The sequence below is a fragment of the Myodes glareolus genome, chromosome 27, assembly GCF_982192425.1.
Source record: "Myodes glareolus chromosome 27, mMyoGla1.1, whole genome shotgun sequence".
Classification (NCBI taxonomy): Eukaryota; Metazoa; Chordata; class Mammalia; order Rodentia; family Cricetidae; genus Myodes; species Myodes glareolus.
The window spans coordinates 10,937,350-10,994,142 of record NC_142052.1 but is presented as its reverse complement, the minus strand read 5'-3'; the positions used below and the strand labels follow the sequence as shown (position 1 = coordinate 10,994,142).

Genomic DNA, 56,793 nt, shown 5'->3' with positions numbered 1-56,793 from the left:
GATACAGCAAAACCATTTTTGGGTATATATCCAAAACATGCTCAACTTTGCCACAAGGAAATGTGCTCAACTATGTTCATAACAGCATTGTTTGTCATAGACAGAACCTGGAAACACCTAAATGCCCCTCAACCAAAGAATAGATGAGGAAAATGTGATACATTTATACAACGGAGTACTACTCAGCAGGAAAAAATAATGACACCTTGAAATTTGCAGGCAAATGGATGGAGCTAGAAAATATCATTTTGAGTGAGGTGACCTAGATCCAGAAAGACAATTATCACATGTACTCACTCGTAAGTGGCTTTTAAACATAAAGCAAAGAAAACCAGCCTACAAATCACAATCCCAGAGAACCTAGACAATAATGAGGACTCTAAGAGAGACATACATGGATCTAATCTACATGGGAAGTAGAAAAAAACAAGATCTCCTGAGTAAATTGGGAGCATGGGGACCTTGGGAGATGGTTGAAGGGGAGGGGAGAGGCAGGGAGGAGAACAGAGAAAATTGTAGAGCTTAATGAAAATTTTTAAAAAGCATTCTTCTATTGAGGAGCATCTAGGTTGTTTCCAGGTTCTGGCTATTACAAATAGTGCTGCTATGAACATAGTTGAACAAATGCTTTTGTGGTATGATAGGTCATCTCTTGGGTATATTCCCAAGAGTGGAATTGCTGGGTCTTGAGGAAGGTTGACTCCCAGTTTCCTGAGAAACCGCCACACTGATTTCCACAGTGGCTGCACAAGTTTGCATTCCCACCAACAATGGATGGGAGTTCCCCTCTCTCCACATCCTCTCCAGCATAGGCTGTCATTGGTGTTTTTGACTTTAGCTAATCTGACCAGTGTAAGATGGTATCTCAAAGTTGTTTTGATTTGCATTTCCCTGATCGCTAAGGAGGTTGAGCATGACCTTAAGTGTCTTTTGGCCATTCGAAGTTCTTCTGTTGAGAATTCTCTGTTCAGATCAGCACCCCATTTTTTAATTGGGTTAATTAGAGTTTTAGTGTCTAGTTTCTTGAGTTCTTTGTATATTTTGGAGATCAGGCCTTTATCTGATGAGGGGTTGGTGAAGATCTTCTCCCAGTCAGAAGGTAGCCTTTTTGTCTTACTGACGGTGTCCTTTGCTTTACAGAAGCTTCTCAGTTTCAGGAGGTCCCATTTATTCATTTCTCTTATTGTCTGTACTACTGGGGTTCTACCTAGGAAGTGGTCTCCTGTGCCTATGTCTTGTAGACTACTTCCCACTTTCTCTTCTAGGTGCCCCTCAATAGAAAAATGGTTAAAGAAGGTGTGGAACATATATACATTAGAGTTTTACTCAGCGGTAAAAAACAATGACATCTTGAATTTTGCATGCAAATGGATGGACATAGAAAACGCTTTACTGAGTAAGGTAAGCCAGACCCAAAAAGAGGAATATGGTATGTATTCACTCATAAGTGGATTCTAACCATAATTAAAGGTCTTTGAGCCTATTATTCGTGATCCTAGAGAAGCTAAATAAGAAGGTGAACCTGAAGAAAATCATGTAGTTATTCTCCTGGAGATTGGAAATAGACAAGAGTCCCAGAACCTTCATCTGGCGATGGATGGAGATAGAGACAGAGATCCACATTGGAACAATGGACTTAACTCCCTAGGTCCAAACGAGAAGCAGAAGGAAAGAGAACGTGAGCAAAGAAGGCAAGACCAGAGGGAACCTTCATCCCACTATGGATGGCGATACAGACGGAGACCCACATTGGAGCACCGGACTGAGCCCCCCAAGGTCCAAATGAGGAGCAGAAGGAGGAAGAACATGAAAAAGGAAATCAGGACCGCGAGGGGTGCGATCACCCACTGATACAAGGGGTCTGATCTAATGAGAGTTCACCAAGGCCAGTTGGACTGGGACTGAACGAGCACGTGATCCAACCAGATTCTCTGTGGCGGGATTCTCTGAATGTGGCTGGCCCGGAGTCTTTCTGAAAAGCCATTGACAATGACACTGGGACTTGTTTCCTCTGCATATACTGGATTTTTTGGGATCCAGTCTGTTTGGTGCTCACCTTCCTGGACTTGGAGGGAGGGGGGAGGAACTTGAACTTCCCACAGGGCAGGAAACCCTGACTGCTCTTAGGGATGGAGAGGGAGTGGGGGGAGTGAGAGGGTGTTGGGAGGGGGGCGGAAATGGAAACTTTTATAATTTAATAAACTTTGAAAAAAAAATTTTTAAAAGAAGATCCTCTGAAAGAACATGTAAAACATGAATAAATGGAGGCAGACTTACAGTGAAAATCAGGACTGGGGCCCCTTGTTACATGCAGTACTGGCCTCAGCAGCGCCTACTCTACTACACTTCGTGTCAAGTATTTATTTACATTCCTGGATAGGGGTCTTTTCCATGGTGTTTATATTATTTAATAACAAAGAGAAGGTGAGAATTCAAATCATATTGCATATTATAATGGGAACTATTCATAAATATTAGTATCTTGAGCACAGAAAAAAAAGAGAAGAAAAACAAGAATAGTGACAGCATCTCAGTCATGGGGATGGTAGCATTCTTTCTTTCCATTCTTTCCTTGGTATTTCCGGCATTCTCAAGCCTTCTATAGTGCCTTTCGTACAGCTTTATCCATTTTATAACAGAAAAGATGAACCACTACAGACATGGCAAAGGGGGGAATACTGGTTAAACGCAGCAGCAACGTTTCCACCCTTCTCCATGGCGATCTTATTCAGAACAACTGAAAAACTGTAAAAGGTCTTCTGTCCCCTTCAGTGAGGGGAGAGCTGCACAAGGTGTGAACTCTAATGGCAAGAAGATGCTTGCAACTAAAAACAGACGATCAGGCAGGAGTGCAGCTCGCTGGGAAAGGGCTTCCATAGTGTGCTGGAGACCTAGATTGGGCTTTGATCCCAATACTTGCTATAAATAAATAAATGATTACTAATGGTATAATAGGATTATTCCATTTCTATAACCAACACCAGAAAAGAATTCTCGGGATGGAGAGCATACACAGTGGTCTGTGGCTGGGATGGGCCTCTTGAGTGTGATAATGGGTTACATACAATATGAGGGGACACTGTCAGGGTGCTCTGCGGTGGTGGCATGGCTCTGCATCTTGGCCATGGTGATACTTACACAATTTCACACTTGGCATATGACTTAGACCTATGTACACACATTGCACCATTGCTAATTCTTGAGCTTATTTGTAGTGCTATGATTATAAAAAATTCAAACACTGGAGAAAATTGGATAAAGGGCACAAGAGATCCCTATGCTCTATTGTTGCGATATGTTGTGTTTCTAATCAATGGCCGGGAGGGAGGGAGAGTCAGTTCTTAGGAGTGTGGTTATTATGTGCTTCCCCAAACACAAGTGGATGAAACCATGCCCATATGAATATGGCTGCATTAATTAAATTCAATGGGCTAAAAAAATAAAAATTATAAAAGGGGGATTAAAATTGGGAAGAAAAGGTTGTTGGGGTGGAGTTGAAAGGTAATATGATCAGAATACATTAGATAGATAGGTAGTTAGGTAGATAGATAGATAGATAGATAGATAGATAGATAGATAGATATAATTTTCAAGTACATGTCTGAAAAAGGGAGAAATTGCACAAATATTTAATAATTTCCATCTTTTCTTTCTTCTCTAGGTGTTATTCAATGCAAGTGAAACTGGGAAATAATTTTAAATTTTTATAATGGGCCACCATGCTTTCAGTTTCAGCACTTGAGATACAGAGGCATACAGATATTGCAGTTCCTGGCAAGAATATAGATCTACATCATGAAACCAGGCAATGGTGATGCACGCCTTTAACCCCAGCATTTAGGAGGCAGAGACAGGAGAATCTCTGAGTTCAAGGCCTGCCAGGTCTAAAAGAGCTAGTTCCAGGACATGCTCAAAAAGAGAGAGAGAGAGAGAGAGACAGAGAGAGAGAGAGAGAGAGAGAGAGAGAGGAGAGAAAGAGAGAATTATATCATGAGAGCCTGTCCAAAAATGAAAATAAAAAAATAAAAGATTAAAAAATGCATCTTGTTTCTTTTTGCAGTGGACAGAGGTTAACACAAACATTCGCCACCGGTCAAAGTGCAGAAGATAAATATCTGTGGTGTGCTCAGTGCTCAGCCGTAAACAAGACATCTGTGCCATTGCAATGCTCCCTCTCAGGTTCAGAGACATCACTGAAGGGGAGGCAGGAGACAGTAAGAGACAGAGACCATGAGGTCAAGTGAAGTAGTATCTTCTGGACATATCGAGACCCTGCACTTAGGAACTCACAACAGCTGTGATTGGCCACATGAGGCTTAATTAGTCAGCATCCAGTACCCAGGGGAGGGGGCTCCCGAGCCCCCATCCCTACTGAAGATCTGTTCACAGTTAATGGCTGCTGGGGAATGGAGAGTCAGCTTTCTTTAAGGGTGTGTCCTCTTAGAGATCAACAATACTACAGGGGATGGTATCATATTCTGGAATGTATATGAGCAGCACAAATTAGATTTGGTGGGTTATTGAACCAAAAAGAGGGAGAAGTGGGGTAGGGGGTAGATCTGGGAGGAGCCGGGGGAGTCAAAATATTTATTTTCAATTTTATTATTATTCACCCACAAAATCCTACTACTTTACTTTTGGTTTTGTGCTTTAAATAGTTCCCATAAAGAAAGAAAAATAAATGCTAGCCATAAGGTGGTATTTGCCTGGATTTCAGTGACATTATCTAAAACCTAAAATAGCCATCAATAACATGAGTAAGTTGAGCTCTCTACTGTGTGTGCTGAGAAAAAAGTTAGACACTACATCTGTCCATTCCTGCTTGCGCCCCCAGCCTTTACCTGCGGCCACTCAGAGTCATTCCTCCGTGGAACTGGACCCTAGTCTTACAAGACATCACTAGGCTCAAAGTCACCAGTTACTCAACTTCTGACTTAGAGTGATAACTCTTTCAGGTTCAGCTTGAACAGCAACGCATAAAAGAAATGGACCAGTGTTCTTCCTCCTGCTAATACGCATTGTTCTCACAGAAAAACATGGGCCTATTGCTCAACTCTCTTCAACAGGTGGAAGAACAGAAGCAGTTCAGAATCAGGACTCCTGAAGCAATCCATGAGTCTAGCATGGCCGCCTGACCAAGATTCAGTACAGAATTATAAGGCTCGCAGCTTCTGAGCGTATGCCTAATGGCAGAATCCCGTATTTTAGAGACTCTGTTTGCAGTGTGCTGTAGCTTTCAGAGAGAAACCACCTCTATTCCTCATCGAATCCAAGATAAACCATACCAAGAAGATAAAATGCAGAAGAGGACAGTGAGCTGTGGGAGTCAGTAGGCGGAGGTGGATCTGCGGAAAGTGAAGGGGGAAATTGAGGGGGGTGTGATCAAAATGTATGAAATTATCAAAGAACTAATAAAACGTTTGTTTAAAATGTTAGCATGGTACAACATAGTGCCCAAAATGTGAGACAGAGGTATTTATCTCCATTTTGATTTTTTTTTTAAATATTAAGGTCAAACTACTTTTTACTTTTGAGATGTTTATAGACAAATACTGTCTTGTTATACAAAAAAAGATGCTAGAGGGGCAATTTCATACATTGCTCTAAAGCACTTTGAGAACATTGCTAATGAAACACAAAGCACCTATGAGGGTAGATGTTCCCGCTGGTGCAATAGTGGTGCAACTGTTAAGGGTAACTAACCACTTTCAGATTGAATCTGAGGTTTTCTACTTAGAGGGAATTCATGCCTGGCACTGTAATATCACAATGCAAACATACATTCAGTTCCACTTCAAAAGTCCCCATAGATTTTCATAGTTTCAAGACTGTTTAATGTCCAGTGTCCAGAGTTCTTTCTGGGAACAATAATCTCTTAACTTTAACCTGCTGTTGTAGAAGGAGCGATGGGCTGCTTCCTGCCACCCACCTCCCAGCTAGCTTTACCCCTGAAATAATTACATGGAAACTGTATTCTTTTAAACATTGCTTGGCCCATTATCTGTAGCCTCTTATTAGCTAACTCTTACATATTGATCTAACCCATTTCTAATAATCTGTGTAGCACCACGAGATGGTGGCTTACCAGGAGGATTCTAACCTGCAACTGTCTCAGAGAGGAGAGTCATGGCGACTGCTTCGTTGCCTTCTTCCTCCCAGCATTCTGTTCTGTCTACTCCACCTATCTAAGCTGCTGTCCTATCAAAAGCCAAGGCAGTTTTTTTATTAATCAATGAAAGTAACACATAGACAGTTAACCCTCCTCCATCATGCTGTAAAATCAAAATCAAATACTAAATTATATACTTCTAACATATAATGGCATGGACTATACATTACTCTCTCAAAAGGGAGGAAAGGGGCCATTGTGAGGTAATATTGGGCCAAAGCAAGACTGAAACCTAACAAGGCAAACTCAGCTCTACAGCCACATGTCTAATATCCAAAAGTTTAGATGAGTCTTCAGATTCTCCACTCCTCCCAGCTTTGCTGGATGTAACACTTTTCTTTCTTGGGTTTCATATTCTGTCTGCAGCTCTCCTTGGCAGAAATCTCACAGCTCTGGTGTCTCCGACATGTTGGCATTTCCAAAGCAATCCAAGCTTCATGCAATGATTACTCCAAGCCTTCATGTAGAGAGTCCCCTGCCACACATCTCAATACTTTTCTTAACCACATGGAAAGATTCAACAACCAGTTTAATCCTGTGTCTCTCTTGACAAAGCCAGAACCAGCTGCTGAGTTTTCCTACCTACTGGGGCTGGAAACTGGGCCCATCCTTGAATTACATTTGCCTAAGTTTTCATTTGTTGATGCTTTTTAGGTGGAAGAAATTCCTCTCTGGGGTGTTTTCTTTTTATGTGTTACAGATTAAATGAGTGTGCTGTTCTGAGGGCATCACCCAATTTATTTCATTTAGCAACAGATCTTGCTTTAATCTTCTCATCCCTTAGAGCAAAAGTTGTGGCTCTAAACTTGCATTCCCTGGAAATCCTTTTTCTCTCCTTAAACTGTACATTTTGTATTTATTTTTTACCACCCATGTTCTCTTTTATTGTAAATCTATATATGAGTGATCACTAACAAGCACATGACAGTCAATATAGGCTGTCTTGAAAACTCCTCGGCTAATGACACTAGTCAAAAAAAAATTCAGTTTAATCTCCAACCTAAAAGTCTTTGAAACAAGACCAGAAAGCAATCACATTCTTTGCCGAAACATCACAGGGATGGTCTCCAGATAAGTTGCTCATTTTGTTAACCCCTAAAACCTCTTGACTGAGCTTTCATAGTCCATATTGCTATCAGTACTACCGTCTTCCAAGCTCCTTTTAGGATGCCCATTAATCCCTGCTGGCAGAATCTTAACTAGTTTTCTACTCCAAAATCCAATAAAGCAGCATGGTCAAGCCTGTCATCCACTCCTGGTACCAACTCCTGTCTTAGCTACCTATCTTCTGCTGTGAGGAGACACAATGACCAAGGCAATGTATAGGAAACCATTTCATTGGGAGCTGGCTTACAGTTTCAGATGGTGACTCAAAGGTCATTGCAGCCATTAAAGCAGCAGACAGGCAGGCTTGGCAGTAGAGCACAACCTGATATCTTACATCCTGATCTGCAGGCAGGAAGGAGAAGGAGAGGGGGGTCCTGGAGTGTGCTTTTGACACCTCAAAGCCCAACCCCCGTGACACACCTCCTCCAGGAAGGTCACACCTCCCAATTCTTCCCAAACAGTCCATGAAATAGGAACCAATCATTCAAACATATGAACTTAAGAGGGCCATTCTCATTCAAGCCATCACATACATATAATTGATGAAGAATAAAACAATTGAAAATCAATGCTAAGATCTAAAGAATGGGGAAGAGTAAGTGACGTGAAGCAGTGTCTTCTGGACGTAACATTGCGATTTCACTCATGAGCTCACTGTAGATATGGCTACCTGTCAAACACCAAGCCAGTCAAATCACCAGTAGAGAGTGGGGAGATGCTCTCCAGGTCCCATTTCTTACTAAGAAGCAATTGGCTCTTGGTAGCTGCTGGGAGAAGGACCATTATTCTTCTTGAGGGTGTGATCCTAGAAGGTTTCTCACGCTCCAGTGGGTGTCTCCACTAAAATCCAAACGAAGACAGGAAATTAGGAAGGGGTGCGTTGGGGGACTAGCAGGAGAATTTAGGGGCATATTTGATTGGATCTCATCATGTGCATGTATGAAATTCTCAAAAGACAAAAATTACAATTAAATAAATAAAATATGTGAACAAAAGCAAACTAGGAACACGAAGCTGAAAGCAGAGGTTCCCCTCACAGCTACCCTGACTCTGTCCTATGAACCCTGCAGCCATTTTTATCCTTCTTTAATGCGCAGTTTCCCTTGCCTGTAATGCATTGCTGCTGGGATATTGGCAGCGTCCTCCCTAAGGGGTAGACTATGCTTTCTAAAATTAGCCACCTTCATAAAATATGTATCTATACACTCCAAAATAACATTATGCCCTTCTATAGTCTGCTTGAAGATAATGGGGTATGAAACAATTTTACAACATCAGCATTTTTACGTGGATTATTACTATTTTAGCAGTGATTTTGAATCTAAATCCAGGAAACAATTTTTATTTCCTCAGTCTCATAGATGATCATGAGACTGTTGGACAGAGCAATTCAAGTGAAATATTAATCTATATAACTAAGGCATTTAACACGAGTACTTCTAAGGACAAACCGCCAGTCTGTGAAACTCACATTAGCCTTGATTTGAAACGCTGTCTCTCCTGACTCCCCTGCTATGCAGCTACTCAATGAGCAGTTACAGTCAATTTCCAGACTACAGTCTAGCTGTTCAGAGAAGACATAGAGAGCTCTGTTCTATACGCTTTTAAATGTTACGTTTCAAGTAAGGACAATTTAAAGTCCAGTGAATACAGATCAAAAATAGCCAACCCATAAAAAGATGTATTGACTCACTGCAGCACGAGGCAACAGCAATGGAAAATAGGTCTTGGAGAGCTGGCGTGCCTTTTGGGGGTCAGACCGAAGAAGGATAAAGAAAAAGTGTACACGTTATGGGTTGGAGTCTGCCAAAAAACTAGAACAATTTGTGTGTATGGGATGGACGAGGAAGAGCAAGCATTCAGAAGCAAGCATCTTTTATTTTGTGTTTGGGATGTGGCCTGCTCTCTTGCCCTGAGCTTTGTACTTCTGGATCCCCTGTTGGTAAACTCTTAAGAATATTGTAACCTCCCCAATCACCATGTTGCTAAGCAAGCCGTTTTTATCAAAGCTCTCCCTCACCATCCTTCATGAGTCACAGAGTTATAGCAGGAGAAACACTGGCAATTACAGGTTACGTAAATGGCTTTTTGGAAATCAGTAAATAAAATGTTCCTTAATAAGAAAGTCAACCCTGCCAGTTCTTCGTTTGCACGAAAGTATTTGAAAAAGATTTTTCTAACAGCACTGGCCTGATCAGAAAAAAAAATTTATTTCTTTTCCATTTTATAAGCCCGTCGACTTTAGTCATACTTCTAAGGGAAAAAAAAAAATCGGCGTCACAGAAGAGTGAATACCTGAGGAATAGACTGTTTCTTTAAATATATTTAGTAGTGATGAGTGTTCGTACACAGTTCTGAAAACTTCGGGGGATATTAGTTCATCCAATTGTTACTGTTGTTTCACGAAAGGCCAACTAACTTGCAAAGCCACAGGCTGATGTGGTGTATAGACCTGCGATGCCTGTGTCCCAAGTCCCCATTTGTGGAAGGAAGCTTTTGCTATTTGTTGGAGACCTATACTTCAGACACATAGAAGTTATAAACTAATGAATTGTACAATAACTTATTATTATATATCCATAAAATATTCCTCCCTATTTTTTTTTAAAATGTTCAACTGAAAGTCATAAAAATATCAAAAATTATTAAAGTACTTTTATACAAGACTATGTGTTCTTTTTAAGGTCCAGATGTAATGCTTTGATAAGTAATTATTGTAGGAGAAGGCCACTTGTTGGTTCCTGACCGCTTAGCCCCAAAATAACCACACAGATATTTTATTAATTAAATCAATGCTCCTTCATTCTGAAGGGTTAAATATCATATGCTAGTACTATCATGAAATTATTTTGAAATACAATAATGTTTATAGGAATTAATGTATACTAAGGCATCTGATAAAGTAAGGGAAGTTTAATTCATATTTCTAGAAGCCAAGAATTATAACAATTATTCTGAACTTGCTGAGAAAACGATTATACGTTGATTTATTAGTGACTATCAGATTGAAATAAATGAGAGACTGAAGGTACATCAGTGTTTTATAGAAAGTTTCAGATGGCACGCATTTCGTGAAAATTGTCTAGTCAAAGGGCCCCATAAGAATCAGGTATTCCAAAAGCAAGCTTCCAAAGACCCCAAGATGCTCATACTTTCCCATGACTAAGTTATGTACACTGTATAGACATACCTGGATGGAGAGTGTTCCTTAAACGTCAACGTGTTTCTTGCCTGGGTACCAGAGTCCAGCCTCCTGTCTATACCCGCATTTACTCGACATGTTCACACCCATCACCCATGCTCTGAGCACAGAGACCATCATGAGAAGGTCTCAAATAACTGAATGTCGGGAGAGCCTCACTCCTGGCACCCAGTGAAGTCACTCTGAGTTTGAAGTCAAACTTCTAGTTTACCTCAGGATAGGAAATGCTTCACAGATATGCAGGCAAGCCAACTTTTCCTTAATTCATATCTCCTTAAAATAAAGAATGGACTTCTTCCTCTAGTGTAAAATACCCTTCCATAAATATTCAGGTTTTGTCTACCCACGAGTGCTATTTTCTGAATCAGTCTTACTCTATTTTCCCTCCTCCATCGATGAATGTTAAAAGAGCCCAATTTTCTGCTCTAAAACTATCTATTTCCCCTTTTGTTCTATCTTCTTGGGCTATTCGTCTAGTCCTACGACCTTAAATGGAAGCAGATAAATTCTAACTGAATCTGACCAAGAAAAAAATAATAATCTAAGTTTTAAAACTAATTAAAATTAGTTTATATTGAGATAAATTAAAATTTTAAATTGAAATAGAAAAATACTTAAATATGGAATATAAATTTGATTTTAAAATGTGCCAGTCTTATTTGAAGTGAAATTAAAATTCAGAAGCATGTTAAATGAGTCAGATATAGGACAAACATTTATTTTATATATAAAATTCCAAAAGCTTAACTTCTAACAAGTTGCAATCTTGCTCTCTGAATTTAGCATCAATCTGTAAAGCAATTTTACCCAAAGATTAAAGCAGAAAACATGATAAAAGTGAGAGGGCCTGCAGGAATTATTCAGCAGAACATAGGATTGACACATTGAGTCAGATTTACATTACTTTCAAACGTGAAATTGTGTCTATGAAAAGGAGTCACACTGCAAGATTACGCTAGAGAAATGGCACCAGTTCAGCTAGTCAAGGGAGTATCTCTTCTGGATATGTTTCCATTAGTCTAACTGCTCTTTGACAAGCTAAACGCCTTCTTTCACTACTGTGGGCTGATGACTGGTAAATGAAGCAAGTGTGTCTCCCTTGGGCCCTCCACCTTCCTACTGCTAGGCACTTCTCAGGAAGAGTGTGCTTGGACGTTCCTGTTAGAACCCTTTGTTTTCCCCCTTTTTGTGATACCAGAAAGTTCTACCAAGTTTCACATTTTTATTACGTCAGTCACTTTCAGTTTCTCACCCCAACTTTCATTCCTATATTGCTATAATGTTTCTATTGAAGTCCCAGTGTGTCAACCTCTCACTTTGCTAGTCCTAAAGTTTGTCCCAAACAAAATACCAAACGATCAAACCTTCATTTGATGCAGAATTCTTATTGCTTTAAGAGAGTCCTGGTTCAAAGAGCTAGAATTAGTAAGAGAACTACCAGCCATGGTGACTAATTGCTATCATAACCTCTAATGGACAGGGAACTGGGATATTAATGTCCTTGATGCTTAATTATTCCATCCTGCCTAAGACACTGAAGGTTTTTATTAAGCAGTGGTGTGATGAGGGAGAATTGTCTGTATTCTGTCAAATTGTCTGTATTCTGTCAATCATATTTTAATAAAACGCTGATTGGCCAGGCAGGCAGTATAGGCGGGAAAATCAGACAGGAAGTAGAGGTGATGCAATGAGAACAGGAGAATTCTGGGAAGCAGGGAGGTTCCTCTGCCATTCCTGCGCAGACCACTGAAGAGGCAACATGTAAGCTGACAGCTGAAAAAGGTACCAAGCCATGTGGCTAACATAGATCAGAATAATGGGTTAAGATAAGTCATAAGAACAAATAAGTAGCCTGACCTAATGGGCCAATCAGTTTATAATCTTATGGAGTCCCATCTGTGATTTTCTTTGGGGTTTGCTGGTTGTGGAGTACCGGGTGGGATGGAAACCCCAACAAGCCGACCCTCGTACTACAGTGGTGTGAAACTTTATAGTGAGTAAAGACCTGCCTTCCTGACATCTTTTTATACACTGTTTGATGATTATGGCGCTGGTAGTAGCTGTTGTGGTGCTGATGAAGATGAAAACAGTGATTGTGATGATGATGGTGATGCTTTTGTCATTTCCAGTGCCGTTTGGTATAGCAGACAATTTTTCATTTGTGTGCTACTATGATTTGTACGTTTATACCTAGTATCACAATGGTTCATGTACGGTGTGCTTTATCTTCAATACAAAAGTGTAGAGGTGGTGGAACTTTTCAGAGTTTTTGGATAGATGGGTGGTATTACTGATCATGCCTTCATAAAGGATCAATGTAGCTAAGAGGGGACCATGGTCAATTTCTACAAGAATTGGATGTGATACAAGCAAGCCTGGTCATTGATTCTCTCTCTGCGTTCCCGCTACACCATAGAACTTCTTCCTTATGAACACAGTTCCAAAAGGTAATGTCCAGCATGTCTGGTGTAGACAGAGTCTCTTTCCAGAAGCAACCATGTTACAGTGTTATCCTTTGAAGTCTCAGAAGTATGAGTTAAATACATAAGCTTCTCTTCTGCCCCGAGTACCCAGGATTCTTCCTAGTGTAATTTTTTTTAACTTTTTATCTTTTTATTGATTTTTATTGAGCTCTACATATTTCTCTGCTTCTCTCCCTGTTTCTCCCCTCTCCTTCAACCCTCTCCCTAGGTCCCCATGCTCCCAATTTACTCACCCTGGTGTAATTTTAGTACTGAAAGAAAATGGACTGAGACACTTTCTCTACAGGAATTATTTCTCAGTCTCATTTTTTTTCAAAGTTTATTAAATTATAAAAGTTTCCATTTCCGCCCCTCCTCCCAACACCCTCCCACTTCCACTTCCCCCACTCCCTCTCCTCCTCCCTCTCCATCCCTAAGAGTAGTCAGGATTTCCTGCCCTGTGGGAAGTTCAAGTTCCTCCCCCCTCCCTCCAGGTCCAGGAAGGTGAGCATCCAAACAGACTGGATCCCAAAAATCCAGTATATGCAGAGGAAACAAGTCCCAGTGACCTTGTCAATGGCTTTTCAGAAAGACTCCGGGCCAGCCACATCCAGAGAATCCGGCCACATTCAGAGAATCTGGTTAGATCACGTGCTCGTTCAGTTCCAGTCCAGCTGGCCTTGGTGAACTCTCATTAGATCAGTCCCCTTGTATCAGTGGGTGATGGCACCCATCGCAGTCCTGATTTCTTTTTTCATTTTCTTCATCCTTCTGCTCCTCATTTGGACTGTGGAGGGCTCAGTCCAGTGCTCCAATATGGGTCTCCGTCTGTATCGCCATCCAACGTCGGATGAAGGTTTCCTCTGCTCTTGCCTTCTTTGTTCACGTTCTCCTTCCTTCTGCCTCTCGTTTGGACCTAGGGAGCTAGGTCCAGTATTCCGACCTGGGTCTCCGCCTCCATCTCCCTCCATCGCCAGATGAGGGTTCTATGGTGATATGCAAAATATTCATCAGTATGGTTGTGGGCCAAGGCCGGTTCAGGCACCCTCTCCTCTGTCCAGAGAACAATCTGGGGATCTCTCCTTGGACCTGGGATCCCCTTTATACTCAAGTCTCTTGTAAACCCTAAAATGACTCCCTTAGTTGAGGTATATTCTTCCCTGATCCCATATCCATCCTTCCTCCCTCCCCCATCCCAGTCACCCGATCTTTCCCCATTCCTCCAATACTCCCTTCTCTCTAACCCTCTCCCCTTCCAACAGCCCTCCCCACCCCCCCCCATGCACCCGAGGTTACCTGGGACTCTTGTCTATTTCCAATCTCCAGGAGGATAGCTACATGATTTTCATCAGGTTCTCCTTCTTATTTAGCTTCTCTAGGATCACGAATAATAGGCTCAAAGACCTTTAATTATGGTTAGAATCCACTTATGAGTGAATACATACCATATTCCTCTTTTTGTGTCTGGCTTACCTCACTCAGTAAAGCGTTTTCTATGTCCATCCATTTGCATGCAAAATTCAAGATGTCATTGTTTTTTATCGTTGAGTAAAACTCTAATGCATATATGTTCCACACCTTTTTTAACCATTCTTCTATTGAGGGGCACCTAGGTTGTTTCCAGGTTCTGGCTATTACAAATAGTGCTGCTATGAACATAGTTGAACAAATGCTTTTGTAGTATGTTAGGGCATCTCTTGGGTATATTCCCAAGAGTGGAATTGCTGGGTCCTGAGGGAGGTTGACTCCCAGTTTCCTGAGAAACCGCCACACTGAATTCCACAGTGGCTGTACAAGTTTGCATTCCCACCAACAATGGATGAGTGTTCCCCTCATTCCACATCCTCTCCAGCATAGGCTATCATTGGTGTTTTTGAGTTTGGCTATTCTGACAGGTGTAAGATTATACCTCAAAGTTGTTTTGATTTGCATTTCCCTGATCGCTAAGGAGGTTGAGCATGACCTTAAGTGCTTTTTAGCCATTCGAAGTTCATCTGTTGTGAATTCTCTGTTCAGTTCAGTACCCCATTTTTTAATTGGGTTAATTAGAGTTTTAGTGTCTAGTTTCTTGAGTTGTTTGTATATTTTGGAGATCAGACTTTTGTCTGTTGAGGGGTTTGTGAAGATCTTCTCCCAGTCAGAAGGTAGCCTTTTTGTCTTACTGACAGTGTCCTTTGCTTTACAGAAGCTTCTCAGTTTCAGTAGGTCCCATTTATTTATTGTTTCTCTTATTGTCTGCACTCCTGGGGTTCTGCTTATGAAGTGGTCTCCTGTGCCTATGTCTTGTAGATTACTTCCTACTTTCTCTTCTATCAGGTTCAAAGTGGTCGGATTAATGTTGATGTCTTTAATCCATTTGGACCTGAGTTTTGTGCATGGTGATAGATATGGATCTATTTTCATTCTTCTACAGGTTGACATCCAGTTATGCCAGCACCATTTGTTAAAGATGCTATCCTTCTTCCGTTGTATAGCTTTAGCTCCCTTGACAAAAATCAGGTGTTCATACGTTTGTGGGTTAATACCCGGGTCTTCTATTCGATTCCATAGGTTGAATTCTCTGTTGTTATGCCAATACCAAGCTGTTTTCAATACTGTTGCTCTGTAATAGAGTTTGAAGTCAGGGATGGTAATGCCTCCAGAAGTTCCTTTATTGTATAAGATTGTTTTGGCTATCCTGGGTTTTTTGTTTTGCCATATAAACTTGATTATTGTTCTCTCCAGGTCTGTGAAGAAGTTTGATGGGATTTTGATGGGAATTGCATTGAATCTATAGATTGCTTTTGGTAGAACTGCCATTTTTACTATGTTGATTCTCCCAATCCAAGAGCAGGGGAGGTCTTTCCATTTTCTGGTATCCTCCTCAATTTCTTTCTTCAAGGACTTATAGTTCTTATCAAATAGGTCTTTCACTTCCTTGGTTAGAGTTACCCCAAGATACTTTATGCTATTTGTGGCTATCATGAAAGGTGATGTTTCTCTGATTTCCCTCTCTGCTTCTTTATCCTTTGTGTATAGGAGGGCTACCGATTTTTTGGAGTTGATCTTGTATCCTGCCACATTACTAAAGGTGTTTATCAGCTGTAGGAGTTCTTTGATAGAGTTTTTGGGGTCACTTATGTACACTATCATATCGTCTGCAAATAACGAAAGTTTAACTTCATCCTTTCCAATTCGTATCCCCTTGATCCCCTTATGTTGTCTATTGCTATTGCTAGAACTTCAAGCACTATATTGAAGAGGTATGGTGAGAGTGGACAGCCTTGTTGTGTTCCTGATTTTAGTGGAAAGGCTTTGAGTTTCTCTCCATTCAATTTGATGTTAGCTGTCGGCTTGCTGTATATTGCTTTTATTATATTTAGGTATGATCCTTGTATCCCCAGTCTCTCCAACACCTTTATCATAAATGGGTGTTGAATTTTGTCAAATGCTTTTTCAGCATCCAATGAAATGATCATATGGTTTTTTTCTTTCAGTTTATTTATTTGACCTATGAATCTATTTCCTCTATAGAATCTTCAACACTTGAGGTTTTTCTCCTTCATCTCTTGTATTCTGTTGGTCACGCTTGCATCTGTAAGTCCTGTTCATTTACCCAGATTTTCCATTTCCAGAATTCCCTCAGTTTGTGTTTTCTTTATTGCCTCTATTTCAATTTTCAAGTCTTGAACTGTTTGTTTCACCCGTTTGGTTTTTGTTGTTGTTGTTTTTGTTTGTTTGTTTTCTTGGGTTTCTTTAAGAGCTTTATTGATTTCTTCCGATTTTTTTGTCTATCTTTTCCTCCATTTCTTTAAGTAAATTTTTCATTTCCTCTTTAAGAGTCTCTATCATCCTCATAAAGTTATATATAAAACCATTTTCTTCTGTTTCTTCTGGGTTAGGATGATCAAGTCTTCCTGCCATGTGACTACTGGTTTCTGATGTTATCATATTGCTTTCTAGGTTGTTGAATGCACTGGCACTGACCCATCTCTTCATCCAGTTGGTACCAGCAGTGTCTTTACCTCTTGGTTCAATCTTTGCCGCTGCTGTCTGTATCTTTGGAAGCTGTTCTTGGTCTGCTCTGTACTGTCGCTGTCTGTGTCTCAGGGAGTCACTGAGGTCTCTCTTGGCCTGGTCTCTTGGTCCCCTCTGTGCAGCCACAGCCTGTGCTTCAGAGGGGAATGTGTGGGTTTGGGGCTGGAGTGGGACTTACAGTTTACAGGGTTTGATCGATGATTGAGCAGCCTACCTGCAGGAAGCTCGCCTGCTGGCTGACTGAAGAATCTGAGGCAGGTGAGGGAGGGGCCTAGGATTTTGGCCTGGTACCAAAGGCCCCAAGAGTGGGATGCCCAACTGGGTGGGTGATCACTCACCTCTTGGTACAGTTGCAGTCTGTGCCTCAGAGTTCCTCTGAGGTCACAGCAGATAGGTGGGTTTGGGGGCAGAGAGGGACTTGTAGCTTACAGGCTATGATCAATGTAGTGGGGGTATTGGAACAGCCTACCCGCAGGAAGCTTGCTGCTGGCTGGCTGGCTCATGAAGCTGAGGCAGGTGGGGGAGGCTGGATTTTTCAGATCCATTTCTACTTACCATTTGTATTGTCACATCTGGACATGGTCATTTCAGTTCCCCAGAGCCCAGTAACTACTCACAGTTTCAATCTCAAGCATCATGTGCCCTTACCACTGAATCCTGTCCTACTAGGTCCATTGCACTCATCCCTTCTTCAAGTCTGACTCTTCAAACTGCCCGTGAAAATAAGATCTTCTTTGGAAGTTCCAATTTCCTATATGCTCCTCCATACTTGCTCTTATGAGAGAACAACATGCTGGTGTACATCCAATTAAAGAATATCTTACCTTTTGCCTACCTTACTGTTGGCCACTGACCTGAAAAGAAAAATCTCTTATAGTGCTTAGAAAGAGACAAAATAATGTTCCAATCTAGGAGTTGTAACCACCCTTTCCACCCATCTCCCGAAGGGATTGGTTGAGCTCAGATTCTACTGGATCTATTTAAAAGGATAATGCTATTATTTCTTTTTGAAACTTCTATATTCACAGTATGATAAAATTTCATATCACATTTAAAATGTATAAGTATTTACAATATCTATAAAATAAAACTAAAAACTGTCTCGAACAGCGGGACATGAACAGGAGTATGAATCTTGAAGAGAGAGGAATGAAAGGGCAAGAGACATGAGAAACGGACAGCAAGTCTGTATTCTGATCAACTGCCAACTTTATTTTTTCTTAGGAGCATTATATAGCAAAATGGCTGATAGGAAGAGACAAGGAAATGCTGAGGGTCTGTAAATGTTTACAGGGGGAAATGCTAATTACTTCTCAGTCTTGGGGCCTGCTAAATTTGCTTGCATTCTTAACTCACAGGGGGAGATAAGGGTCTGAACTTGCACTACAGAGGTGAATATCTTACTTAATTTGTGAAGTAAGATGTCTATAACCAAACACAGGTCTTTGCTCCCAGCAAAAAATAAGGGTCTCATAGGCAAAAGTTTTGAAGATTTCTAATATACTTTAAGAATCTCACTCAGAAATACCCCCTAAAAATGAGCATCAGACAGACTTCTCTAAGGAAGACAAAGGTTAAAAGGGATTGATGCCTATTAATGGCTTCCTGTGCATTTAAATTATAAACTCAATTTCATTAGGCCTCTCCAGACAAGAGAGGCATGACCGCAATGAGTGTATTACTCCTCATTCGAGAATAAGAAGAAAGGATACAAGGGCATAGGAAGTCTACCCAGTACAGTGTGGTTGAGCAGTAGCTGTGAGAATCTCGGTTGGGAAACAAGTCTGACTCAATCCCGAAACACCCCAGTTGATGAACTTTGGGACTGAAGACTCTCATAAAGCATAACCCTGTGGACTACTGTGAGGATTAAAGTAAAGGAAGTAAGACAGGGAAATAGAGCAGGAAGAGGTGAAATGTCACATTTACTGCCAATATGCTTAACTCTGAACCTGCAGTACAGTCTATTTATTGTCCATCGTGTAGCATTAGAGAAGCGAGCAGAACAGTATCGACACATCCTTTAGAAAACAGATCCCTGGTCAATGGGAGGCATGGCCGGTGCTACTGTGTGTAAGTGGCTGACTCCTGAGCCTCATTTTGTAGATCAGTTAATCTCACTCTGGAGCAGAGGAGTGAACTGACTTTTTTTTTTCCTAGGCAAAGCTACAGCAGCACAGTGAGTTGACTCTGCAGAATACTTGCTTCAAACTCATCACCCTCTAAACTTTCATGCTTTGATTAGTCTCCAGAGCCTTGGGCAGCTTTGTATATGTCTTGTGCAAAGTTCAGAGCTGGTATTTGCCAGAGGGTTTATTTTCAGATTCTCACACTGCCATTCAGCTATTTATAGACTTGAAACTCACTTAGAAGTAATAGTCCTTAGGCAATCAGAAAGTGCTCAATGACAGGCAAGATTCTTCTATCAAAAAAAAAAAAGTGCTTGGGCCTCAAGAGAGGACCCGAATTTAATCCCAGTGCCATATAAAAAGTCCAGAGAGGTGGTACTCACTAACAGTCAATAATATTATTAAATTGTAACAAACATAGCAACTTCTTTCTGTGTTTATGACCTTAAAGGAAATCATTCTATTTTATGGTTCTTTGACAGTGATTTTTGTGAATAGCTTTGTAGAGGTTTTGCTAGTTTGTGGTATTATGTATGTTTTATGTTGTCGAAAGAGTTATTCATGGGCAAATGTTTATAGATTATTGTTAGGCATTATGCTTGTTTAGTAAATTAGAGGTTGCAGATTCTCCTCCAATAATCATGACTTCATTAGCACTAAGTAGTTAAGCAGGCTTTCCAGTACCAAACATGATTCTCCTCTTGTTGAGTGGGTCTTAAGTGTAGTTAAGAGCTGTGGGATCCCAGGCCCAAGGTGTACATCTACAAAACCTTCCTACACCTTAGGCCCACTGGATACTGGGCAAGATGGGACAGAAAGAGTGCAGAACTCGGAAGACCAGGGACTTTGCTGTGAAGTTGTCTCCTAGTAACTTCAGAAACTACACCCGTAAAGTCTCACCAACACGAGTGTCCAGACATGAACTGAACAAGGACAACATCAATGGACACACCAAGGTGGATGGGGGAAGTCCCACAAGGCTTCAACCCTACAGGAAGAAGTACAGGCAACTGAGGAAAATTGGAAGCAGGAGAGGAAGGCTTCTCCAAGGACGAACATGCCAACTGCTTGTTCAGTGCCAAATGGTCATCACTGAAAAAGAATAAAGACAAATATTACAAAGACTGAACAGGCTATATTTAGGAATATATATGAATGCTTGTATATTTATACAATAACAATTATTGAAGATAAAAAGGCCATAAACTTGAAGGAAAATAGGGAGAGGTATATGGAAGGGCTTAAGGTGGGGAAAGGGAAGAAGAAATGTGTAAATTCTGTTATAAAATCATTTTTTTAATCACAAAAAAGTTGCAGAGAAATAATGAAAGTTAGATATGGCCAGCTCAGCAGTATTTACTACAATTTATTTCCCCCTCTAATATAATAGGATGGTGGATTACATTAATGTAATTTCAATGTTACTTCTTCATCCTTTGGGATGCTGTCCTTATTACTTCAAGCTGTTAATAAACCATTGTATTTTAGTCTGTTGGCGTTTTCTCTTAGAATACAGCTAATCATGTGGGCCCCTTATCTTTCTGCAGTAGTAAGTGTGGCAGATGGCTGTAGAAGGGAAAAGGGTGAGGGGTTTAACAGGAAGGGTCTGCCATCCTTTATTTGCTCCATTTTATTCTGAACTTAATAGGGAGAGCTAGACTGTTCCCGATTCGTGAGGTCTGTACAGGATTTTGTTTTCCTCCCTGAGAACTCCAGAAGCCTGGAGACAACTTGTCCTCTTTGGTCTGCGTGTTTTCTGTTTCACCGTGAACAAAATTGAATGCTTCTGGCCTGAGGAAGATGCCCTGCTTCAGATAAAAGCTTGGTGTCTGTATTCTGATTAAATAACACGGCCCCTCCCCTGTTTCTAGTCATTCGGGGGAAGAACTTGTGTCCTGGAGACTAATGGTTTATACATGGTTTATACATTTTTTTAAAGGAAAGAACATAATCAGGTTGCTAGCATAGAGGTGGGGTGGGGCTTAATGTATGACCTCCCTGCCTTATGAAATGTTACCTAAGAGGGCAGGAAACAATTAGCCATGAAGAAAGCTGTTCTGTCCCTGCTTTTATTTCCTTATGTAAGCCAGGCCTTCCAGGATACCTGCTGGGGGAAGATTAGAACAAGACTAGTTTGATTGCTTTGTGATGACATAAATAGAATTTTAAACAGTCCAGTTGAAGGACCAAAGTTTTGTGCAAGATGAGGAGCTCTAGAGAAGACGAATTTCTAAACAAGGAATTGAAGACGGTGAATTCAGGGAGACTGAGGACAGTGACTGCATACAGTACACACCCCAGAAACAGCTATGGACAATGTGACTTTGAAGTTGTCACTATGGGACAGAGGGTCCCCTTGCAACTTAGTAGTGTTGATAAAAGAATGCTAAAATGGACCCTGAAGAGACCTTGAGGACAGTTTTGTTGGAATTCCAGAAAGTAAACAACATGGTGGGACGCTGAAGGTCTTGGCTGATGTCTGGAGAGAGAGATGGAGAGAGAAGAAAGAACAGGGTGCTCTCGCTGTCAATAGAATGTAACTCAAAGGACTCACCTTGGAGGACCGGGAGAATCGAATGAACTGAGCACCCAGGCATCACCCCTTTAAGTTTCCATTAAAGGGGTGAAAAGTTACTCTACTCCCAGGGTGATGCTGTCTTTGGCCACGAATACAACACTGCACCTCTTGATCCAACCCAGGAGAATGTAGTCAGCCTCAGTGTTATTTAGATTACGCTGTAGTCAGTTAAGAGTGGCTGTGTAGCCTAGAACTCGTATGTCTGAGGCAAGAAGGAATGATAATGAAGGTACCAGTTGCAGTTTTGCTTCATCAACTGGACGGGATGTTCAAAGCTAAGTCCATTTACTGTCCTCATTTAGCCCTTAGCTTTGGGGGTAGTTTGAAGCCTTTGCCACATGCTTGTTTTCAGCCTTCCAGTTAGCTCTGAGTATCTTGGGGTCTTTACCACTGACTGAAAGCCCAGTCAATGTTGCTTGTTCTTTATTTAGCCACGGAAGGGCAGCCCTTGGAAGTGTGTTAGAAGCAGTTTGGAGATTTTGCATTATAGCATTCTGAATATTCCTCCTTCTAATTCTTAAATTTCCTCCCTGCAGGCATCCATCCATCGACCTTTGACCAAGCCTCTTAACTCCAACAAGCCAAACACGCTTGCCTAAGATGCCTGGAAAGCACATAGTTGCACAGGGCCCTTCCATTCCTTCTCCTTTCTGCATCTCCTCGCATACACAGTGTGAACTCCCGGTTTGGGGAAGGAGAACATCGGGAACTAACCAGTTGTGTCACATTTCCTGGTGGTAAGGCTAAGGACTTGCTAGAGGATTTAAAGCAAAAACAAACAAACAAACAAAAAAAAAACAAAACAAAACTGTGCACAAATAATGTGCTTTTCAAGAGTTTAGAAATTTAGTTCCCCCTACCAAAATTTCGATAGAGAGAATATTTCTAGGACAAACAAGTAAGGAAAAAATAATGAAAATTGCTTCCTGGAAATCAAGTTGCGAGTGGGAAAATGCAGTGTAAAGAATTATTATTTTTTGTTTGTTTTAAAGAGAAAACATGGACATACCAAAATAGCCTCACAGAGCAAACCAGAAGTAAGAATTCACAAGTTGGAGAAAAGCAGGCAATTAGAACAAGACTCAGCTAAGCAAATTCCTCAGGCAAACAGAGATCTCCAAGTGTTTGGGAGATTTTGTTAGTTCCTGGAACTGAAGTCAATTTCTTATATCAGAAATGATTTCATAAAACTGAATGCCTTAATTGCATTTGATTTGTGATTTATTTCCTGTTTTCCATTCCCAGTGCTGAGGCTGGAACCCATGTCCACACGCATGCTAGGTGAGTCTTCTGCATTACTGACCTGGATCCCCAGACCCTATCCATAGTTTCACTTATATATATATATATATATATATATATATATATATATATATCCCACTTTATTCTATTCTGTTGTCTATCAGCTTACCAGAGATTTATTTCTGACTATTAGAATTAACGGTAAATGACAACAAATATACTCTAATGTAGACCACCATGAGTATTTTATAGTCTTGGTTATAATCTTTATAGTCCTCATCTATCATGTGCTTTGTTTAAAACTTTACAGATTACATAACATACTAGAATTCTTCTTTAATTTAGAATGTTCTCATCTGGGCATGGTTATATGTATCTTTAGTCCCAGCACTAAGAAGGCAGAGGCAGGCGTGTTTCTAAGTTCAAGGCCAGTCAGATCTACAGAGCAAGTTCCAGGAGAGCCAGGGCTATACAGAGAAAACCTATATCAATCCCCTAAACACACACACACACACACACACACAGAGAGAGAGAGAGAGAGAGAGAGAGAGAGAGAGAGAGAGAGAGAGAGAGATTGCCTAATATTGGCTTATGGTGAATTTCTGTTCTGCTACCCCATCTATGCATTTTGCATGTGAATTTTGTTCTGTAAGCGATTCCCATTGCATTAAAATATTCTTTCCCTGGATATAAAAAGTTTCCTTATAACTCAGAAAGAAAACAAAATTTGTAAGGCTCAGGGAGTGAAACTCACTAGTCTCAGGATGCTCTTGAAACAGAAACGATCCACCGGGCCCCTCTCCAAGGTTGTATAAACAGTAACAACGGCCAGGACCAGGAGATGCTGTGGCTGGTTCACTGACTGCAAGCTGTCAACCATTCTGGGGTAGTATTAGTTAGATGTGGTTGCCTTTAAAAGATCCATGCTTCTGTAAGCAACCCCTTACCCATGTTCCTGTAGTGACACCATGAAATTCAAGGGTTCACTAGCCTAGCCTTGGACAGAATAGTCTCTTTGTCTGGCATCAATGTTCTATCTGAGGTGGATAATCATTTATTCATGACTCCATAGGAAAAGCTAATGCAATAAATTTCAGATAACGACTTAATTACATTCCCATATCAGTGGAAAAGTATTTAATGTTCATTTATATAATTTTATTTGTTGTTTTTCTTTGGAAGTAAGTTTTTGAAACATATCTAATTTCTCAAAGGACTTTGTGAAGGAAGATTAAATGACAAGTATACAGTTGTCAAATCAGTGCACACAGTGCATCATAAAGACTAAATCAAACTTGACATTATTTTTGTTATCTTCTTCATTTTCTGAAGGGGGAAGTAAATGTGAGATTACAAATTCATTGGATGATTTGTTTTCAACAGAACATTTCTAGGTCATGCGCTTTTGTTTGAAGTCTACCAGGTAAGAAGCACTTCTGCCTTTATTTATTTACATAATTGGAATTTACGTAATTGGAATATCATTATCTCGATTCTCTTTTCACCAAAGATCATGAGGAACACCACAGAGTCCATTAGAATTGTCGAATTTCAGACCCAAACCACAATTATGGATTCAAAATCTATGTGTTTTAAAAAAAAAATGTAAAACGCACAACTCAAACGCATGCAGAACTTGAAAACCTTGGCAAACTCTGTTCTAAACAGATCATTTGTTGGCCTTTACCTTCAGAATTGGGTTCTTTCAGCGTTTTCCACTTTCCTTGATACTCAAATTGTTCGACGCATTCTCCTTGAAGTACAGATGTGCTTTGTGCTTTGTGGAGCCGTTCATCTGTTGAGTCGCTCACACTCCTCTTCCATACGCCTCGTCTCCTCCAGAAGACAGCGTGCTCTGAGCACCTGTGGAAGGTCACTTTCATTTTGTTTCCAGCCTTCATGGGTGGCTTTTGATCTTCATTGCAGTCTTTAGTCTCTAAATCATTCCAAGGATGCTGAATTATTTGTAAATGTGGGAGATTTAAGAATAGCTATGCATCCTTTACTGAGTAGGAGCAGTTTAAAGTTGCGTGGTCTCAATCAAAATCTAGCATCAACTCGTCCATACTGGAGAATACATGGAGGAGTATGCAGTTCCTGACATGCAGGCCTTCCTTTGTCTCCTCACATTTTTGTGTGGTTCATGTTGAATATAAGTGCATCGTCTGATAAAAATTCTAAATCAACGGAGATATAAAGTACTACCCAGAAGCTGGAACTATAACACAAGACAGCTCAAAACCTTTATGGGCATTCATTCAGTATGGATTTATTAGGCAGTTTCACAGTAGGCTCCCATATCCTCCCTCCCATTGATCCTGAAACGTATCCCTATACAAGTGAGAGTTTCCCTGTCTTCACTATTTTTCTGTTGGCTCTAAGATCTCACTTCTCAGCACCTGATGGGGGAAGTGAAGGAATGTTGACCTAGGTTTCTGTCCCGCCCTGTCTCATAGTCATTCAGTCCCAAAGAAACACACAGAGGTCTACATTAATCATAAACTTATTGGCTTATTAGCTCAGGCTTCTTATTAACTCTTTCTTACATCTTATATTAGCCCATTATTTGTGTCTGTGTTAGCCACATGGCTTGGTACCTTTTTCCGCGAGGCATTCTCATATTGCTTCCTCTGCAGCTGGGTCACAACTATAGACTGACCTTTCCTCTTCCCAGAATTTTCCTGTTCTCCCTGCCCTGCCTCTACTTCCTGCCTGGCTACTGGACAATCAACATTTTATTAAACACAAGAAACAAATCTTTACAGAGTAAAGCCATTGTCCCACAGCAAAGGTATCCATTTTCCACTTCTTCAAGATCTACAAACTGTTATTACCCTTCCTCCTTGGGTAAACAGCCAGAGGTCACCTAAATCTCTTCTCTAATACACCTAACCACAAAATAGCCTTCCCTTGCTTCATTAATAGAGCTTTATGATGGTTTCTGAAAGAACTAAGTCGCTGGTTCTCAACCTGTGGGTCATGACTCCTTTGGGGATCAAGCAATCCATTCATTGGAAAACACAGATATTTACCTTACAATTCATAACACTAGCAACACTCCCATTATGAAGTAGCAAACAAAGTAACTTTATGGCTTGGGGGGATCCCCACAAGGTGAGAAACTGAATTAAAAAATTGTACCACTGACACCCCAGCCCACACCTCTGGTAGAAGCCTTCTACCCTACCAAAGAAGAGGCCAGAGCCCTGAATCCCAGGTAAGACTGCCCCCTAACCCCAACCACTCCTACCCAGCATAACCCCAACTGCCTCTCCTCTCCTCGTCATCATATCCCAGTCCAAACCTCTAGCAGAAGCCTCCTACCTTATGAGAGGCCAGGGCAGCATCCTGAATCTCAGGTAAGACCTCCCCTCTAACCCTCCCTTGCTTGCCCAGCGTACCTCCAACTGCCCTCCTCTCCTGGTCACTAAAGTCTCCTACTCCATCTTTGGCTCTGAGGACCAGTCTCAACAAAAATACTTCTTACTTGGGTAGAGGTGTGGGAATTGAAGAAATATAACTAAAGAATATGCAGACGCATAAAAATAATAAGACAGAAAAGAGAAAAGGTATTGGGAGTGTATTTCAGGGAGTACTCAGACCCTGAACTCACCCGCATTTATATTTCCACAGTTTTTATGCCCAGTGTAAACTGGAGCGGAAGGTAACAAGAGACTTTATTAATATGATACAAAAGGTTAACTCACACAGTCAGCTCTGAGACATTCAATCATTAGCATTCTGTTATCTAGGTAGCTAGGTAGTGAGGTGCCCCAAGTCATGTACTCTAAGTCACACATGCAGAAGATCACCCTTCCCTAGGGTGGTATCATAGTTATAAAATAAGGCAGCAGAAGTACATCAGAATATCCTGACCACCCACAGTCAGGATGGTACCCAGCTATCTTAACTTCAAAAGGACCAGGCAACCACCTCCTGAGTTAGAAGGTGCAATTAAGCCTGTTTGTCCTCAAACCGTCAGACAAGGTGGGAATGGGCCTGCATTTTTTGGCCTCCACAATAGGCCAGATCAGTTTGCTGAAAATGAGGCAAAACCCTCCTACCACACCAGAAGCCAGGTCAGCATCCTGCACCACAGAGGATCCCTAGTCAGATCAGAGGCCACATACATTATGCCTCACCAGAACTCCAGTTCCTAACATAAACCAGAGGCTATCCAACTCCCTGATGGATCTTGGCTATTCAGGACATCAGAAGTCCAACCCCCAACTCAGTGGAGACCCTCTATTCAACCACAGGCCACTACAGCTAGAAAACCAGAGAGAAAACAGAAACCAAGAAAGAAAACACCCATTCAACAAACACGAAGCCAGAAATCTGCAACAAGACCTAATCTCTCCAAATCCAGATGCCTAAAAGTCAGTGTAAGGACACAATCAACAACAGACAGGGTAATATGTCACCACCAGAGACCGTCCAAACCACCACAGCAAACCCTGGATATTCCAACACAGATGAACACAAGAAAATGATGTCAAAACCAACTTTATAAAGATGATAGAAGTTCTTAAAGAGGAAATGAATAAACTCCTTAAAGAAACTGAAGGAAAAACAATAAAATAAACTGGAGGAAATCAATAAATTCCTTAAAAAATGTCAAAAATGTCAAGAAAAAGGAAAATTGAAGCAAATGAATAAAACTCTTCAATACTTGAAAACGGAAATAAAAGCAATAAAGAAAACAAAAACTGAGGGAATTTGGGAAATAGAAAATCTGGGTAAATGAACAGGAACTACAGAAAAAAAGTATCACCAATAGAATACAGGAAATGGAAAACAAAATCTCTGACATTCAGAAGACATGATAGAAGGAATCTATTAGTCAAAGAGAGTGTTAAATCTAAACAAATTCTGACAAAAAAACATCTGGGAAACTTAGGACATGAAATCTTGAGCTATTAAAAGACCAGACCTAAGACTAATAGGAAAAGAAGTAAATTCCCAGCTCAACGACCCTGAAAATATTTTTAACCAACTTAGAGAAGAAAATTTTCTTACCCTATATAATAATTTGACTAGAAATTTGACTAGAAAGGAAGCTTACCAAATAGCAAATAGATTGGACCAGAAAAGAAAATTCCCTCACCACTTAATGATCAAAACACTAAACATACAAAACAAAGAAAGAATATTAAAAGCTGCAAGAGAAAAAAGGCCAAGTAACGTATAAGGCAAAGCTATTACAATAATGTTCCTTTCTGAAGAGAAAGAGGGGAGGAGTGGATGGTGGGGAGCAGGGTAGAGGAGAGGTTGGGGGAGGAATTGAGATGAGGGAAGGGAGGGGAACTGTGGTCTGGATGGGATGTGAATAACAATGACAATAATAATAATAATAAAGTTTTTTTCAAAAATAAAAAGCAGGTCACATTAGGAAGGTTGAGAAGCACTGCTCTAGAGTCCCTTCTTGGATCAAAACAATGAAATACGATCAGCCAGGTCCTGGAGGACTGTGGCAATGTCATGTCACTGACCCAGCATTTGATTTTACTGGACTAAAGTCAGTAGTTGTAGGTCCTCTATGAGACTTGAGAAGCATGCATCACCCCAACTGGTTAGTACAGTCACTCTTCTCATACAAGAGAGCTTTATTGTGATCTTCATCCATTTTGACTAGAGAACAGATAGATGATCTTTTCCTAAATACTGTGTTCCTCTTGTTATAGAGGCTTGGGATGCTTTGGAAAAAGATGTGTTTCCTAAGTCCTTCCAGGGTAATAGAATGGGCATTGCTGAGCAAACTACGGTAATGGATCTGGTTCACCAGTCCTAGAGCCCTTAGTATTAAATTCTTTCTTACGTGTCCTCAGAAACTTCCATCATTTAAATTTTATTAATTGTAGCCATTATTTTTCCAAACTCCAAATAACTAACACAACAAATCACAAATGTTTAGTTCCTTCATACTAAAGAACACTTAAATCTTATATGGAGGATGAATATATCCACACTATTAAGTGTAGCCAGATCTGCCTCATATTTTCTTTTTCTTCTTCTTCTGTTTAATATCCTCAGAATACATTTACTTGTGTTTTCCAGGCCTCAGTAATGATGCAAGGTTAAAAGCTGACAGTAGAGCAAAGGTTACCAGAGGCTGGGGAGAGCAAGCAGGATGGAAGAATAAGGATAGGCTGGTGAACAGATACTAAGTCACTGCTAGACATGAAAAGAAGTTGTGGCATGCTTTTGACCAGTAGGGAGATTCTAGGAGATCAAAACACACTGCATGTGTTAGGGTAATAGAAGGAGCATATTCTGCACCTTCAGCATGGGGAAAAAAGACGTTTGCAGAACTAAATCTACTGATCTTAATTTTTAACATTAAACAGGGTATAAATATATGAAAACCTCACAGGGCATCCCATAAATATATCTAATATTCTTGTGTACATTAAATACTTTAATTAAAAAGTAAAATGATGCAGATTAGTAGAATGTATCTTGCATTCATTCTCTTACTCTTCCTAAATGAAAAGTCAGTCTTACCTTTGTCAACACTGCTGGAATCTAATACAGTGGATGTAGGATTCTTTGATTATTTATCTGGAGAATCCTGCTGCTTAAGAGAACAGCTGCTCTCTGCGAGTTTGCCCCAATTCCTTGGGAGTCATGGTTGTTATGGAAAGCTGTTGTTGCTAAGAATCCTCAGTATCATCGCATCCGTTGAATTGCTTCATCATGAATTTCAGGTTCTTCCCTTCTCATTCAGTGTCCTATGTTAACACCATATTTCTCAAACGTCTGTCCACTTACTACTAATTACATTACAAACACGCAGATTTTAACTGCATATGACATGCAATTTAAATATTTATCTGTAGCACAAATTCTCGTAAGTCTTAATCATAAAAGCCCAGAGTCAGATATTGGGGAAAATACTGAGACAAAGGCACAAGACCAAGGACACCTTACCTACTGTACTTTGCAGCTGAATAGAAATGAGCTCTTGTGTTCTCCTGTCTTATCCCTTCCTGTGTGTCTGTACAGATCTCCAGACCTCTTTGGTTAGCTAGTGACAAAAAGAATTCAAGTCAATGTAAAATATTTAAAACTAGTAGTTGGTTTTTTTTTTTCGGTTTAAAAGTAGATTCAGTAATCTACCTTTTAATCCTATTTCCATATTCCCCCTTATTTCTTTGCAGAGTAGATTCAATAATCTATGCTTATATCCTATGTCTATATCTTCTGCCTTTTTTTCAAAACAAAAACTCTGACTTCAATCTCCTTTGCTCAATTTTCTCCCTGACTGTACCAATAACAACTTGCAACCAACCCCCCTAGGCAATTACAAATATCCATATCCTGCTGAATGACCAAAAAACACCCACCCCACCTCTTGAGAGTATAGGCATCATATTCTTAAATTTACTTCCTGCTGTCTGAGAGTGATGGCATCTTTAGGGGATCCTGAAAAGAAGAATTTGGGTAAATTGTCAAGTCATGGGAGATACAGCTGTATCATTTATTGTTGAATCTCCTTAAATCTAGCATTCTCATAGAAGTTCATTTAACTCTTGCACAGCCTTTGAGATATCTGTCATTTGACGGTTCCTGTAAGGTGACTGGATAAATTAAAGTCGGTTGTTTGAAAACCTTAGGCTATTCATTCCTCTCTAACCTTGCAATGCAATGGTGAAATTGGTTCTCCATTAAATTCCTCTGTCTAGATGTGAATATCTCTACAAACTTTTTCATTCTTTCTAAAACTTGTATCTCAGCCCTCATATTAACCAACTTTTTTAGTGAAAAAGTAAAAATGATAAAACTGATAATGTTTATAATTGACATTAAATAAGTCCCATCTAAACTACTTATCCTTTTACTTAATTGCTCCATTTTCAAACTGTCCGGTGTATTATCACACAGAGACCTAAATCCCTCCATAGTAACAGTTTTTCCCATTTTTTTTTTTAAAAATGTGAGTTAAAACTCTCTCTTTTAACGAATTCCTCCCTTTATTAAACCCCAATTGTCTTAACGAATCTCCTGACGATGTCAGTGACCTGTGATGCATAGCACATTTGAGTGGGGAACAAAGGCAGTGAGCAGCTTGGCTGAGGACAGCTGCGGCTGCTAACACGTAGCTGTGAGCTGCAAGCGGCAGGTGCAGGGGGTGTGTAAGCAAAGATCACAACCCATGGTGGAGAGAGGGGGTTGTTTGGAAAATGCACAGGGGATTGTGTGGGAAAAGCACATCGGCAGTGCTGCCTGAAGGCAGAACAGCTGGTCTAGGGTGGGTAAGTCCTGTGGTGTTTGGAGCCCAGGCTGAAAACTGTTTTTGAGAGGCTACAACAGGAAAATCCCAAACTCTCTCAGAGGCTTGGGGAAAAAAAGAAAAGAAAGCCTAGCCAGGCAGGGAAGGAGCCCCATGTGCTGTTCCTGCCTGTGCAGGTGGCTACAAAGCCACACCCAAGTGGCTTTTTCATGAGCTCCTGCCTTCAAGTTGGTGCCAGTATAGAACACAAGTTCTAATAGATCTTAATAATAAAAGCCTGGAGTCAGATATTGGGGAAAATGCTGAGAGATCAAAGAGACAAAGGAGCAAAACCACAACCACCTTACCTCTCAACTTTCTAGCTGAAATGAGACTGAGTTCCTCCTGCCTTATCCTTCCTCTCTCCTCCCAGCCACATCACTTCCTGTCTGTCTGTACAGACCTCCGGACCTCTATGGTTAGCTAGTGGCTAGCTCTGCTCTCCGAAGTTCAGGCAAACGTTATTTGTACATGCAAGATATCACCACATTTGTCTCAACCTTAAGCCTGAGGGAGGGGGGGGATACCGTCCTAAGAATGTGCTGTCATTACTTCATCTTACCTCATGCAATGTTCACAAAATTCCATTAAACACTTAAAAGAGAATGGCACTGAATTAGCAGATACTGTCTACGTTTTAGTATGAAAATAACTTCGGTGTGAAGGGCACTCTGGGATGCCTTAGGATATATTTTAGTATGAAAATAGCTTTGGTGTGAAGGGCACTCTGGGATGCCTTAGGAATCATTAGTGACTCCAGAGAAAACACTGAGAAATGATATCTAAACACAGAAGAAATGACAACATTGCCTGAAAAGCTGACATGGCAAAGATCCCGCAAATACAATAGAGTCTGGGCATAGGATCTTCAAAATTCTCTATTCTGGAATCAAATAATAAATGGGTTCTTAGTACCATAAAATTCTGACCTTTCACCTAAGTTTCGAATGGGAAGCTTGGAGCCCTACGTTTCTATTTTCTTTCTGTAATGTGGCCTTAGTCACCCTATCCCACTATCTTTGCAGTTGCTGCTTTCCTCACAACAATGAAATGTCACAGTTCCTTGACCTTGAAGCATAATCGTGCTGGTTAGGAGCACTCCTGCCTTTGATGGACTAAGTGCCTATGATTGTATGGCATGCCATGCAGCTCCATCTTTCCTGGGAGAAGAGATGCTCATTAACAGCTAATCCACACATAACAGGATCCCAATGATGGGGTTTATTTCCTGTACCCGTTCCAGGTACTAGGTCAGAGAGCACGCTAATCTAGAAAAAGTAGGCAGTTTCTAGAACCATTTAATGAAGTAGGGATTGAGGTTTCAAAAGTGTGGGGAGGGTTAAAGGCAACAGCAGCAGAGGAGACCAGGAATAGTGAGGCATTAAAGGGGAAACAGAGACATCAGTTTGGATAAAGCAGGTGCCGCGGCAGTGGAGACATGCTAAGATCCTGAGCTGATGAGTCCTCAGAACACCGTGAAACAGGTCCCTGGAGAATTGGCAAGTACCCTCAATCACAGAGCCCCAATATGCTGTCCTCATTCTGTTGTCTACCTGTGTCTGTCCCAGCTGGGAGCCAGACACAGAAGCAGCAGTGCTAGCCTGCAGACAATAAGGAGCATGCAGGGAAGAAAGAAAGGAAAAGTAGGCATGGCTTAGTGCTCATGAATGAGGGATTTCAGGGAAAGAAAAATGGCTTCACTTATTTACAGGGTAGAATGAGATTTTAAATGAAATATCGGTGAGCCATATTCAGGGTCTGGAACTGTGGAACCAAATCGATGACTCGTGGCAATGAACACTTGTAAACGAAAGAGAAAGGAGTAAAGAGTGAAATGTGTGTGTTGATGGAGGAGGGTTATCTGTCTATTGTGTTATTTTCATTGGTCAATAAAGAGACTGCCTTGGCCCCTTGATAGGACAGAAAATTAGGTAGGCGGAGTAAACAGAACAAAATGCTGGGAAGAGGGCTATGAGCCAGACGCCATGGAGCCAGCCACCAGGTCAGACATGCTGAATCTTTCCCGGCAAGCCACATCTCGTGGTGCTATACAGATTATTAGAAATGGGTTAATCAAGATGTGAGAGTTAGCCAGTAACTAACTCTCTAGAGATAATGGGCCAGGCAGTATTTAAATGAATACAACTTATGTGTTATTATTTCTGGGGCTAAGCTAGCCGTGCAGGAGCTGGGCAGGATGAAAAGCAGGCCTGCCCGCAGCCCACTACTACAGATGGCGCCAACGTGGATAACTGAATCCACAGAAAGCTTGAGAAAGTTTGGGAAAGAATAGAGTGAAGCATGTTTTCTTGGTGGCAGCAATTTCTCGGGTCTGCTCTGCTTGCTAGAGGCAAGCAATGCTTTCATTTAAGAGAGGTTTCCTGACTCAGCTTTAGCTGCAAAACTTTGTAGCTCATTGAGAGGTCCTGCCGTGAAACACTTAAGTGGTATTGATGAAAAGCTGAACGCATGCTTTTCGGTTTTCAGCCGTAACAGGAAAAAAGCTGCTCTGTTTTAAAATGCCGGCTTTCTGGGCTGTCCTGCCAGGGCAATCTCTGACTCTTTCAGGCAGGCAGTCCGACTGAGTGTGGTCTGTGAGCAGAATGCTGCAGCTTGCTTGCTGGAAAGGACCTTGAAACGGCATAGAGTTGTGGCAGTGAACACAGCTCTGGCTGATACCTCAGCCATGATGATGGAAAGCAAAATAATGGGCTGGATCTAGCTGTCAAAGCCACGGCTTTAGTCCTACCGATATTGCTTGGTAAATTAAAGGCTCATGTGGTCAGAAAAAGAGATATACAGTAAAGAGAGATTCAAAGAGGAAGAAAACCTCTAAACATTTTACAGTGTGTTAAAAATATATATGCAGGCTAAAAGTTAAAGTTCTTAATGTAAAAAAAGGAAGAAAGAGAGTAGTTGGGTGTGGTGGTACACACCTAAATCCCAATGCCTGGGAGGCAGAGGCATATTGACCTCTGTAACTTCAAGGGGTAGAGGTAGATTGACCTCTGTGACTTCAAGGTGTGGTAGCACACACCTTTAATCCCAATGCCTGGGAGGCAGAGACAGAAGGATCTCTGAGTTCAAGGTGTGGTAGCACACACCTTTAATCCCAGCACTGGGGAGCAGAGACAGACAGATCTCTGTGAGTTCAAGGACAGCCTAGTCAACAGAGTTATTCCAGGACAAAGATATACAGAGAACATGTGTCAAAAAGTAAAAGTAAAAATAAAAGAAATAGAGGTTAAAAATAAAGCTGCATAAAGATGGAAAATACACAGAGAATCTTGATACTGTATGCTATTATGCTCTCTTTAAATTGTTTAAATGCTGAGAAAGGAGCAACAGCTGCTAAAAGATACTTGTTTATAAATGCTGCTGAACTAATCCAAGATAGATATGTTGAAAATACCTTGACTTCAGAATTTTGTTCTAAGAATATGATGCTTTGGAAAGGAGGTTCTTCTTTTGTTTCCACAGAGGATGAGACCCTGTGGATTGCTTCTATCCCAATATGGTATGATAGACCACGCCCTCCTGAAAGGTTTCTGTGAACACCCTCAAAAAAATTTCTTCACTCAACTGCTGACTGAGATGAACCTGGCAGACAGGTTATACCATGAAAGACCTGATTAACTGCACCCCTATACAGCAGGAAGAAGTTTGGAGAGAAATAACTACGTCCATATTCCCAAATATTGCTTATAAATGTTCTTTTACATTTAAAGGGGGATATGATATAGATATGAATAATTTCATTGGTATGGATTTTAAGGTCAATTTTGTTATATATATATATATATATATATATATATATATATATATATATATATATATATATTTCTGATCTTGACTGATGTATTGTGATTGTGTAGTTCATTTTAAAAATGTAATGTATAATTAGAAAATATAGGTTGTTAATGGATAATATCGATAATAGTCAAGCTTGTAGTAATGTTAGTCTGATTTTCTAGAAGTGCACAGATATATTTCAGATAGACATTCATAGCTTTCAAAGACTACAGAGCATGGCATTTAATGTTTTAATAACTTAGGACTTTTCATGACAATGAGACACGTCTGCTCCTGGCAGCACCAATCTACTTCAAGAGGAAGATGGGCATCGAAGAGGCTCCTTATGGAGTTTGATAGCCATTTGGGCAAGAAACTGCTCTTGCCTGAACTGTTGTATAAACTGGACACAGAGAACCCGCAGAGAGAGGACTGCTAAACTTGCCTAAAGGTGAGATGATCTTTCGAGGTTCTTGATTCATGAAAGAGTCTGCGAGACATTCTGCAGGACACAACAGATAGTGACTGAACTGCCTTTGAAATTTCCTGCTTCATGGAAATGTCTCTGGATATTATGGGCCTGAAGGCCGAAAATGGATGCCCCAACGATACAGAGGAACTTTGGGTGACTGTCCAGGCAGCGAGATGTCTCTGTCATTTCTAGAGTTTTGGAAGTTGCTTACTTCTTGTTTACTTAGGTAATATATCCTTCTGGAGTCTTTGATGGAGTTGAAGAATGGATAGTCATAGTTATAGTTTTCCATTATTATGATAAAGATAGAGTTATAAATATTGTGACTGTAATTCTTGCTTGATAATTGTTTTGTTATGTGTAATTTTACTATGTTAAAATGAAAGCCTTTCTTTTTTGTTTAAACAGAAAAAGGGGAAATGATGGAGGAGGGTTATCTGTCTATTATGTTATTTTCATTGGTCAATAAAGAGACTGCCTTGGCCCCTTGATAGGACAGAAAATTAGGTAGGCGGAGTAAACAGAACAAAATGCTGGGAAGAGGGCTATGAGCCAGACGCCATGGAGCCAGCCACCAGGTCAGACATGCTGAATCTTTCCCGGCAAGCCACATCTCGTGGTGCTATACAGATTATTAGAAATGGGTTAATCAAGATGTGAGAGTTAGCCAGTAACTAACTCTCTAGAGATAATGGGCCAGGCAGTATTTAAATGAATACAACTTATGTGTTATTATTTCTGGGGCTAAGCTAGCTGTGCAGGAGCTGGGCAGGATGAAAAGCAGGCCTGCCTGCAGCCCCTCACTGCAGTGTGTGACTCCCTGGACCACACCACACTTCTACAACAAAGCTAATGTTTCTTTTTCTTTCTTCTTTCTTGTTCTGCCTTGTTTTGTTTTGCAAGGGAGGTTACAAGGGCAGAGAGCAGATATGGTGGGGGCGTGGAGATGAGCAGGATTGGGATGCATGATTGAAAGCCACAAAGAATCAATTAAAGTTAATAAAAAAAAAACAAAAATTCTTCCAAACTATAACTATAATATCGGCAAGGTCTTTCTATTATACTTTTCATTTTAAACAGTATTTCTATCTATGATAAAAAATATACAAATAGCCTTAGAGTGGGAGCAAAGGACTGAAATATTAATATTTCATAATATAATATATTTAATAATATAATAATATTAATATTATTGTCTTATATAAAATACTTAATAGATATTACATCTCTTGATTATATTATAAACTGTGACTTCATTACTTGTGGTAGAAGGACAAATGAGTCGATATGATCTTTAATTTGTTGGTAGGTAAGGTATGATGAGAACATTTGTAGTTAAAATATTAAATACATTTAAGTCTGTATGTGTTTCAATAACTATTCCACCAGCTAAGAGATTACTTAATTATGTATCTTATTACTGAAGTTTTGTTTGCTCAAAGAGCTAGAATAATTTTTCTGATTATCTCACAGAGCATAATGCCTTGGGTTCTTTGTTCTCCATTCTATTTTGTAATTACTAATCTTCTGAGTGAAAAGATATCATTGCTACAAGCTCAGAAAAAGCCTCTATGTACCACAGAAAACCTGAGACATCTGGTTATCCAGTCATGAAAAGATGCCCTACCATAATGATACCACATTTTCAATATCAAAGTTACTCTAGAAATAGCCTTTCCGACAGGTATCCACCTCACTACTTTGCTTTCCCTATGAAATGAGTGCATATCAAGTTCATATGTCAGTGGAGAAAATTGTTTTATTGACTCAGGATGTGTTGGGGGAGGCTGCTTGTTCTTTTCCCAGCTGCCCAGACTCCAGAAATAATCACACAGAAATCTGTATTAATTGCAATACTGTTTGGCTAATAGCTTAAGCATATTACTAACTAGCTCTTATATCCTAAACTAACCCATCTCCATTAATCTGTGCATTGCCACTTGGTCGTGGCTTACCAGTGAAGTTTTGACAGACTCCAGAGGAGGCATCTGTCTCTGGCAGCAGTTACATGGCTTCTCACTAACTCTGCCCTCTCTCTCTCTCTCTGTCTCTCTGTCTCTCTTCCAGCCTGGTTATATTCTGTTAAGCCATTGGGCGAAAACAGCTTCTAAATTAACCAATAAAAGCAAAACATATACAGAAGGATTTCCCATGCCAAGGATGGACCATTTTCTCAGCATGACTTTGATTTAGTATTGAAGTAAAAATATAATTTTAAATACCTGTCAGAAATACAAATCTCCTGTACATGAAATGCATGATCAAATTTTGTCTAGCTAAAATGTAATGAACATTTGGAAGTCACTGCTGACAGACATAGATTCTTTTTATGATGGAATCCGACTAATGATATTTCCATATAATGTAAACCATATGAAGGGTTTACACATGCTACAGGGAAGAAGTCACTGAACCACTTGAATATATTTTTAAATAAAATGCAAATCAGACTTTCAAAGAATTTCAGATTTAATTATAAATCATTGTACGTGTGTGTGTGTGTGTCTGTCTGATGTCTGTCTGTCTGTCTGTCTCTTTCTCATTTGCATGGAGTACTTCTTTACCCATTGCCATATATGACAATCCACAATTTCCTGCCTTAGATATCTGTTGAGCACATGACGGGGAAGCGTTGTTAACCAATTTTCTTTAAGAGGTGGGATCAAGTTAGGGCGTGGTTTTCTGGGACCCAGAGAAAAATGGTGCGCCACCCAAGTGCTCTCTCTCTCTTCGTGGTTCCCTCACAGCTGAGCTTGAACTTCTCGTTTCTGTTTCTTGAGTTTTTCCTTTATAATAAATAAAATATAATTGCTTTATCTTTTAGCTAGTCTGGTTATTTCCTGAATCAAGCTAACTTCTACAGTTGGAGCTCCGAATTGTGGGGCTCAGGTCTCTATCAGTTCTAATCAACTACTGTCAGGCTCCACACAGCTTATTTGGGTATAAAATTCCCACACAGCAGCCCTGAGTAACTATTAGCTGTGGTCCTTCATATTTTCTCATTAAACATCTCAGAGAGCCTTGGCCACCAGCGACTGCATGGTTGGCTTCTGGGTCTAGTACGCGACACTGGCTTCCATGCTTTCTTGCTCTCTTTGTGCTTGTGCAGCTGCGGACCAGTCAGGGACTTCCACAGAGCACAAAGTCTGTGGTTTACACTAAATAATTGTTTCTAATCTGCGCGTATCCTTGAGCATTTAACGCTGAAATCAGATTCAAACCCACCGCGTGGCTACAAGTGCAATGCGACACCTACTGGTAGGCCAAGGTTATTACACCTACTCCAGCTCAAACTCAACCACAGATAAGATTTATAATTTAAAATACAGATTATAGACATCCGCTTCCGGGGCCACGGCCGTCGGACTGTGGGCCTCGGCTGGTCCATCAGGCTACGCTCGGTGTCGCACCCCACAAACCATACTCCTTAAGAATCGGCTACCTCTGCTTTGTTGTCGATCTTCTCCGCCAATCATGCTGGAACATCTGAGTTCGCTGCCCACCCAGATGGATTACAAGGGGCAGAAGCTAGCTGAACAGATGTTTCAGGGGATTATTCTTTTTTCTGCAGTAGTTGGGTTTATCTACGGGTACGTGGCTGAGCAGTTTGGATGGACCGTCTACATAGTTATGGCCGGATTTGCTTTCTCGTGTTTGCTGACACTTCCTCCGTGGCCTACCTATCGCCGGCATCCCCTGAAGTGGTTACCTGTTCAAGACTTAGGCACTGAAGACAAGAAATCAGGGGACAGAAAAGTTAAGAGACATGCTAAAAATAATTGATGCGAGCTTTCACGACTCAGCGCCCGCTTTCGTTTCCTGTAAAATGAGCTGAAAGGCTTTCATAACCGAAACGTGAGCTGTGTCGAGATCCCGCTGTGCTTGTTTCATTTCTCATCCAGCTGGTTTTAACTTACAGCTGTTTTATTCCATCTCCTCACAATCTTGCCATGGAGAGCAGGAATATAAGTGTGCAATGCTTCTTTCAGGTGTACATGATGAATAAAATCTAACCGGTAATACTTTTTTTTTCTTTCTAAAAAAAAAATACAGATTATAAATTTATAATTTAAAAGGGCAAAATTACAGACAATTTAACAATCCAGGAGTTCAATAGCTTTTTTACTTATACCATGTACAATGTTATGCAAGGCTTATATGATTTCCCTCCTACATCCCTCTATTTAATTCTGGGGATTAGCTTTGTTCTTCATATTTTCCCCTTAAAAACACGGTTTAATAACAGGGCCAATAATGAGGTACTTTTAGAAATGATATAGTTTCTATAGATATTATAGACTGATAATGACCAACTAAAAGGGAAATTCAGCACTCTGGAGAAAGATACAACCAACTTGACAAACAAAACCCAGTCAATGACAGAGGATGCTGAGATATTGTCTGAGAGAATTCATACTGTTGAATGTGTTAATCAGATCTGTCAAAGATTGATATGATAGATTGACTGATAGAATGTATCTCCAGGAAGGTAATATGTATGCTATAAAAATTATGTACAAGGATGAGATGTTATCTTTACTGGACAGACTTCACACCTTGGAATTCTCACTGAGGGAATTAGAACAGAACACTGGACTGCAGATCCAGACTTTACAAAAGACAGTGGTGGAAAGATTTGAAAAGATTGAAGAATTTATTGAATTTGATGAACAGGGACAAAAGGTACAAAGACAATATTTAGCCTCATCAGTACATACCAAACCCCAGGATAGCTTACCCAGAGTTCTACCTGCCTTTCCGGTGACATCATCAGTAAGAGCATCTGGCACCAAATACCCAAAGGTAGTCAAAGAATATACATGGGAATCCATAAGTATGACTGATCTAAAGGAAATTAAACAAGCAGTTGTATCTTATGGAAAAACATATGTCCTTCATTAGGGAAATGGTCAAAACATGGGCTTCAAGCAATAAAGCAATGCCACAAGACTGGATTCAGTTCATCTCAGCAGTCCTAGAAAATGGACCCCAGTTGCTTTGGTGGTGTTACTTTTGGGAAGAGGCAAAAATTTTAGAGCAACAGGGAAAAGCAAAAGGACTTGAGATTTCCCAAGATCAAATTCTGGGCAAGGGAATTTACTCTAATCCTCAGGATCAAGTTTTTTTTTTATGATAAACATACCTTGTCCCTGTGTAGCATAGCAGCTTTCAATGCTGGGGACAGGATTCAGTAGCTAGGAAAAAGAATTAAATCATATATTATGGTTAAACAGGGTCAGAGAGAACCCTTTAGTGACTTTTTACAAAGATTACTAAGGCTGTACAAATAGTAACAGACCCAGAAGCTAGATATGTACTAATTGAATCTTTGGCTTTTAAGAATGCTAACTTAGAATGCAAAAAGATCCTTGGGCCTTTTTAGATCAGATCAGCACCAATGGATGAATGGATCTTGTATACAAGAATGTTGAGACAAATTGCCTATAGTACTGAAGCTTGGGTAGGAGAAACAATTTCCTATGGTATGAGGAGACATCAAAATGCCAAATGTTTTAATTGTGGTAAAATAGAACATCTGAGAGAGGATTGTATACAAGGAATTCCTAGTAATAATGTCTCCTCTGGGAATGGCAAGAATAGGAGGACTCAGTCTTCAAGTATATGTAGGATGTGTGGCAAAGGCTGACATTGGACCAATGAATGTAGGTCAACAAAAGACAAACAAGGCAACCTGACACCATCGGAAAACTCCTTGGGAGCATCTTGCAGGTTCCCATGACAAACATGGTCAGATCATTCCCAATTACTGTGGAGAACGTGTCTCACCAGGAAAATTAAAAAATATATTGTGGCAGATTTCTATGAATGATCAAAGACCAAATCTAAGAGTGTGTATAAATAGCATTTTTATTGAAGGCTTACTAGACATGGATGTGGATGTAAGCATCATTACTCCAGAATCTTGGCATCCAAACTGGCCTCTTCAACAAGTATAATTTCAGTTTCTAGGAATTGGAACCCTATCTCAAGTGAAACAAATCACAAGATGGGTCTAATGCATAGGGCCAGAATGACAGAGAGGAAGGCTGACACCATATGTAGTTAATATTGCAGTGGATTTGTGGGGTTGTGACCTATTACAGTAATAGAATACACAGATTAACATTTCTGCACCCCAAAAACTTGTTTCTGGAGAAGATATTAGAAGATATTATAGACAAAGGTCACAAGCCATTCAAGTTGTACAAGAACACAAAGCAATTTACAAACCTTCAGTGGTACTAATGGCCTTGGCTTTAAAATGGTTAACTGAGAAACCAATATGAATTAACAGAAAAAAAGCTGTAGGCTTTAGGACAGCTGGTACAAGAGCAACTAGATGTTCACCATATTGAACAATCTACCAGCCCTTGGATTTCTCCTGTATTTGTTGTTACAAACAAATCTGGAAAATGGAGAATGGTGACAGATATTAGAGTTATCAACAAGGTTATTCAACCTATGGGCCCTCTACAATCTGGAATTTCTCTGAATTCCATATGAAAGGATGGCCTCTCATAGTTATTGACTTAAAGGATTGTATCTTCACTATACCTTTACAAGAAAAGGATAGAGAAAATTTTGCCTTCACGGTGCCTACATATAATAATTCTCAGCCTACTAGGAGATATCAATGTACTGTCCTCCCACGAGGAATTCTCAATAGCTCCATCCTGTGCCAATACTTTGTCAGTCAGCCATTGGAAATAATACATAAGCAATTTCCTAGGTCTATAGTCTACCATTACACAGATGACATTTTGTTATCTGATTCAAATGCAGATATTTCAGAAAGAATGTTTGAAGAAGTATAGAAAGTTTTGCCTAAATGGGGATTACAAATTGCTCCTGAAAAAATTTAAAGAGAAGATTCTGTTAATTGCCTAGGCTACAAAAAAGGTTTACAGAAAATTAGAACACAAAAGGCACAAATTAGGAGAGACCGGTTACAGACTCTTAATGACTTTCAAAGATTGTTAGGAGATATTTCCAGTCTATGACCAGCTGTTGGGATACCATCTGATCTAATAATTTATTTAAACAAAGCCTTAGATATTGACAAAGACTTAGCAGTCCCAGAGAACTAACAACTGAAACAGAAAAGGAATTGACAATTGTTGAGGAGAAATTACAGAAGGCACATGTGGATAGGGCAGATACAAATCTTAATTGTATTCTAGTCCATGTTGCCTTCCAGAATTTCTCCTACAAAAATTTTAATGCAGAGGTACAATATTATCTTAGAATGGATCTTTTTACCACATAAACCAAGTAAAAAATTTAAAACTTATGTGGAAAAGGTCTCTTAATTAATTATAAAAGGTAAATTGAAACTTTGTCAATTAGCAGGTATAGACCCAGCAGAGATTATAGTGCCCTATACTACTGATTAAATAAAAAAAAAGTTATGGGACGACAACGAACCCTGGAAAACAGCTTGTGCTAATTTTTTGGAAGACATTAATAGCAATTATCCCAAAAGAGATGGACTTAACCTTATAAAAAGAACAACTGGTGCCTGTACATTTATTACTGATACAAGTAAATCAGGGAAGGCAGGTTACAAATCAGAAGAATTAAGTAAGGTGGAACAAAGCCCTTATAATTCTGTCCAGAAGGCAGAATTGTATGCTATTCTTATGCTACTAAGGGATTTTAAAGAACCTCTCAATATAGTCACTGATTCACAATATGCAGAAAGAGTTGTCTTGCATATTGAAACGACTGGATTTATACCAGAGGATACAGAGTTGACTTCATTATTCATTCAGGTGCAAGAAATAATCAGGAATAGACTTTATCCTACACACATAACACACATATGATCCCATACAGGTCTTCTAGCACAAGGTAATGTAGAAATTGTTCAATTATTGATTGGAAGTGTGTTTCAGGCTTCAGAATTTCATAAAAAAATTATGTTTAAAGAAAGAGTTTCCTATTACATGGTAACAAGTTAAGGAGATTATAAAGAAATATCTTACTTGCTTTTTCTATAACCAAACACCATTGCCTGCAGGGAGTAACCTAAAGGGTACTCAAAGGAATGATATCTGGCAGATGGATGTGTTCTACTTTATGGAATTTGGAAAATTAAAATATGTGACCAACTCTAGACACTTATTCAGGTTTTCATTGGGCAACTGCCTTCAGCTCAGAAAAGGCTGACTTAGTAATTATGCATTTATTAGAAGTTATGGCCATCATGGGTATTCATGCACAAATAAGGACAGACAATGGTCCAGCATATATATAAAAATGAAAAGTTTTTTGCTTATTATAATACAAAGCATATTACAGCTATACCAAACAATCCTACAGTTAGAAAGGCAGTTATAGAAAGGTCAAATTGAACTATAAAGGATATGCTAAACAAACAGAAAGGAATGAAAAATACCCCCAGAAATAGTTTGCATAAAGCTTTATTAATCTTGAATTTTTTAACACTAATGAGAAAGGAACAAAGGCAGAAGAGAGACATTGGATGATGGAAACAAACTTCTTAATTGAATAAACCAGTGTATTTCAAGGATGTATTGACCTCACAATGGAAACCAGGAGATGTGCTACATTGGAGAAGCAGTTTTGCTTGTTTCCACAGAAGAACAAAAACTATGGATGCCATCAAAATTAATGAAGATTCAATTTGAAAAAGAGAAACCTTTGGAGAAAGAGAAATGACAGTTCATCTACAGTGGTGACAACCATACAGGTGGTAAGGAAACCGTATAGGGATGGGGCAGGATTCTGCTCCTGTCTTTACAGGAAAATTCACATCTTCAAAAATTCAAGAGACCCTGAATGTTTGAATGCTGACAGAAGGAAAAATAACTATCCAATAAGGATCATCAAGAAAAAGAAACATGACTTATGAGGACAGGTGATCAAAACATATACATTTAAATATATATATGTATATGTATACATACATATTATATATGCATATATAGAGCTGGCTTTGGAGTTGGACAATGGCTCTTTACTTCTCTAAATCCAAGTGCATTGTTAAAAGGAGCATTCAGTTTCTGTCTCTTGTCAGGAGCCATCTGGTGTAGAACAGAAGGTAGACTTTAGCAAAAATTTTACTTTCTCCATGTCTATTTTGTCTATATCATATTCTCCATTGAATGTATGTTTATATGGATAATGTTTAAGCTTTCTATGATGAACAATAGAGTTTCCTACAGATCCTTTCCCTGCAGTAATCTTTGAAGTTTCCAGGGCTAAGATGGGGCCCCACAGCAACAATTCCACCTGGTTGAGATGACATCATAATGCTGATACAAGACCAGTTTTTGGGTACCAGCTGCTGAAATGGTGCACCTTCTCATGACATTCTTGCCAAAACTCCAAATAAGAACTTTGGAAAAAAACACTATCGACTGCTTGGAAATCATTTGCAACTGTACTAGACAGTAATTTTGAAACTTAACCATCACTTCACTTTACTTTTGCAGGATCCCATAAAGAGAACATCACCGCCATGACAACAGGAAACAATTCGAGAGGACGATGTCCCCTCTCCCAAAAAAGTTTGTCCTCAGGGTTAGTAGCATGGTTTAGGGGTTGTTGATTATTACTTGTATCAGGTAGAAGGTTGGGGTGGAAACTATGCATGTTCAGAGATTTAAAAAAGGATAATAATAGTGGATAATAGAGTGAATACTTGTGAGCTATTATTTATGGATAATTTACATTGGTATAGTTTTCTTGTATATTGATACAAGTTCAAATTATATTTATTTTCTGTTTGTAATATTTGTATACTTATGCAAAGTTATTCTGTCAGATTGTACACATGCATGTTTCCACTTCTGTTTAGGATATTTTGTATATTGATACAACTTTTAGGTTATATTTTCATATGGCATTATATGTTATTCTTACCTTTGATCAAGATATTTATATATTGTTTACATTTTGAGGTCATTGTCCTCATTTGCTACACATTTGTTTACATATTATTTATTCTGACACAAAGTCTTAGTCCTTAAGTTATACAGGTATTAAATATTATGGGTCAATAGTTATTCATGTTTGTTATACATATAGTCAGATTAATTAGGTTCTTTAGATACATAGAGATTACATTCCGCCTGGATAGCTAATCTTCAACCACTTCAAGGATCTGTAGAACATGGCATTTAAATAACTTACAGTTCTGTTGACATGAGACATGATTGCTCTTAACTCACCAATCTATTCCTGAGAGAATGTTGAATACCAAAAACACTCTGCTCAGAGTTTGTTTTTTTTCTTAGCATGATTGGTCTTTGGAAAAGGAACTGCCCATGCCTCAACTACTGACAAAGTACATGGTATCCAAACTGGATAAGCAGGACACAAGGTAAAGGACTGCCAAACCTTGCCAAGACAGGATAAGATATTTCTGAAAAATTCCCTGCCTCTGAAAATGGTCTGTCAGTTATGCTAGGCCTTAGCCAAAGTTGGTTGCTGCAATGCTGCAAATGAGACTTTGGGTGGTTACTCAGGTAGACAATTGACTCCATTATATACTACTCAACTCAAGTAATATTATCTTCCTTCTCAGGCCTTTGATGGGGTTTAAGATTAGATAGTCGTGGCTACCTTCCTCTTATGATTTAGCCAAGCCTATTTCCAATGCAAGACTCTTTGGAATAGAATGTTTGTTAAGACATTTATCATGTGTTCCTTGCTTAATATTATGTTGTTTGTAATTTTATACTTGATATCTTTTCCTATTGTATATAGTCTTGTATTGTTTTTGGATGACTCTTGTTTGGACAAAGTGGGGAGGTGATAGGGAAGCCTTGTTAACCAATTGTCTTTAAGACCTGGGATCAAGATAGGGAGTGGTTTTCTGGGATCCAGAGAAAAAAATGGTACGTGACCCAGGTGCGCACTCTCTCTGCACAGCTGAGTTTGGACTTCTCGTTCCTGTTTCATGAGTTTTTCCCTTATAATAAATAAAAATATAATTGCTTTATCTTTTAGCTAGCCTGGTTATATTCCGAATCGAGCTAACTTCTACAGGCACAGGTCTGTTCAATATCAATAAAACAGAAAAGAAATAAAAGGCTTCATAAGACAACAAAAGTCTATGACACATACACTTTGTACCTCAAATAGTCATTAAAATGCAGTTATCCATCCTCATATGTACACAAAAGAGAAATCATCAACTTAGGCACTCATAACTTCTGAGAAAGATGGGAGAAAGGGGGAGAGAGACTCTGTATGCCTTTTGAAATAAAATATGGAGTTAAGTTGACTGAATAAAACTGCTGATTCACAGGGCTACTTCCCAGCTGTAGGGCTGAGACAAAAATAGGCAATTCCTTATCATTACATGTGCATCTGTTATTCTTTCACATTCAAAATAATTCTTTGACTATGTTCTATAATTATAGTATGCTTTCCTGCCTCCCTAGACAGATCTGCTGTGCTGGTTGCTTCTCTTTGGGGACTACTGCTGTTACTATTTTGCCCACTTTCCTTAACAAGGATTTCAGAGTTATATTGGATTCTATCTGTCCATCACACTGAAATTCAATCACCTCTAAATCCTGTTGATTCTATATGAATCCTACTGCTACAACCTCATTTCAGGCCTTAATCATCTCTGCCCTACATTTTTGCATAGGTTCCTGAACCCCATCTTTTTTTGCCATCCATCATACCACCAGTAATCTTACTGAAAACTTTAATCTGACTGTGTCTTCATTTCTTTGATAAAATAAAGCACAATCTCCTTGGTTTCATTTTGTTGTTGTTCTCCTTTTGAAGTTGTAAGTTGTACTCTAGCCTGATCACGTTAAGTAGCTACTAAGACTGAACTACTCACAAGTTTTATCTTATCAACTGCCTTTCTTTTCTCAACCTATCACTCCTCAATCCTTCAAGTATCAGACAAAATCAGTTTCCCTATTGCCAGAACAATTTGAGTTCTACCAACTCTAGTTTTAGAAGTATTTCTATGATCAGCTCAGCACAACTTTCCTTGCATATATTCTTTGAAAATATTTATTTTCCAGCAATTTTTAGAATGACAAAGTAATGGATTTCTTCGTGGCATTATAATAAAACAATTTTGTTATGATTTGTCATGCTTATTCTCCATATCCACGAATTTCTGAAGCCTTTTCTCTATTCTTTCCATAAAATAAGTTCATATTTGTTCTTTTTCTAACTCAGTTCTTCACTGGATCATGAATAGGTGACTTCAAATCCTGCATCATACAAGAACATCAGTCTTTCATATCTTTGCAGTGTGAAGCTTTGGAGTCCTTAGTACTTAGTTCATATTATCTTTGCTTATATCAAGTAGCTAGTGATCATTTCTTCACTGTTTTGTATCATGACATATTTTATTCTGGTAACAAGAGGAAGTATAGTAACAGAGAATGTGCCTATGTGGGAGAACTGGATCTATGGGTGTGCCTTGGAATCAGACTTGGGTTGCCTGTAAACCATGAGCTCAACTGTTGTCTCTTGGGTCAAGTTACCTAACTTTAAAACCCAATACCAAAATTTATAATTATTTCACTTGAACACATTATTTCATATATCAACGCTTCATTTTTTCTTTTAATCAAGGACCTTATAACATTAGAAATATCTCATATGTACAAGGTCCTACTCTAAGTGTTGTGCTAAGACTCATAAAGATGACAGTCAAATTTTATGCATTTGGGAACTTTATGCTTTTGTAGTTTTCTCAAAAATATGTGATTAGAACTGGTACTGTAAATATAAAGTTCTTACCATAATGCTTGGCTCATTTGAATATAAAATAAATGCTATCAATAATTCTTATTTTTTTAGTGATACTATTTTAAAGTTAATAAGAATGGAAAGTGTAACAATAACACACTTGTTTGATTCCTCTAGTTTAATCCATCTGTTCCCATTTCTAAATATACTCATATCTCCCTTATGGGGGTTTAGCTAACCATTAATCATTACAAAATCATGGAGTTGTTGCTTTGGTTCTAAAATGATGAGAAACTTTGGCCAGACAAATACGTACTGTTACAAATGAGTTGCCTTTGTGTGGAATCCATGTATCTGCTTTATTTTCCCGGCCTATCTTATGACTTCTGTGAACCTCTGGATTTCTTTATGGAATAATTTCTGATTCTACACTTTTTTCTCTCCTTAACTTTCCATATCTCAATTCTTGTGTACTTTTTACCTGGTGTCAAATGACACTACCCTTCACTATCTAATGTATATGAGTTTTATTCTTGCCTTAATTTTAAAACACACCCTTGAGGTTGTCTAATTATTTGGGGAGATTAGAACATTGAATAACCAAGTAGGTGACCGCTGAGTAAATTAATCTACTTAATTGATCACTATCTTGATATCACGAGGTGAGATGTATATCCTAATTCTGTGTGTTCCTTAGTTTTAATAGTAAACTAAATAAAGATGTATTAAATATTATACATATAACAACACAAATAATCATTATTCCATCCTTCACAGGTCATTATTACTATGTCTCTTTTAGAATTAAGTGGGGGTATAGAGTAGCTAGACAATCTTCAGAGTTTTATAATTCTGAAGATGTAGAACAGAGCTTTGAGTTCATTCTATCTGACTTTCTAGTCTGTGCTGTAAAGTCTTAGGAATTGCTGATTCTCACTTGATATGAGGATGGCATAAAACCATGTTACAGTGTAGCCTTTACATATAGTTGGAGCAGGTGCCATGCAGTCACGTCAGACTTTAAGGATGCCGTGAGATAGATGCATGTTATTTGAGGTCATGCAGTCTCCACATCTGTTCCACAAGAACCATGAGATTCTCTTGGTGGAAGCCTGTGCTATCTTAGTAGGAAAACATTGACACACTCAGCCTCCCCTTCAGAGCCTGAAACGGTGCAGGATTTTCTTTTCACGATCTTTTCCTGTACTTTCACTGACACAGCCAAAGCAACTCAGCTGACCTCACTTTCCCAAGTCAATTCCAGTCTTGCCACCTTGAGAGTTGAACAAAATCTCATAAATTGTGGAAAATGCAAAAGAAAAGCAATGCTGCTCTCTGTGTCCTCATCCCGCACTAGTTCTTGAGGCCATCTCGGGTCCTTGCTGTGGAGACAAGCTCCAGAACACAGATCCTTTCCTCTCATGCTTCCCTGTTCACTCTTCCTTTCAACTCTAAGGGTGTCTATATATTCTACAGATAAAGTTTCTCCCCACTCAAGCTGTCCACTGTTATAATTTAAGCATGAACCCCAAACCCTAAACCTGGCTCATTTTTTTTTTAACATTTTATCCCCAACTAGCAGTCTTTTCCTGGCGACTACAGAGGCATTAGGATTTGGGGCTTAGTTAGCAGAAGCAGTTCAGTAAGGACGGGTTTTGAAGGCCATTCAGGTTCCTGGTTCTTACCTCACTCTCTGATTCCTGGTACACTGGAATGTCAACAGACACTGACAGATGTTCCTGCTGCGGGGACCCAAACCATTTCATTGTGCCTTCCTCAAGGATAGACTCACACCCTACAAAACTAGAGCCAAAACAAAATTCTCTGGCTTAGATTCTCTTTCAAAACAAAATTCTCTGGCTTAGATTTTGTTTATCAGGTACTGTAGTCACAGTGATGAAAAATTAATATACTCAGAGAGTGTTGTTATTATTGCTGCTATTTTTGCCCTCCACCTACTGCATAGTATGGTTGAAGCATAATTAGTAAATACAGGACTAGGCCACATTTCGACAAGTGGTATTGTTGATATTTTTCTTTCTCCATTTCAAGTCCCACATGATGTTCATTTGGAAGGCTGAAATTGCTAAGAAAATGATAGTAGGTAAGAAGAAACATTAGTAGAGAAAATTTACAGAGTATTTGTCAACTGTAATTTCAGACATTGAAGAGTTTTAAAGGATAGGAAAACGAAGCAGCTTTTGTGGTTATTTAGAAAGTATAATAGTGTCTCAGACAGTGCCAAAGAGGAAATTCAACAGAATTCAATTAAGATAGCGTATCACAGACCTGGGTCTATATATGTACCGAAGAGTGGGCGCTAAATGGCTTTCAATTCTGGAATGTGAACTCAAAATTTCACACTTGGAAGCAAATTAGACATCTTCAGACTATAATTAGCAAACTTCTCATGACAGAATTCGCTAGGAAGAAGTCTCAGCATTCACAGTAGCCTCTCCCTCAGACTCTCTCCAAACATTCATTATCCAAGTTACGCACAGAACAGCCTCTTTCACCTCCCTAGTAAGGTCGCCCTGTGCTGCCAGGCTGAGGGAGGAGCCAGGCGCCCAGCATCCCACTGCTGACCAGTAGCCATCCTCATGGTTCAGTTGACAGTTGCTATAAACAGCACTGAAGGGGAAGTAGTAAGAGGGTTTATTAGTGATGGGTTCTCTGTGAACTATTTGGTTTTCTGAAGTCACTTTTAACAAGAAAGGCCATTTGACCCAATATTTTGGAGTTTTCCTCATTAGGCAGTGATTCATTAAATTGCTTAAAGTTTAAATGACAAAAAATGACTATTATCTCATTATTTATTTTTCCTAAACCCGTAGGAATATTGCACAGATCTCATCATCATGGATCACCTCTGCCAAGCCACTAGGAAATACTTGTTAGATTACTAACTATTTTATATCTTATATAGCAGCAAAATTATAATTTCAATATGTACACCAAAAGTCAAATTTTCTTATTTTTGAACTCAAAGTAAATCTACTTGCATGAATCTTTGGAAAAATATTCAGTTAATATTTCTGCAGCAACTACTTCTTTTTACTGTAAAATATAAGCCAAGCTGATATTTTTTTGAAAAAAATAGAGTATATGCGCTTTAGATTTTAATATATTAAAGAAAAACATAGATTAATGGTCCAAAGTTAGTAAAAGTGAAATTCAAATATATAGCTTTAATATGTGGATAACATTACATTAAGTTCATTAACATAAGACATGTTAGGTTTATAGTATTAAGTTATTAATATATCAATTAGTGAAAACTTTTATTTGAGTCATAGGTACCATTGATTTGCAGGCTACAAAAGTCAAATAAAAATAATATAATCAACGTAAAAAGCTTATTGCTATGGGAAAAAAAACTCAGAACTAATAGTGCAAAAATTCTTAATAGAGGATTCATTTACCTTCTTTTAAATAAGTATACATTTGTGTGCAAAAGACAGATCGAAAGCATAAAGAGATACAAATACAACACAGAAAATCTCCAGAAACAATTCAGTAAGAAAGTAGTTATTTATATCTACATAAACAAGCATCCCAGAGCATAACATGGGTAGTCTCAGAAAGAAAGCAAGACAAACCCCCCCTTTTTTTTTAAAGATTTATTTATTATGTATACAACATTCTGCCTCCTTGTATGCCCGCACTCCAGAAGAGGGCGCCAGATCTCATTACAGATGGTTGTGAGCCACCATGTGGTTGCTGGGAATTGAACTCAGGACCTCTGGAAAAGCAGGCAGTGCTTTTAACCACTGAGCCATCTCTCCAGCCCCGACAAAAACCCTTAACTGAGAGGGCAGAGAACCCCCAGGGCCAGCCACCATAAGTAAATCAAGGAGTGCTATCTGCTGGAAAACTACAGGAAAGGATGGTGATGGGCAGAACAGGAGGAAAAACGACGGCATCAAACCATCTTTCTCTAGATCAACCGTGCACACCCCAACCATGTGAGGAGGGGGTCCTGCTCTCAAAATCGGACCTGTCTGCTGGCAGATGAACAGATTTCTCACGGTGTGAGACTTTGTCATGGAAAGGAATGATAATGAATTCTCAGAGCTGAGTCACTGGCTGGAAACCCAGAGCGGTGCCTGCGCCCCTCCCTGGGCCAGTCACAAGGCGCCGGGGAACGGCTTTCTGGTTCATGCCCTTTCTATTATGATAACTGGGAAAATAAGCAGTTCATTACAGAGCCCAGTCACTTGAAACATTCACAGCCAAATCTACTGATTAAATCACAGCGAAGAGTGCCTGCTCTCATTCCTGGACTCCGTTCCCTCTCAGTTGTATTTATATTTCAAAATCAGACAGTCTGTAAATGAAAAAAGCGGCATATTTAGCAGAGGCCTTTAAATATCTATTTTAAGACATTAAAAAGTAAAAAAAAAAAATTCAAAGGAACGAAACTTTCTCCAGAGGCTTCCTCTTGACGTTGTTTGCTAACCAGCGTCACCCGGAATAATAACCCAGTGATGCAGGCTGTTCTGTGCTCAGGTATCTTTAGAATCTGCTCGTAATTTTTATTTCAGAAGTGTGTATCAGACTTGGATTAAACTCTGCATTCTCTCCTCTCCTTTCATCACTCCCTTTCCAGGGCTATAAATGGAAGCACTCTCACTAAAACCACATTATTGCTACATCTGGTGAACGCTCACAGGCAAGGTTGTCATAACCAGTAGGTCAGCACTGAGAAAGGACATAGGTTTTCAGCTTCTTGTGAAAAGGAGTTTAGTTAGGGACTATGAAGATTAGATTGGGTTTTAATCTTCCCTCTTTTACTTGGAGCAAATCTCTGAACCTTGCTAAAGCAATATCTTCATCTGTAAAATGGGCAGCAAATGCCCCATCTCTTGCAATTTCTGAGAACATCAAGTAATATAGTTGCATTATGGAATCTTGCTCATTATAAGAGTTAGCTCACCATTGAAAGTAAGTGTGCTCTCTGATTTAATTAGGGTTACTATTTAATTATGATTTAATTAGGGTTACTATTGCTGTGATGAAACACCATGGCCAAAAAGCAAGCTGGGGAGGAAATGGTTTATTTGGCTTGCATTTTCATATTGCTGTTATCAGCCAGGACAAGAACTCAAACAGGACAGGAGCCTCAAGGCAGGAGCTGATACAGAGGCCATGGAGGGGTGCTGGGTATTGACTTGCTACTCATGGCTTCCTCAGTCTGCTTTCTTTTCTTTCTTTTTTTGAATATTTATTTATTTATTTATTATATATACAATATTCTGCCTGCATGAATTCTGCATGAATTCTGAATGAATTCTGGCCCTATGGGCCAGAAGAGGGCACCAGATCTCATTACAGTTGTGTGGTTGCTGGGAATTGAACTCAGGATCTCTGGAAGAGCAGTCAGTTCTCTTACCCTCTGAGCCATCTCTCCAGCCCCTCAGTCTGCTTTCTTAAAGAACCCAGGACCAACAGCCCAGAGATAGGACCACCCACAATGGGCTGGGCCCTTCTGTTTACAGAAGACTGTATTTTCATTTTCTGGTTTCCCAGACCCGAATAATCACACAGAAACTATATTAATTACAGCATTGTTTGGCTGATGACTCAGGAATATTTCTAGCTAGCTCTTATATCTTAAATTTACTCATTTCTATTAATATTTATATTTCCACAAGGCTAAGACTAAACAGTAAGGTTCTGTCATCTTTCTCCTTTGGCAGCTACATGGGGTCTGACTGACTCTGCCTTCTTTCCTCCTCTGTCTCTACTTGGATCTCCTCCCTTGCTATATTCTGCCCTGCCATTGATCAAAGCAGCTTCTTTATTGACCAATAATAATAAAACCTATTTACAACTTAAAAAGGAGAATCCCACACCACTCTTCCCATCAATCACTAATTAAGAAAATGCCTGACAGCTGGACCTTATTGAGGCATTTTCTCAGTTGAGGTTCCCTCCTTCCATAGAACTCTGGCTTGTACCAAGTAGGTATAGGCGAAGGAGTACACGCATGCTCCATACAATCCCCCTTTACTACACAGAAGACTGTATCTCCCAAAACTTGTAGGATAATTGAATTACTCAGCATCTACTTTTTAAACTGACAACTATGAATGAATGAAACAAATGCAACCAATGGTCACTGTATCAGAAGCTTCATGTCCTCTTCCTCTTTAAGGGGTGATAAGAATATCGGTGATTTTAGTCAAATGCATAGGAGAAGAACTAAGTTACTATGGTGGAAATTTAAAAACAAAACAGAACAAAAAAATAAAGCATTTCGTTTTAGGCTGAATAACACATAAAAATGTAGTTCCCTTCTTGCCCTAAGACCAAGGGCAAGTCACTATTGAAGTCACTATTACTTTTCCAACCAAAAAGATGTCATCAGTTAAGCTCAGCACAGAAGAGGAAGAAAGTCCCCTGCTGGTGTAGTCATGTTCTTACAGTGCTGACTATGGAAAGCACTGGGCCAGATTTAATATGGGGCTCTGTGTGGGGTCACTGTTGGACTCAGAACATATTTCTGCATTGATTATAAACACTCCACTTGATTGGCGATTTTATTTTGGGCATTGCCACTTTGTGAGATGCTTAGGGAATCTTCAAAATAAAATGCTTCATGAAGAACATCAGTTAAATTCAGAACAGAATCTTCAAACATGGAGACTTACACAAATTAAATTTTTTTGTCTTTTTTATTTTTGTTTCTTTAAGGCAGAGTTTCTCTATGTAACAGCACTGGAACTCACTTTATGGACCAGGCTGGCCTCAAACTCACAGAGATCTGCCTGCTTCTGCCTCCTGAGTGCTGGGATTAAAGGCGTGCACTACCTTGCCTGGCTGTATTTCTTTTGAAACAAGATAGTTCAAAGATCAAGAGTATCAACTGGGAAGTTGCCCTTGCTATGCCTCTGAACCTCAGCCTGGAGACCATGGGAAGAACGTTAATGTTTAATGATTCTTGTGAGAAACAATTAAGTTGCTCAAAAATAGGAAAAGGAGAGACCTTCCTTCTGCCTTAGTGAATTGGGTAGTAGATGCAGATGCAAGGATAAAGAATAAAAACGACCCTTCCTTTGTGAGAAGCAGTTTACAAGGGACTGTGTATGTCTTTGAATATTATTCCTGAGTGTGGCTAAAATGAAAATTCAAGACTGATATTTTTCAAGGTTACATTTGCAGAAGAAACCTTGAGGAGGTTGTAATGGATCCCTTTTGTACAAGGCCAGAGGTTTGATCCAAAAGCATCAGATTCTCAAAAGTGGTGTTCTTTAGTTGTGAATCCATCCTGCTGTGTGCCATGTCCGTGTGGCCACTTTGCACCATTGCCATGGAACTTGGAAGATTGAGGTAAGGGAGACCAGCAGCCACATGACGCTAAAAATATATCCGTCATCTAGGATCATTGATTATGCTGCTGGTATCTGTGATGGTAACAAGCTGTCTTAATCATTAGTAAAGAGTGGGAAATCCTACCTCTGAAACTTTCTCCTCTTCTCCTGTGAAGATCCAAATTATAGAAACATGTACTGGCTATAGGGACTATCATCTGGACAAGGTCTAGAGTCACTCAGAAGACAAATCACCGGGCCTGTTTCTGAAAGAGTTTCTAAACTAGATTAAGTGGGTGGGAAGACCCAGCCTCAGTGTATGTGACACCTTCTTTGGGATTTTATATAAAGAGGAGAGAATGAACAAGGCTTACCATTTATCTCCCTCTGCTTTCTGTGGATACAATATGATCAGCTCTTCTTCAGCTCCTGCCACCACAGGAACTTTATCCTCAACCTGTGAACCACAATAAATCTTTCCTTCTGTAAATGCAGAAAAGAATAATTAATATGCATGGGTAATCAGAAAAACTGTGGGTGGAAGAGCCCATATCCTGTAGGGAAGAGTTGGAGATGGCTGCTCTAGAAATGATCCCTACTTTGAGCTGGCCAGATAACTCAGTAATTAAGGCACTTGCCACCAAGCTTGATGATCGGATTTCAGTTTCAGCAAGATGGTAGAAGAAGAGAACCAACTCCTGGATGTGTCCTCTGACCTCCATATATATGCTAAGGCACATATGTGCACATATGCGTGTGTACACACACACACAAGTAATAAACATTAAGAAGAAATCACCATTAATATTAACTGGAATTATATGTAATTAAAGAAAACTAATACCTCACAAAGTAGACAAACACACAGGGGTTTGAAAGATATTCAATTCAAAAAGTGCAAAAGAAACTCCATGAGTTTAAGAAAATTACCAGAAGTCATAGCGCTCTCTGTGGAAAGAAGATAAAGAAGGCATGGGACACAGAGACAGTCAACTGAAAATGGTCAAAGATAGTCAAATCGAATATGCAAGGTGAGCACAATGTGTAGTCTGAGCACTGAGTTGGAGACTTAGACAGGTCCCAAAATAACTCACCACCAGTGATTTGAAAGGTTAAGTACCTTTTTATTCCTGAAAAAATAGAACATTTTCATGTGATGACATCCTAACTAAAAAGAAGATTCTGAAAACATGTAAAGTGTGCTTTAGTTATGAAATCATAGCATGATTCATGATCAATATAGTAACACGGGATCCCTTGAGTGTTGCAGGATATTTGATGGCACGGTGATACTCCAAGACTGATTATAAAGTTATGCTAATTGTTGTTGTATTTACTGCCG

The 56,793-nt window shown here is 39.5% G+C and overlaps 1 pseudogene; it reads left to right on the top strand.

Annotated features, from left to right (window-relative positions):
• The first annotated feature begins 26,796 nt into the window (after nucleotides 1–26,796).
• LOC125399988 (signal peptidase complex subunit 1 pseudogene) lies at nucleotides 26,797–39,317 on the top strand (annotated as a pseudogene).
• The last annotated feature ends 17,476 nt before the right edge of the window (nucleotides 39,318–56,793 follow it).